Source organism: Tauraco erythrolophus, chromosome 18, assembly GCF_009769465.1.
Source record: "Tauraco erythrolophus isolate bTauEry1 chromosome 18, bTauEry1.pri, whole genome shotgun sequence".
NCBI classification, from domain to species: Eukaryota; Metazoa; Chordata; class Aves; order Musophagiformes; family Musophagidae; genus Tauraco; species Tauraco erythrolophus.
In genome coordinates, this window is record NC_141482.1 from 7,254,050 (window position 1) to 7,319,453 (window position 65,404).

General features: G+C 50.9%; 4 protein-coding genes across 6 annotated transcripts in view; 2 read left to right on the plus strand and 2 right to left on the minus strand.

The window, feature by feature from the left end:
- The window catches only part of LOC104376921 (oxidative stress-responsive serine-rich protein 1), a 4,222-nt gene extending 377 nt beyond the window's left edge, over positions 1-3,845 (minus strand). The window contains exons 1-4 of one of the 2 annotated variants that reach the window (XM_086622803.1): positions 3,821-3,845; positions 3,024-3,144; positions 1,895-2,005; positions 1-1,220 (exon numbers count right to left, since the gene is read on the minus strand). The exon at positions 1-1,220 is cut by the window's left edge and continues 377 nt beyond it. In XM_086622803.1, coding sequence (XP_086478929.1) covers positions 536-1,220; positions 1,895-2,005; positions 3,024-3,100 — 873 coding nt within the window. In that variant the 5' untranslated portion in view covers positions 3,101-3,144; positions 3,821-3,845 and the 3' untranslated portion in view covers positions 1-535. Of the gene's footprint in view, positions 1,221-1,894; positions 2,006-3,023; positions 3,145-3,676; positions 3,703-3,820 lie in introns of those variants that run through there. The other variant, XM_086622804.1, reaches the window with a different exon arrangement.
- Positions 3,846-3,985: 140 nt separating this feature from the next.
- On the plus strand, positions 3,986-11,673 carry LOC104370869 (oxidative stress-responsive serine-rich protein 1). Of its 2 annotated transcripts, XM_086622861.1 has the most exons (5): positions 3,986-4,033; positions 5,686-5,764; positions 8,265-8,378; positions 9,990-10,103; positions 10,859-11,673. In XM_086622861.1, exons 3-5 carry the CDS (start codon positions 8,302-8,304, stop codon positions 11,550-11,552), a joined length of 885 nt encoding a protein of 294 aa, XP_086478987.1. In that variant the 5' UTR covers positions 3,986-4,033; positions 5,686-5,764; positions 8,265-8,301; the 3' UTR covers positions 11,553-11,673. The 2 variants fall into 2 exon arrangements, with proteins under 2 accessions (XP_086478987.1, XP_086478986.1); XM_086622860.1 differs by lacking the exon at positions 5,686-5,764.
- Positions 11,674-15,790: 4,117 nt separating this feature from the next.
- JPH2 (junctophilin 2) lies at positions 15,791-46,278 on the plus strand. The gene is made up of 5 exons (XM_086622919.1): positions 15,791-16,169; positions 23,615-24,398; positions 40,081-40,199; positions 44,330-45,129; positions 46,198-46,278. The coding sequence occupies exons 1-5, from the start codon at positions 15,791-15,793 to the stop codon at positions 46,276-46,278; spliced, it is 2,163 nt and encodes a 720-aa protein (XP_086479045.1).
- Positions 46,279-57,197: 10,919 nt separating this feature from the next.
- The window catches only part of LOC104379765 (thyrotropin-releasing hormone receptor), a 9,024-nt gene continuing 817 nt past the window's right edge, over positions 57,198-65,404 (minus strand). The window contains exon 2 of the mRNA XM_086623053.1: positions 57,198-57,575. Coding sequence (XP_086479179.1) covers positions 57,198-57,575 — 378 coding nt within the window. The remainder of the gene's footprint in view (positions 57,576-65,404) is intronic.

A 65,404-nucleotide genomic window follows, 5' to 3' on the forward strand; every position in this document is an offset into this window, starting at 1 on the left:
AGGAGGAAGCACTCACAATTTGATCCAACTAAAAAGGAGCCAGATAGTGTCCAAGGAAAGGGCAGTCATCCTATCCAAAATACTGAATGCCTTCTCATTCTTCTCTGCAGAGCAGGATGAGGAGGATAGAGCTACAGCTCTGAAACATTTCTCTAAGTACTGGGTGGGACACACTAAGAATGAACCTTCCAAACACTGCAAAATTTTGGAACAAAATCTAAAAGGCGCTTTTTTTGTCCCCCCTCAAAACATAGTGAAAACAGCATATAGAGCTTGAATATCCACAGCACAAACCAAAAAACAAAGGGAGTTCATTTGATCTACAGTGCTTTTGTTAAAGTATTCAGAGACTTTAGTGCATTGTTTAGAACTAAGCTTGCAAACTATATTCCATTTTTCATTTTATTAGAAAACTAAACTGTATGAGGCAAAGAAACGTCTGATCACACACACAACAGTGAAAACATGGCACTGACAAGGCCTTTAACCCAACCATTACCACAAACTCTGATTTGGGATTTTCTATTGCTTTCAGTCAAGTATACATCATTTCTGCCATGTGAGACATTTTCTTGGGAATATACAAGTAGTATTCCATGTATCCCGAAAGATCTTCGATAGTGACGTCATCCACAAAGGCTCGAGCTTGCTCAGAACAAGATCTAGGAGAACTTGATGGGGCTGTCCCGCAAGGGGATCTATTTTGAAGAGACTGGGCATGGACTCCTAGGACTGCCTTCTCGCATTCTGACAGGACGCTCCGTAAGCCAGAGAAAGAGTACACTTCCATGGTTCGCCACTGTTTGCACTGGCATTTCTTGTCCGTACAAGGGCACTGCTTGATGTTGCTAAGCATGGATAAGGACTGGAAATCAGAGGTTTGGCTAGAATGCAAGCTAGTTTCAAAGGATGAGGAGAGAGGAGGGTAATTCTTTCTTGACTTCTCCAAAGGCTCTTCGGCGGTGAAAGCTTCCAAAGGTTCAGTTCTGTCATCACTGGCCTCAAAGTGAGAGTCGTGGCTGTCCTTCGTACCGTGTTCTGCTGTAACAAAAATGTCCGAACTGACACTACTTTTTGATGTGTCTGCCTGGGTTTTGTGTTTCAGCTGGTTGTTGGCTTTCATATTGCAATACGTAAACTTGGGAGGATGCAGGACAGGAGACTTGGAGCGTCTGCGACGTGGGACTCTTGCTGATCCTCTGGAAGGCTTTCTCACACACCTGCAGGGTTATAACAGGTGAGCAAGTAGGTAACTCCAGAATCCACACGATAGCTTGATAAGCTCTAAAATGTTGCTAAAAACATTTTAGAAGTTGTTTTTTTTTTTCCTGCTTAGAAAAATCAGGTGTCTGGTCACATACAATCTCTGAAAAGAACAGTGGAGGAATCTGAAGAAATTTGGGCTCTCCCAAAGAAAACACATGTAAGAACAGCCCTTATTTAAAGGTACTTCCCCTCAAATCTTCTGTGTTAAGCAAATGGTACTCTATGACCCCAAACTGAACTGTAGTGTAGAACCCGGGTATCAGTTGGAGCTGCTAGCAAAATGGCACTGTACATCTAGGTATTAGAATACAGAAATAAAATAAGAGAGAGGTGAGAGGGTTTTGCAAAGGTGTTAGACTTAAAGAAAAGTACTTCTGAGGAAATCAGTGGAAGAGAAATTTCTAGGTACCCTCTCTAAGAGAAGAGGCAATATTGTTTTTAAAGTCTTTGATGAATGCCCCTTAAAAAACTTCATATCAAACAGTTATGGTAAAGTTTTGTAACAGAAAGGAGAGAAAAGCTATGCTGAAGCAAGTAATTAACAACAACTTTCACTGAATACAATGTGCAAGTGTTAAATGTCTCAAGCCAGAAACACATGCAGGGTGCAATGAATGGTATGTTTTACCCATGCCACGCTTCCTTTGAGCAGACAGGCTGTTGCTTGGCTCCATCCATGGCTGCTCGTATCCGCGTTCTGAGAATTGTCCCATCGCCCACAGACAGAGCTGCAATACATCTGAGCAAAAAGGAAAACGCCACGTTACAGTAACACCTGAACATTTTGCTTCAGAGGGCTGGATTCAGCCTATTTGCTTTAGGTGCTTGGCTAAGACATTTAAGTTTGCAGCCTTGACTTCCTCTATAGTCAGCGGTTAGAAATAGGATATTACAGAGATTTATTTGACTGCTCCTACTATATCGACCTCAGACAAGTGTCTAAAGATAGGTGACATGAAATGAAAGGAGACCAGAATGCCCAGAGGCTGATGTCATCCCCTATTTGTATGGAAATGACACATTAAAGGAATGTAAACTCAGTTTCCAAATGTTCTTGTCAGACAATAGTTGTTAAAGATAGACTCCTGCTCATCTAAAGTGCAAAGTCAGGAACCAACAGCAGCAGGCTGAGTCGTCAGTGGAGCAGTGGACAAGGTACAGCAACAGATAAGGACAGATTACTAATTTATTTCTCACTAAATTTCCCAGAAAAACATGGAATGATAAAAGCACCTGGCCCTGGAGGTCCAGACAACAAATACAAATGCCTCAGCAGAGGAATCCGTACTTATGATGGCCGTACGTGTGACTTGGACCATGGGATAGGAAATTGTGGAACATGGGACACGAATCGACAGCAAATTCTCACGCACTACGGTAAAGGCTGATAATGTGGCTGAAGACCCCAGCATTTACATGAATGGAGAAACAAGTTCTTGGTCACACGAGGTGACTACAGCTACCACAACAGCTAAAGGTGGGTTCACTGCTTTGTGCGAGTCATTTCATGTTTTCATGCAGTCACTGCGTAATTTCAGTTGGATGTTGTATCAAAATTAGTCAGTAACAAAGTCCCGCTTCGCCTATTAGACAGTTATAACGGCTGCATTTCACCTGAAGTGATTCAACCGTCTCCTTTTGGAGAGTAAGGAACCTTCCACCAACTTGTGACATTTGTTTTGCAATTCAAAACAACAGAAAACAACTACAAATACGCAATAAGAAACTGACAAAGGACAGTCCTTTTTGTTACTCACCCTGCTGCATCGACTCTCAGCTTTTTGAAAGCTGTTTGCAGACTCTCCTCTTCTTCATCTTTAGCTTCCAAGTCCATTGATGAGCTATCAGCATGTAACCAGCTGTGCCATACGGGATAAACTGGAACACAGAAATCGGGATTTGACACTGAGGTCTGAACACACACGGTGTCTACAAAACTGACACGTCACGTGTAATGGATGCTCGTTCTCCTGTGGGCAATCCCACTGCCTTCTGAGCGGGCCTGCCCGTTACATTCCACCGCCAACTCCAAACTCCCCGTTCCTCAGAACAAGCGCAGCCTGTTCCAAAAACAACGAGGTGTCCCTTGCTCGCCGCACGAACAGCCGACGTATGTTCGGTCAGCGCGTTCAACTGCTCCGCGAGCTGTGCGCATGGCACCGCCGGGCACCGGGGACAGCTGGGCACGGCGGCGCAGCCCCAGGGCCACCCGGCCAGCGCACCGGCGACGGGAACGGAACCGGCGACGGGAACGGAACCCGCCCGCGCTGCCGCCGCATCCCCGCACGCCCGTGTCTCCCGGAAGGCTCCGAAGCCTCCGACACCGCAACGCCCAATCTCCCGGCGCCGCGGCTTCACGCCACCCGCGCCCTGTCACGGCCCCACCGGCTCCCCCGGGGCCTCTCCTCACCGGCCCGGCGGGAAGGCCCGCGGAGTCCTTCTCCCCCGCCGCCCCGCTCCCCGGGGCCGCGGCCGCCCTGCCGCCGCCCGCACGGCCGTGGAGCGGTTCCCGGGGGGGTGAGGGGCGCCCGGACACCCCGAGAGCGCCACTCACCGCCGGCCGCGCTGCCGGGGCGGGCACCGACCACAACAGGAAGTGAGGTCATCGCCCCGCCCGCCGCGCCCGCGTCCCCCCGCCCTACCGAGGGCGCGTGCGCCAGCCCGTTGGCCCCGCCCCCGCTCGGCCGCCGTCGCTTCCGGCGGAGGGGGCGGTCTGCGCCGGGCGGGGCGGCCCAGCGGCAGCCGGGGCTGCTCGGCGGGGAGCGCGGTGAGTGCGGCGGGGCCCATTTCTGTCCGCCGGCGGCTGGCGCGGGTGGGTCCGTCGTGTTTCCGCGGCGGGGCTGCCGCCGGACAGGGCGGTCCCTTGGCGGGTCTCGGGAGCCGTCGCCGGTCGGGCCTCCCTCCCCCGCCGGGAGTCGGGACCGACCGCCGGTGCCAGGACGCGCCCGGAGCTGCGGGACCGGGGTGTGCGCTGCTCCCCGCCTCGGGGTTAGCGGGTGACAAGCCGGTGGCGCGGGGCCTGGGCGCTCCGCGGGGCTGAGGGCGGGCGGGTGCGGGGCACGGGAGCCCGTGCAGCGCGCGGAGGGCGGCTCCGGCCGGCAGCCGGCTGTGCGCGGCCGGGCAACCGCCGCTGCCGCTCGTCCCTGCGGGTGCGCGGCCCCGCGGCGGGCGCGTCCTGCTCGGGGTGCCGCTCCTCTGCGGAAGGCCTGGGCCGGGGGAGCCGTGCAGCTTGTGGGCGCTGTGCGTGCTGGGTTGTAAAGCCAGGTCCGCGCGTTTGTGCATCGCACGCCCATCGCGTCACGAGTAGCGGCGGGCGTGTCGCCGTGTGCCCGGCGGGGCTCCGGTCCCGGGCCTGGCTTCACCCGGCCCGCGGCTCAGCCCCGCTGCCCTGCGGCGGGGTGGGGAGAGAATCGGAAGGGTAAAAGACGTCCTCCCTTCCTCCTTCTTCCCTCAGCTTTATGTGCTGAGCGTGATGTCATCCGGTGTGAAATATCCCTCGGGTCAGTTGGGGTCAGCCGTCCCAGCTGTGTCCTCTCCCAGCTTCTTGTGCCCCCCCAGCCCACTCGCTGGTGGGGTGAGAAGCAGAAAAGGCCTCGATACTGTGTAAGCACCGCTCAGCAAGGATAAAAACATCCCTGTGTTATCAGCACTGTTCCCAGCACAAATCCGAAATGTGGCCTCATACTAGCTACTGTGAAGAAAATTAACTCTGTCTTAGCTAAAACCAGCACATCCTATACTGCTGGGAAACAGCTAAAATTAAAATGGGAAGGGATGGATGTGTATTTTCCTAGGAGACAGAGAACAAAAGTTTCAATGTGTTTTTTGACACGAGATTAAACTTTGGTTGTTTTTCACAGTAATTTTTTTTTTTTTTTGGTATTGGTGCTGTTTGGCTAGTGCATCTGAAATGCATAAGTTTACACTTAGTTATCACAGAGTGAGTGGGTTTTTGTATGAATAAATTCTGCATCACATTGTTTTGAGGGTTTACTGTGTCAGTGATGAAGGGCAGCACAATAAAATATTTGGTTTGAGACTGGTAGTACGTTTTGAATAATGTACAGTGATTTTAATGTTTTACTATCATATTCTTGGTAAGGTTATATAGTACAGGTGTTTGATACTAAAAAAAAAAAGATTGTAGACTGAATTTTTAATTTTAAAGAACCTTTTGTTTGGGTTAAGGAAAAAAACTTTCTGAAGTAGGGACCATGTGTTTCAACAGATTAGTAGTATTTAACTTAAGAGAGTATCTAAAATAATATCTTACTCAGATGAGCATCATGTTGTCAGTCTCTGTGTTAGCTTCCTCCTCTCGTGTTTACTTGCTGTCTGACTCACTGGGCAACGTGTGCCTTGAAGTTGTTTTGACACGTTATTCTTCTGCATGTGTCATAATAGCTGTCTGCAATACAGGGCGTCCAGATGAAATCATAGGAGAGCGAGCAGCTGAAACAACAGTGGGGAGAACTGCCACCTGCACAACTGGAATGAGGTTGTGAGGGAATAGAAATTACCACTCTCTATCTGCATAAGTAACTGAGCTGCAGTGGCTTTGATTACTCCTCTCTCTTCACCAAGACCTTTTCTTTTTCATGCTACAAAAAGCTGGTGCTTAGTTGTAAAAGTAGCACTAATGTAGGCATTATTGCTTTATTGCTAGGTAGAGTTTGTGCTCTGTGTAAGAGTGTTCTTGTTACAGGAGCTGTTATCATTTGCTGGGTTTGAATAGTTACCTTTGTCATGGATTCTTAGACCTTCAGGAAGATACAGAATCACAGAATGGCTGAGGTTGGCAGGGAACCCTGGAGGTCCAATGCCCCTGCTCAAGGAGGACTGCCCCAAGCTGGTTGCCCAGGATCGTGTCCAGTCAGCTATTGAGTATCTCCAAGGTGGGAGATACTCCACAGCCTCCCTGGGCAACCTGTGCTGGGGCTCAGTCACCCTCATAGTGAAGAGGTGTCTCCTTATGCTCAGACAGCATCTCCTGCATTTCGGTGCGCCCATGGCCTCTGGTCCTGTCAGTGGGCACCACTAAGAAGGGCCTGACTCTCTCTCCTTTTTGTGGCCACCCTTCAGGTATTTATATACATTGATGAGATCCTCCCTGAGCCTTTTCCAGGCTAAACAGTCCCAACCCTCTCAGCGTTCCTCATAGGAGAGATGCTCCAGTCCCTTCATCATCTTAGTGGCCCTTCACTGGACTCTCTCCAGCATGTCAGTGTCTCCCTTGTAGTGGGGAGCCCAGTGCTGGACACAGCACTCCAGTGTGGCCTCACCAGTCCTGAATAGAGGGAAGAATCAGCTCCCTCGACCTGCAGCCCAGGATACCGTTAGTCCCTTTGCCACAAGGGCACATTGCGGGCTTGTGTCCATCTCGGTGTCTGCCAGGACCCCTAGTGCCTTTTCTGCAAAGGTGTGCTGCCAAAGGGACTCGTGCCTCCCCAGGGGCAGCGCTTCACCTTGTTGCAGTTCATGAGGTTCTTGTCAGCCCCTTTCTCCAGCCTGTTGAGGTCCCTCTGAATGGCAGCATGACCCTCCGGTGTATCAGCTGCTTATCCCAGTTTGGTGTTATCAGCAAACTTGCTGAAGGTACGCTCTGCTACGTCATCCGGATCATTAATGAAGATGTTAAACGAGACTGGACACAGTATTGACCCCTGGGGTGCACTGCTAGTTACTGACCTCCAGGTAGACTTTGTGCACTCACCACCACCCTCTGGGCCCAGCTGTTCAGGCACTTTTCAGTCCACCTCGCTGACTGGTCATCCAGCCTATGCTTCATCACCTTCTCTGTGAGGGCCTTGTGGGAGACAGTGTCAAAAGCCTTACTGAAATCCAGGTAGAAAATATCCACTGCTCTCTCCTTGTCTACCAAACCAGCCTCATTGTAGAATGTTGTCAACTATGACAACCTTATGATTTCAAAAAACAGCCTGAGAAGATGATCTGGTCACAACCTGCACAGTGTGGCCAAAGGATTTCACAGTAATGGTGCCAACGTCAAACACCCATGTTTTTCCAGAATTAGTGAAGTCAAAAGCATTCAATGAAGCATGCTAATCAGCCAGGTAAACTTAAACAAATACTGAGCTTGAGGTAGTCTGGTGTAGACCTGAGACTTGCTACTGTTGGTGCTTTCTGCCCAGCAAAAGCACAGCCCGTGCTAAGGAAGCGCATCTTCGTCGAGTGTTTTTTAGCAGAAGCGTGGCTGGTGTAGGATGTGCGTGTGATTGCAGAACTGTGAGGTACTGAAAAGCATCAAATTTAGAAAGATTTGAGATTCCTTTGTAGCTAGATTAAATGATAGCCAGGGTAGATTTTAAAAAAAACATACGTCAGCCAGTTTTTATCAATTCTTTTTTTGTTTAAAACAAAGCTTACTGTTTGCCGTTTGTAGGCTTATTTGCATTTGTGCTGTTCGAGAGCTGTTATCAGAAAATTTTAATGACTATTTGCAATCAAAATACCATGTTCTGATAGGATTGTGTAATTCTTACTGGGATCTAGACATAAGATAATGAATTTTGTTTAGCTGAAAACTTTATCTTGTTCTAAGAAAAATGTGTTGGTTTTTAGTTTTTAAGTATGTGAGTAACATTAAGTCCCAAAGTTGGAAATAGTAGTAGAAAGTTGACCGTTCCTAATGGTGCTGTTCCTTCTCACTTTCACCTCTTCTGGAGTTATTCTGGTAACACTAAGACAAGTAGAGAAGTCTGTCTAAACTGTAGTGGATGTTCAAGATGCTATTGACACTAAATTTTATTTTAAATTGCTAATTCACCTATGCAGTTGTACAAAAGACTGTTTGTTCTGTTCTTGGGTGCTGTAAAGCTTGTTCTGAATCGACTTTCAAAAATGTTCTACTAGAATGACCTCAGCTTTGTGCACTCAGTGTGCTATTTTGAGTTTATTTTCATGTATTATGATGCTGCTGGGCAACTAATGTTTTTAACAAGGTTCTTACATTCATGTCTCTCTTCTGTTTGTAGCAGTACATGGTAACTCTGTCAGCTTCTGGCCATCCCAATAATGAAAACGGAAGCTAAGGATGGAGAAGAGGAAAGCCTGCAGACAGCGTTCAAAAAGCTAAGAGTTGACACAGCTGGGTAAGTAACACCACAGGGAGGTATGGAGTTAACATGTTACGAATGGGCTCGAAGGGAACACCCTTGCTGTTAAATTTGAAGGAATGAGGTGATTCCAAAAGGTTAGACACTGAAAGCCTTCATTCTAGTTAAACAAACGGAAATAAGTTGACTCGCTGTAGACTGTGCTTCTCAAGAAATTGCAATTTGTTTGATCGTTGTTAGCTCCCAACAGGCTTGAAACAAACCTAACGATAGTCAGCAGTTGACAACGTGCTTGAAATGAATTTTGGCATAAATCTGGCTGCCAGAGGTTATGTCCATAGCACTAGAATTCTACTCCTGAAGTTAGTGTATTGTCATGGCTCTGAAGGCCTGTCATGAGAATAAACTCCCATCTTTTCCCAGGAGAGAAACGTTCTTTCCATGTCAGTAAAGGAGAGCGTTAGTTTTAGTGCATGATTCCCACACAAACTATTTTTATTGATGTCACTTAGAAATTTCCTATTTATAACCAAAATCACTAAATGGGAAAGAATGCTTTTTGTGTTGTCTTGATTTTTGGGTGATCCAACGCGTCGCACTTACCCTCCCTGTCCCAGGTAGCAGAACACAAGCAGTATGTGTCTTCTGATGGTGACGATCATTTTTAGCTGAAATGGGAAGAAAAAAAAAAAAGATGGCGAGTAGATGGGCTTCTAAAGTTATCTCCTGTCTTCATTATCTCTAGTCCCACCCCAAGTCAGGCAAACTTAATTGCTTTGGAGTTTTTACTGTTGGCCTTCGATTTTCTGCTCTGTGTTCATTGTTCTTTATATGGAAAACAGCAGGTGTTGGACTAATGGTTTAGCCTCTATTAAATATCAGTTAACCCTGTCCTAGACCAGTGTGTGGAGACTTATTTTCACTTTTCAGGGAATCAACCCTGCTTACAAACCGATGTGATATAGGATTTGGAAAATAATTTCATTGTGAGTTCTAGTGTAATATGTGAAGTCACAACTTGGAAAAATTGTTCTTGGGATCATCACAGCTCCTTGAAAATGGGAGTTTGGGATGGATTTATAGCACCAGAAAAATTAGTAAATCTTCTAAGGTCCCTGGCTTGAATAGAAGTTGAAGATCTGACACAACTCTGTTGCTCAAGTGGTCGAACTTGCAATAGTATGAAGAGTTTTAACTTACGGTGTCCTAGACAGAGGCTTAAGTGTTCTTCAGTTAAACAAAGTCTATTTATGTCCAAAGAACATTTATTTTTAGGAAAGAATGGCTTATTTGTCTCTGGAAAAAGAGACATGTTTCTCCAGTGATGGTATTTTTCCCCTCCCCTCTCCTGGGGAAACTGAAATTTAGCCATTGTGTGTGCCTCATCACTGACGTGTGGAGTGTGGGTTTGCAGTCTAGCTGCCGCATGGCATCACATTTGGTGAAAGAGTCTGTTATGCAAACTTCTGAGATAGGAATGTGTAAACACTATCTTTCTGATTTGGGTCTTCTTTGTGGGCAGGTCTTTTAAGACTTCCTGTAAATTATTTTTGGCAATCTTTTTCTGGGAAAGCAGATTGGTAAGCTTTTTCATATTCATAATGCTAACCAGTCTAGGCTGTTAACTTTCCATTCTCTCTTTCACAGAGCTACTACTTCTCTCTCTGTGGGTGAAGGGACAAGTTCAAGAGCACTAGTTAGAACAGCGGCAGATGAAACCAAACCTAAGAATGTTTGTACTTCTAAGGAAACCTGGCACGGGTAAGAGAAACTTGGGATTATAAGACTGCTTCAAATGATACTGCATTGAAAGGGAGTTTTAAATAGACAAGTTTTCTAGTAACTACACCCCTCTACAAGGCACCCAAGTTTTCTTTAATAAGGAGACTATTTAAAATAGTCGAGACCACCTTTTTCTGTTCATATGTGACTACTATTCTTGTTTACAATTACATGAAGTGAAAGGAAGTGCTGTTCAGCTACAGGTTTCTAAACATTGTAGATGTGTCTTAATAGAAATGCCAACTGCTGTTTTTGAATCGGACAGTCATGAATGCATCTCTTTCAATAACTGTGACATTGCAGAAGCTGTCAGTATGCCTTGAACTAGATGAAAACAAAGAATTGGTTTCTGGAGTGTCGACGCAGAACTTCATGCTCATCTCCTTTTGAAACAAAAGACCCCTTGACCTTGATTCATTAGTTTTGTGCTGTCTTTGTGCTTTGTCCTTCTCTTAGAGGTTATTTTGTCACGTCTCACATGCTTTACTCAGTTTCTAACCTTAAAAGCACACACTTTAGGTTTCATTTCTCAGGTGTTCCTTTTATATTTTACACATCTGCTTGACTAGAACAAAGTTAAATTCCAAGATAGCGGAATACCCAGAGGAAATACTCCGAGCTTACAGCTCTTGCATGCAATATAAATGCAGCAGAGATTTTGCCCAGCGTTACTTGTAATCCAGTGGTAAGTCTTTTAGTGAATCTTCACTCCCTCTTGTATCTTTCCTTGGTAGGTCTGTGAAGAAGCCTTCAAGAGGAGGTGTGAGAACCCAACGTCGCAGGCGTTCAAAATCTCCAATTCTTCATCCTCCAAAGTTTATCCATTGCAGCACAAAGTCACATTCCACATGCAACCAAGTGGTGCACAAGAGCGGGATTGATGCCCCAGATGACAGCAGTGGGTTTGGGATGCCAGTCCCAAAGGAAGCTTGTGCACATGAACCATGCAGTATTGCTCCTGACGCTGGCCAGAAGAGAGCTCATGTCGAGTGTTTGGGAGCTTCTGTTACAGAGTCGACGCCAGAGAACAGACAGGAAAACTCTCCAGCTGCCGTTTCTCTAGTATCCAAAGCAAACCTAAAGGCTACGGAGCTTTCTGACTTTCAATCCATGTCCAAGCTGAACACAAATAAGCCGTGTGCATGCGCAGATAAAGCCTGTCAGTGTAAACGATGGCAAGATATGGAAGTGTACAAATTCTCTGGCTTGCAGAACACCCTCCCATTGGCACCTGATAGAAGAACAGTTTCGGAGGATCACTCCCAGTCTTTGCCATCAAGAACTCCCTCAAGTTCTCCACGCTCTTGCTCTGAGCAAGCCAGGGCCTTTGTGGACGATGTGACTATTGAAGATCTTTCCGGATACATGGAATATTATTTGTATATTCCAAAGAAAATGTCTCACATGGCAGAAATGATGTACACCTGACAGCAATGAGCACTAGAAACAGAAGGGCGAGAGGTTTAAATCCACCCTCCGTCACACTCATGTGAGATGCAACCCTTTCCCTGCTCACTGTGCTGGCAATAAAAACACTTTTTGCGTCTTAGCTAATGTTCATTATTTAAGCTGGACAGTTTAGCTTAAGCATTATCGTTTAAGCTTGGAATAGATAATGAAGTAAACACAGTGAATGTGTTTAGAGTGTACCTGCCTATATTTAAGTGACCCAACATTTGAGAAATTCTACTTTGTTTTCAAAGTCCTCTCATTTCAGTTTATTGGAAGAGAAAGGTTTCTAGATTGCTTGGTGATTAGAGCTCTTCCTGTGAGAAACTTGGTGTAATTCAGCATCTTTGAACTCACTTTGATCTCAGGTTGTAACACTTCCACTTGGTTTTTTTTGGACGCTTGTACCTCTGATTTTATTTCATAAAGGATTGTGACCATCTCAAGTCGTCTTGGTACAATTACCGCTCCAGGCAAATTCAGGAGACAGTCATATTTTCTTGGGTTGGAGGCATTGTTACTTCTTTGTGCCTAAAGAGGCTTTATTTCTGATCGACTGGACAGGCATCCTCCTGCCCTATCGTTGATGGTGTTAACATAGTCAGATGCTATTAGGTTTGCGTAACGTTGGCTCATTAGGCTGCCTGATGAGAAAAGAAACTTGGACGATCAAAGCGAGGTTGTTTCAAGAGGTTATCCTGATCTCTCTGTAGCGTTGTTTGGCGGAAAATGTAAAGCAAGTGTAACTTTTTGTTCAGTGTCCAATAGGCCTTAGAGGCTTGTCTGAAGCAGCAGAAATACTCTGCTTTCTTCAGGGGGATTGCTTCTTCAGTTGACCAAAGGGAAAATGAGATCACATGGACTCTGTTCAGTGTGTTTCTTTATGAAGGCTGAAGCGTTTTCTTGCTTCTGTGGTCTTAATTCATGCACTCTGGTGGGTTTTTTGGGTTTTTTTTAGCTTTGTTCAGCCTGCTCGATAACACCAGCTATAACCCTTCAAGTATTAAGACCCATAAACTTGAGTGAACAGTTGTCAGCTGCACAGTAGGGAGATCTTGAGCTCTGTGTTTTCTTTCCCCTCTCTACAGTCTTCTTACCAAACCCATGTTGCTTTAGATGCCTGGTCCAGGTCCAAAATGTTGGTGGAGCCTTGCATCCTTCCTGAAATTCACTTCTTCAGAAACAACCAGTTTGCCATCCTTTGTGTGCACCAGCACCACCTGTCTTTTATAAATACCCATATAGCAAAGGAGCATCCCATGTGATTTGTTGAAGGAGAGAGGAGTTGTGTTAAGTTTGTCTTTACTATATGCAGTACCCAAACTTTTCTGACCTGTAAGGTCTGAAGAAGAAATGGAGACAAACATTTCCCTGTGAAATCCTTTGGTGTTACTCCTGTTTTTTTTTGTAATTTCTTTGGCAGTACCTAGTGTCTTAGAACTAAGTGGCCGTGCAAATGTACCTGTTTTGCCAGTTCTGAAGTATTGTCTACCCCTTGCAGAGTGCACTTGAGTCCCACATCTCCCTTTTATTTCTCTGCTCTTAAATAGCCGTGTTTCTGCATTCGGAATTCAAGGCGATTGTTTGGTGACTATTGTCTGGAATACTGGGCTGCAAAGTGCAGGATGACCTTACTCCTCAAATAACTATTTGTTACTGTTCCCAAACGCTTTCAGGCACAGCACCGTTCTGGGGCTGAGAACACCTTTCAATACGGTGCTGCTTTTTACCTTTTCTTTCAGTAGTCACCACAGACCTGTCCCTGCAGGATTTAGGATTGCAACGTCGAGTGCTCCGTGCTGCATTCTAGAAAGTGGATTGAAATCCAGGAGGTAATGTAAAAAAAAAAAATCTAAAAAATAGAGTAGAAAGGCACGAACTGGGAAGGGAGGTGGTGTGAACTGCTGCAGACTGGGCAGGGAGGCGAGCAGTGCAGGGCCACTAGAGGTCAGCCCCAGGCCGGCTGCGGGCTCGCTGGCAGCAGCGGCTCCTCCGCGGTGCCTCAGCCTTCAGGGGAGAATGTGAATTTTCTTTCTGCCAAAATGAAGAAATAAGACCAGCTCTGGGTAGTTCCTTAATGCATACACAGCCGTAGCACTTTCTGAAGTTTGGTTGTATGGTTGGTATGTCAGACAGTGGTCAACAGAAGCTCTTTAAATGCCAACATCTGCAGAAGTCACTAACATTTAAACAAGGTATACTGTCAGTTCACGACTGCGCTATGCAATTAGGAAGAGTTGCTAAGTAAATAATTGCGTGATCCTAACTTGACATCCTCTTAGGGCAGTTACAACATCTTTGGGCTGGCAAGTGCTGGAACACCATGAAATAGGAGACCATGGGTGGCTGCAACGGCTGCCTTAACGCTTTCCCTTCTGTTGCTACAGGGTGTTTTAAGATGCTTTGGTCTACCCAGAAACCACAAAACAAAAACCTCTGGTTTTGCTTTGAGAAATGTGGATTTCTAAGCCTTAATTGTGCAGAGAGAACCTTGAAAGCACGACTGAGTAGTTTAAAAGCTTAGCTTTTTTTAAAAAAAAAATGCAACTTCAGCCAATTTCAGAATTGTTTTTTTTTTTTTAAAAAAAAAAAAGGCTTTAGAGGACTAGTTCTGCCAAATGGCACTTCTGAGTCATGTCAGAGTCCTTTACTGAAGTGCTGGTTCTTTCCTGTGCCTGAATAAAAGTGAAGCCTTTTGTCATTAGTTTTGTAGTCAGCAGTTGGTCCTTCCCACCTGTGCCTGCAGGTATATTGTAGTTTGCACTGTATATACATACTTGGCTTTTCTTACAGTCATATATTGTATGTGGTGTTTTTTTATGCCTCGATTGTAGAAACACCGAAGGGGAAGTTGTCCAAGTTGTCAAACTATGTTATGTGAGTCTGAAAGTCGCTGTTGTCTCTGGCAGCTTTGCCCCAGAGCTCGGTGCGGGTCTCGGGAGCTCATCTTGAAGGGCAGAGCACAGTCTGCTGATAGCATGGTCTCACCCCACAGCTCCTGCAGCTTCTCAGCAGCTCGTGGTCAGTAAGGGGAGGGTCGTCTGTTCACTGTCTTGCTGTGACAAGGTCTTTAGGACATGGGACAGGTGTGGCTGGAAGAAGGTAGAGCTTGGATTAGCCTGTTCCCTGGTGTTTGATTCCTTGTCCTCTCTACTGTCTGTATTTAATGACATGGATTGTTAGAAGCAAGGTGGGCTGTCACCACTCTTACTGTGCCTGCAGCTGTCCCAAGGGCAGGGTCTCGCCTTTCTTTTCCAAACACTAAACGATGCTGCCGGCTGTTAAACAGAAGGAGATTTGGGTTAAGTTTGCTGTTGTTTGGGGGGGACGACTGTTTGTGGATCCTTTTCACTACTCTGAAGCAGCTCTGGAAATTCACTTTAAAAGCAGCAGACAAGGAGGGGAGCTGAGCTGCCCCGGGTGCGATCCGGGTGCGGGCTGTGCCTCCGCTCCTCGCTCCCACCGCCCGGTTAAACACCGCTGCCTCTAGGTGCAGCCGCCGCCCGGCCCTGCCCCGGCCGTCCCTCCCGGGGGTCCGGCGGAGCGGGACACGGCTCCCCCCGCCCGCTCGCGCCTCTCCCGGCGCGGCTGCCGGTGCGCCCGGGCGAGCGGCGTGGAGGGAGCGACGCGCCCCCTTCCCAGGCTCTATTTTAAGCAGACATTTACTTTCCCAGCCTCTTCTCCGCCTGGATCCCTGCCCGGGGCGGGGGGGGTGGGGGGATGCGTCTCTTCCCTCCTTCATAAAAGGGCCCCGAGGCGGAGGCCGGGCTCCGGAGGGTTATTTTTGGGAGCAGCTCCTGGGATCCGATGGCCTTGTTAGGGCAGCGCTGACCTTTCTCCCGGCGGGGGAGAAGAGCGGAGCAGGGCGGCGGGCAGCCGGGGCCGGGGAGCGCGGCCGGTTCGGGACCCCCTTCCTCCGCCGCGGGGCTCGGCTCCCCGGGCGCAGCCCCATGTCCGCGGCGGGGGCGCGGCGGCGGGGCAGGTAGCGGCGCGGCTCGGCTGCCCCTCCCGGGGGGGCTCGGGCCCGGCCCGCCCCTCTCCCCTCCCTCCAATTTCTCCTTCCTCCCGTTCCCCGGCCCCTCGGCCGGGCGAGGCGAGGCAGGAGCGGCCGCTCCCGGCGCCCAGCCCGGCTCCTTCGGGGATGCGGCAGCCGCCCCCGCGCCCCGGAGCTCTGCCCCTGGGAGCGCTGCCCGGCTGAGGGGGCACCGGCGGGTACCATGAGCGGCGGCAGGTTTGATTTCGATGATGGAGGTGCCTATTGTGGGGGCTGGGAAGGGGGCAAAGCCCACGGGCATGGCATCTGCACCGGCCCCAAGGGCCAGGGCGAGTACTCGGGCTCCTGGAACTACGGCTTTGAAGTGGTGGGCATATACACGTGGCCCAGCGGCAACACCTACGAAGGCTACTGGTCCCAAGGCAAGAGGCACGGCCTAGGAATCGAGACCAAAGGACGGTGGGTTTACAGAGGCGAGTGGACCCATGGCTTTAAGGGACGGTATGGCGCAAGGCAGAGCATGAGCAGCGGAGCCAAGTACGAAGGTACCTGGAATAACGGCCTGCAGGATGGCTATGGCACTGAGACATATGCTGACGGAGGTAAGGGTGACTCCGGAGGGGCCAGGAGGGTGATGAACAGCTTGATACCCAGCCCGTGATGGCAGAGGCTGCATGTTGTCACTGCTGAATGCATGAGCTGATCCTGTCCCCACTAGTGAGATACAGACAGGCGCAATGGTCTACAATGAGCCATTGGGGTGCTTCAGGCAAGAAGCAGGGCTTGAGGGGCAACTGCCTTGTAAATGTCTGTGTGTGCACCGATTTTCACAGTCGGGCGCAGTGTGTGTGGCTCACCATCTGCGGACACGAGGGAGGAGCAGTGGCAGCATTGCCCCTGCCATCCCTCCCTCGGGAGCTGCTCTCGAGTGTCTGTATCAATGGTTAATGTGAAGCAACTTGATTTGTGTAGTCTGTGACTCTTGGTTCCCCTGGGACTGGTGATTGCAGTTCATCACCGAACCAAACCAGAAGCTCCTTGCTGGTGTGCGACCGCAGCGAGCCGTTCACTCGCTCACTGGGCAGTGAGTTGTGAATGTTTTCACGTCGGATATGAGCCGCCCACGGCATCGTAGCACGCTTTGCCTAGGCATTAAACACTGCTCGCGTGCCTCTGATGGGCTGCCTGGACATCTGCTTTGCTGAACCGTTTTGGTTGAGTTCATCTAAGCTGTTTAGAATACGTAGTCACACGCCTTTCCCTAAAATAAATCCCTTCGATTACTTGGAAGCTCTCAACCTCTGCTAGTACACAAATGCACCGTGTAGTCAGATATTTGTTGTGCTCAGTAATTGCTCAGTCTAATTGTGTTCTTGCATTAGTGGCAGTTTTGGGGTTAGAAACATTGCAAGAATCTCTATGCGAGTAATTCTGTAGCTCTTCAGTACTGTCATGTTCCAGGCTGCCATATTTAGGATAGCTAAATAGAGAGGGTCATTTGAAAGAAATACTCTTCAAAATATGGACCAGAATTTCATCTATATTTCTCTAGGACAAGCAATGGGGTTAGTTTGTAAAGAAAAATAACAGTAATGGTATAAATCTTCAGAATGAAGAGATTACAAAAACGGACTAATTCAAGACTGGCTGTCAGGGTTATGCTTTTACACCTATATTTGTTGCCTAGATACGTGGCTAACTTTAAGCCAACTTTGAAGTTGACTGATTTTGTTTGTGCCCATTGAGGTTGTAGGTACAGACATGAACTGATTCATCCCTCCAGCTCCTTAAATTTTCTCCTCCCTCTGCTCCATGGCCGCAGAGCGGTTGAACACTGAGCTGTGCAGCTTGCACCGCGGCAGTGAGAGTTCAGGCAAACACGTGTGTATGCACCTGTGCATTGCAGAAACCTCATGTGTGGCCATAAGACGTGCAGGTTACGTGTACGGTGTGCTCTGATGAGTAACAAGCAGCGATCAGATAACTCAGCAATGGCTGCCATTGGGACTTTCACTCTGGAGACTGAAAGGTCTCCTATGAGTTTGCATGGCCTCTTCCTTGCTGCTTCCTAAAATGCATCTTCTTCCAAGGGGTTCAGGGCTGCTGGATTTCAAGTTAGTGTTGTAGAGGATTTTGAGAGGCAAAACTTGGTGTAGGAGTTTGGATTTAATTAGATCTTGGGCTGAAAACTTGGGACAGAAGAGGGGGAAAGATGAGTCAAGACATTCTCCTGTAAGGATATGTAAGATACTGCTTCTGACAGTGTAGCACTCCCCAGGGTGTTGTCCCACCTGCCTGATCCCTGGTGCCGCCCGAGGCTGACAGTTTAGCTCTGATCCATTATAGGACAAGGGGCAATGGCTTTAAACTGAAAGAGGGGAGATTTCGATTAGATATAAGAAAAATTTTTTACATTGAGGGTGGTGAGGCACTGGAACAGGTTGCCCAGAGAAGTTGTGGATGCCCCATCCCTGGAAGTGTTCAAGGTCAGGTTGGATGAGGCTTTGGGCAACCTGGTGTAGTGGAAGATGTCCCTGTCCATGGCAGGGGGGTTGGAACTAGATGATCTTTAACGTCCCTTCCAACCCTAACCATTCTATGATTCTATGTTTAACATGTGCCCTGCCAAAGGCACCGTGGGCAGTGCTGAGCTGAGCCCCTGAGACCCCGCCAGACCTGGCTCACAAGGGTTCCACCACAGTGCCCAGCATCCCTTCCTGCATCGGACTATCATGTCCTGGCTGGTCCGAGATGTTCATTCCACACATGGGCTTCTCTGATGGTACAGGAATGCGTAGAAAGCTGCATCCAAAGCCGAGCTGGGGATTGCCAGCTGGTGTCACGTGTGTACGACTTGCAGGACCCAATCCTGTTTTGTCTCCTCACCTGTACGCATTAACCGTCTGCAAGATCCAGACGTGACCAGGCTGCTAACTGGACCTGTTAGTATTTGAATTTGAGGTTTCCAAGATAAACATCTGGAAAGGCTTTGGACATCTGCCATCCCTCAAGTAGGGGACATGATTCCCAAGCCCCCTGGAAGCCAGCCACACAAGGAAGAGGGCTCTGGGAACACGCGGCTCTTGCCAGGTCATTAGAAGCTTTAGGTCGTGGCTGGGCTGCATGCAGATTTCAGGGGATGTAGAGGATTCTAATGTATTAAAATAGACTTTAACTTTTTAAATATATTTATATGTATATATACACACATGCATAAAAACTTTATACTTTAAAATACACTTACAAATCACAGCCAACCCTGTAAGTGTATTTTATCTTGTGGCTGGCTGAGGTTAGTGGCTAAATAAAGTCCAAATCTGCAGTGAAGCTTTTGGAAATCATGTCCAGCTTTCTGGTGTCTAATAAGAAGTGGACTCATGGACTCTGCCCAGGCACTCCGTGGATTGTTTGCTTTTTCTCTCCACTACCACGTGCCCACTTTTGTGAAAACTATGGGAGACTGTTGGCTTAAAGAGCTTGTCTTCTGTAATGGTGACTGAAATTAGCCAAGGGGTTCAAAGCTCCTGGTGTGGCTGGGCAGAGACAGTAACGCGATGATGTGTTTCCTTGGGTATCCAAGCTGAATATACGTGTGTGTCTGCTGCTGTCCCCTGGAGCGAGCTCAGAGAGCGGGATGCGCTGCCTGAAGCAGGCAGTGACTGGGGTTGTGGAAGGCATGGCGTGAAGGAACTCGGCGTTTTGCAAGCTAAGCTATGAGTAAACACCTAGTTATTTGGCTTCTACCTGTAGGTTTTGTCTCTGCTGTCAGGAAAGACTCATTATTTGGATACTTTTATGCTTTTGACTTGGAATGCTTGACCCAGTCAAATCACACTGCAGAAAAACATCTCACTGCTAATGCAGATTCGTGCTGCGTACGCAGGGTCCGGGTTCCCAACTATGCTTTGCTACACAAATAACTGTTTATATATATCTGTATGGGGGGAGAACTCACCTGCAATCAGAGCAGCCTAAAACCAACATATTTTTGACGCTGTGATTGATCTCTAGGGCACTAAGAGAAACCAGTGGTGTCAATTAACTGCGTGTGGAAACCATTAGACCGTTCAGTGATCATGAGATCACAAGACAGGGAAAAGAAATGCAGAAGTGTGCTTTAGCGGGAGAGATGGAATGGGGTGATGTGGAGCAGTGCCAGCTCTTTGGGTGCCTGGGACAGGAAAAATGCGGTGGAAAGGGGCCTGGGCTGGGGCAGAAGGAGCAGCATCCGTGGGACTGCAGCTGGGGAAGTCTTAATGAGCCGAGATGGTGCTAGCTTGTGTCTGCTGCCTCTGTAGCAAAGCTCCTCTGTGGCCGAATTTGACCCATGAATTAATGCTGTGAATTTTTTTTTCCTCTCTCTGTTTATTTTTTCTGCCTTTCTTTTCCAGCAGAAACCATCAGATAACACTGTTGGCATCAAAATTTACACCAAAGTGAAGCACTAGGTTTTTGCTGGCCCATCTCACACGTGGTGCTGTGCATTGATTTACTGTCCCTGGCCTTTTACACCGAGTTCTTCTAACGCGTCTGTCATCACAGTATCTGGGTAACAGCAGAGGATCATAGAGCAGCGATACAATTTGAGTTGTTTTCATTATTTACCTGGGTGTTTGTGTTATTTACATTCATCAATGATTATACTCGAGCTTAGAGGTGGGCTGGGATGGGGAGACGTGACGCCACTGACAGCGGGTGCTCGCTGCGGGCTGGGTGTGCGCCGGGAGCTGCAGCTGGGCACCATCCTGTCCTGCTGCCAGGGCGAGGCAGAGGGTGCTGCCAGCCCATCGATGCGTTTGGAGGTGAAGGCTGCAGGGACACCATTTTCGTCGATCCCACAATTTAATCCCTCCCATCCTATTAAGGCACGTAGACAGGGCCAACCCCCCGCTTTGGTCGGGGATGGGGAGAGGTGATGAACCAGGTCCCTGGGGGTCGCAGAAGAACCAGTGTTTTTTGTCATTGTAACAAGAAAAAATGCAGGAAATACGGGATTTTTGGGGTCCTGTCCCCCAGTAATTGCACCCCGATGGGGTTGGATAGCTCTGTCCCCCCTTGCCCAGGCTGCTTTGATGTTCAGGGGGTAGCGGTGGCTCAGGGACGTGCAGCCCTGTTGAGCCACCACCTGCAGTGCTGAGGGGGTTTGCACAGCCCTGTTCTCTCTTGAACCAGCTCTGCTGGTACGTGCTGGTGAGCCAGGGCTTGGCTCTGCTCAAACCTTGCGTGCCCTGACACATGGCCACCAGCACCTCCAGCTGCTCTCAGCAGCATCTGGCTCCACTCCAGGGGTGGTTTATGGCTCTGTCCTGGCACGAAGCCTCAGCCGGGCACTGAACCACGGCATGGCAGGGACACGACACTGCCTGCTCGCCCTCGTGTTGGTTGGGCAGCTGCGGGCAGCGCGGTGTGTCAGTGCTCTCCGTTAAGCCAGGCAGGGTTGGCAGGTTTGGTCACACCACGCGCCGGAGGGACGATGTTCTTGTGCCGTATATGCTGACATTGGGCAGCCGAGGCCAGCCCAAAGCGCGGGTGTGAAACCTCGTGTTGAGGGTAGGCACGAGTGGCCCCTCAAGCTCTGCTCCCTAAAGACCTGCTGTGCCACATGGCTTTTCCCATCCAGGCAGCCCTGGTGCTGCTCAGGGAGATGCAGGGGGCCGGGGACTGGCTGGAGGGCAGTGGCTGCTCCAACCTGGCCCCCGAGGAGCAGCTGCCCTAAACCTGTGAGACTTTTCCAAAGTTCCTCTTCCAGAGGGTTTCCATGGTGGCACTATCAGCTGCAGCCTGCTGTGTGTGAGGCTGGTCTGTCCTAGGAGGAGGTCTCCAATGTCACCCCGATCGTGTGTCGGCCCTGCTCGCTGGCGGGGATGAAGCGCCGTCTTCACTGGCTGTTGGTGGGGAGGGACGTGGGGGCACTACGGGAGTCTCCGTAACTTCATTTTGCGCTGGGAAGCCTCATCACCGTTTTACGGAGAGGGCTTTGGGAGCACAGTGAGGAATATGCCCAGATGCCTGACCATCTCCAGCAATGGTCCTCAGCTCCCGGCTCATGCCCAGACTCCTAACCCATGCTGCCCACCTTATTTGTCCTAACGGAGATTCCAGCTCTGCCAAGAAACTGGGCAGTAGCCCCTTGCTGTGGCAGATGGCTCCCCTGGCCTGGCCACAGCCTGCAGATGCTCTGCACTACCTGAACCCGTACATTTTTTAGTAGGGGAGACCAAATGTTTGCAGGGAGCCCAAAATTCCTGTGTGCTGGGCAGGGGTGGCGGGGGCGGCTCACCCCGGGGCAGCAGCTGCTGCCCGCTTGGGCACTTCTTGTCTTTCCTGGCCCCCGGCGCTGTAAGTTAACACCCCACAGGCGGGTCCAAAGAGGATTTCAACGAAACCTGAAGCTTGGGAGGAGAGATTATGCTGCAGAAGTGGCCTGGGAGACCGTAAAATATGCACTCCCACAATCGCCAAAGAAGGAACTGGATTTGCTCCCTGGGGAGCAGGGTCATCCCTGGTCTCAGTAACGGCATCTGGGGGGGGAGATGAATGCCTTGAAGATAGGTCACCCCCTTCTTTCTCAGCCTGGCCCCGCTGAGCCTCCCCTGGACCCTGAGCGTGCTGACTCTCCCAAAATTTGGTGCCTCCTGGTAGGCCACTGCTTAATGAAACCCAGGTTTAGCACAAATGCCCCCTGCACGGCTGGCCCTTCACTTGCATGAAACAGCAGCTGGGAGAGTAAAGGAGCGGGGTGTTTGTGCTCCCCCAGCACCCCGGGGAGGAGGGTGCCAGCAGCCTCTGCCCCACAGGGTGCTGGTTTGGGATGAGGTGACCTGTTCCAGGTCCTGTAATGCTGGGAGCAGAGCTGAACGCTGCTTTTATTTGAGGTGGTTTGCTGGTTTCTGAGGCAACTGTATCTACAGAGCGAGGAGAGCTGGGCTGCGGAGACATCCCGTCCCATCCCATCCCATCCCACAGGACTCAGTGGGGATGTGCTGTCCCTGGCAGCCCGCTATGCTGGCACATGAGTGTGGGTACTGTAGGTGAAGGCTGCCCCACCAGCCCTCCTGCCCTTCCTAGGAGATCTTCTCGCAGGGGACTTTGATGGTACTACTTAAAGTCTCTTGACGTCCTGGTGAGAAAAATCAGAGTGCTGGTCTCCAGTTCACTCTTCTGGACCTGAAAAGGTGCAGACCTGGGAGGTGCCTGGAGAGGAGTGATGTGCTTTTCCCAGTCCTTCAAGTTGTCACTGCCAAGGTCCTTCCAGCTCTTAGCAGAGTCTCACACCCAGAGTGCAGCCCTGGCCATGGTGAGCATGATCCTCTCGGTGTCCCCCCATCATATAATACAACGTGCCCTCTTGAGCTGGGTCTGGCAGAGCGTGGTAGGGTGGTGTTTTTTGAGGCGGAGCTGGAGGGAACCCCACTTAGATCTGCTCTGCTCCCCTCTTCCCTTTTTCACCCATCTTTTGCTTCGTGCAGCGTGGCACAAGTCTTGGTCTTGGGACCACGGAGAAGCTGTACGTCAGGGCCAAGCAGATGCAGCTGCAGGTGCCGGGGCAGCCCGTGCTGTGGCCAGGGGCCTGACACAGGGGTCTAGAGCCGGTCCTGGCAGCCTGTAAGTGACACACCGCAGAATGGGCTGAAAGGGACTGTCACCGAGCCAAGGAGAGCTGTGCCACCGCAGCTCACGTGTCCTCTGGGGCTTCTGTCACCCTCTTGGCACAGCCCAAACTCCAGCTCCGCGGGGCTGCCTCCTGTTCCCTGCTCCGGATGCAGATCCAGACCCCATCTGTTTAGTGCCTTTGGGTTTGCACCAGTGTCCCCTGACGCCTTTCCAGTGAGCCGTCACCTCCCAGCAGTGGCTCTGGGGTTTGTGCCCTCTGCTCCCAGGGGACGGCTGCCTTTGCATGCAGATGAGCACTAGCGGAGTTGGGGTTCCTCTCCTGGGAAGGTGGGTACGTCCACTCTGGGGCAGCGCTACCCCACAGCCCACCTTCTGTTGCTGGCTCGGCCAGGAGCGAGCCGCCTTCTCACCCCATCCCTCTTCTCTCCCGCAGGCACATACCAGGGCCAGTTCACCAATGGCATGCGGCATGGCTACGGCGTGCGGCAGAGCGTGCCCTACGGCATGGCCTCCGTGGTCCGCTCCCCGCTGCGCACCTCCCTCTCCTCCCTGCGGAGCGAGCACAGCAATGGCACCCTGCCCCAGCAGGACTCCCCCGCCGCCAACCCCGAGAGCCTGCCCCTCTCGCCCACCATCACCCGCGGGGGCTTTGCCCTCAGCCTCTATGCGGAGGCAGAGGCCGGCAAGCCCAAGAAGGGGGGGCTCTTCCGCAGGGGCTCCTTGCTGGGGAAGCTGAAGAAGTCCGAGTCCAAGTCATCCCTGGCCAGCCAGAAGAGCCGCGTCAGCTTCCTCAAGAGCGAGAGCGGGATCAGCTCGGCCGCCAGCGACGCCACCTCCACCGTCAGCCTGGGCGAGGGCGCCGAGGGCGAGGAGTACCCCCCCTTCGAGTCCGACATCGACGCCACCACCACGGAGACCTACATGGGTGAGTGGAAGAACGACAAGCGCGCCGGCTTCGGCGTCAGCGAGCGCTCCAGCGGGCTGAAGTACGAGGGCGAGTGGCTGGACAACCTGCGGCATGGCTACGGCTGCACCACGCTGCCCGACGGCAAGAAGGAGGAGGGCAAGTACCGCCACAACGTCCTTGTCAAGGGCATGAAGAAGCGTGTAATACCCCTCAAAAGCGCCAAGATCCGGCAGAAGGTGGACAGGAGTGTGGAGGGGGCTCAGAGGGCCGCGGCCATCGCCCGGCAGAAGTCGGAGATCGCGGCATCCAGGTAGGCACTCAGGGCTCCGGCGTGCATGTCCCCGTGGTAGTGGTAGTCCCCATCCCACGTGTCCATCTGGAGCAGTGCTGCATGCCCCCTCGCCGTGCGCCAGCAGTGGGGTCAAACGTGGCTCCACATAATTTCTGTTTAACTCTTTGTACTAAATGCCCGTGGAGCGGGGCTCAGGGTCCTCGTGGCAGCTCAGGGGTGTTCAGGACCTGTCCTCTTTCCCACCCCTTCTCCTGTCCCCCTGCAGCCCTGGTCCAGGGAGGAGCTGCTGGACAGCAGGGACTGGTGCCGACTCTGCTGCTCAGTGGGATGGGGTGCACAAGCTGTTGGGATGGGGATCGCCCTGGGGCCGTGCCAGGCTGCCGGAGCCGCTGCATGCCACTGACGGGGCAGGATGAGGAGTGGGATTTGGCTATGAGAAATCCAACGGGCTCATGAGCAGCCAGCAGGAATGTCCCAGATGAATCGGGTCTGCAGCAGAATGTGGCTCTACTCTGGAGACACCAGTGTGGTTCTGTGGGGAGTTTATGGGATGCATGAGGTTGTCACTTAATTTTAGTGGCTCAGTGTAAGGGGCTGTCTGGGACAAACAGTGCTGTGCTGGGATGCTGTGGATTGGGAGGCCGGACCTACAGCGGGTACCAAACTGAGGAGGGGGCTGCCTCGGGGAGCCCTGTCTGCCCCCCCAGACCCAGCTGCCCTCGGCCAGGTTTTGAGTGAGCATTTCTGCTGTGAGGGAGGCGACAGTCGGAGCCTGCGGTGGATGGCTGGGCCCAATCCTGTGGCACACAGCCAGACTCTGCAGCCCATGAGGCTTTAGGAAGCCGGGAAAGGAGGAACTGGGGAGGGCTCCACTGGGTTTGCTCCCTTTTGTCCCCCCCAGTTCTGTCCTGGCTGGGCCCAGGGTGGGCCAGGGGCTGCGGCAGCCGGCGGTGAGCGAGCGGCAGCGTGCCTGGCGCCATGTGCAAGGGAGGAGCATGAAAGGAGCGGCTGCAAGCACGTGGTGGTCTCCTGTGTCACTGGTGTCCCTTGTGCCAGCAGGGACGCGGGCACCACCGGGCACTGCGTTACCCTGACACCACCCGGTACCTTGGGACCAGACTCGTGGGCTCTGCTCAGAGTTAGCTGTGTTAGAAATCATCAGGAGAGGAAAGTCTAATTGCTCCATTGTCCCTCCTGGGGTGGAGGAGGGAGGAGATAAAAGAGGGGCTCCGGAGTCTGCCCAGGAAAACCCCCTTCTGCTCCCATCCCTGCCCGTGTCAGAGCTGTGTGGGCAGCGCACTCCCCTTTGCACAGCATTCCTGCCAGTCTTGGAGCCGGCCTGGCAGAGACTAGAGGTTGCCAGGCAGGGTTGGAGCCTTGGCTCCTATCCTCTTCCTCAGGGAAATATGGTTGTGACAAACCTCGAGGTTTCACCTTGGCTTGCCATCCAACCCTGACCCCGCGCAGGCTTCGCTCAGGACTCCGTGACTGTCCTGCCTTGCTCATTTAGTGCTGTTTAATTATCAAAGTTACTTCATTACCGAGCAGAGATGGCAAATAACTGTGGTGGGGAGGGCACCTGTTCCCAGACCCCATCCCTCCCCTCTGAGAAACCCCAACTTTACTCTCCAGCAGCCATTTCGACTACAAAGGTTTGCGGGGACTGTGATTGTTTTAGCAAAACTCAGTTGCCTCGGAGACTGGCAAAGAAAAACGGGCGGGATTGCAAGTGAAACTCCGTGCAGGGCAGCGAGGGTAAAAATAAGAGGCTGGGGTGGCATGGGGCCCACCAGAGCATGCCGGCAAGGCAGGCTCAGCCCGACACTGGCTTCTCTGTGCCCGAGTGAAATGTGCGGCCACAGCGCTGGGCACCTGTGAATAAGGAGGCTGGAGTTGCAAAAGCTGCTCCCCGAGAGCTCGGCGGGTTTACACAAGCCTCTTTTCATTATACACTATTTACGCTTTGGATCAAAAGTGGCTCTGCAGTGTTTCCATCAGGGCTGGAATGCGCTCGCTGCCCTGACGGGGATCGCGTCCCTCCCCAGCGCAGCTAGGGAATAATTTCCTATTAAGGAAACCTCGGAGCTGGAGGAAATAAGACGTTAAAGCCGGTTTCCTCCAGGGAGTCCTCCCCTAGCAGACCCTGGGATCGTGCTGCTGTTGCGGCAGGGAAGGGGTCGTTTTCCCTGGCAGCACGGTGCCCCGGGCCCCTTCCGGCAGTGCTGCCTGCGGCTCAACTGGACCCGCTGCAAGGAGGAGAACTCGGGCTCCTCCATCCTGTAAACTATCACTCACCATTTCCATCAGCATTTATTCCCGGCGTATGCTGCTCTGGGCAGAGCTGCTCTCTCTACCTGCTGCCTTTTTAAAATCTGGCTCGCGCCCTCCTTCCTCCTCCTTTCAGCTCAGCTTTGGGGTCGGGAGTAACTATAGATAATTTTGCCTCGAAAGGGTCCTTAGGTTAAATCCCAGCTCTGCCAACAACTTTCTCTTTGTCCCTGAACCTTGCCTCGGTTTCCACACCCAGGACAGAGAGTAATTCCAGACCGATTGTGAAAATTGATTATTATGGTTTATAAAAGGGCTGTACTATCTTTAGCATCACCGCAGCATGTAACTGCGAGGTGGAGTTCTCTAGATGGAGCTTTTGTATTTCTCCTCGGATGGCTGTGCGTTCCTTACCCAAGGAGATGTCTTTGAGGCTACATGAATCCTTTTTTAGGGGAAGATGTGACGTATCTGTGTGTAAGATTATTGCTAGGAACTAATTAGCAGGACACAGCAGCTGGGCTGTGCAGGGGCCCGACTACCTCCGCGTACCCGTGCTGGTGTGTGAGTTGTTGGATGTTTGAGTTTCGTTTGCTTCTGGCACTAAGGGAGCTCCTTGCAGAGCTAAAGTACCATCATATCCAGCCTTCCGCTGCCTGGGGGTGAAATGTCGGGAGAAGAACAGATTTCACTCTTTGGCACCATAAAAGGCTCTTTAGGGATATAAATCCTGAGGAAAACAAGGCCAAGCGCTGGAAGCTGCCTCGGCCACTTGCACCGCAGGAATCCCAGGCACGTGCCGAGCTCTGGGGGTGCGTGGGCAGGAGGCTACCGGCAGCGTGGCAGTGCCGATGTGTGCCGGGCCGGTGATGTGCCCTGCGGAGATGGGTGGGAGAGCAGGGATGGATGGGGACGATTGTCAGCCATGGTCAACAAACCTTCCTCGTCCCGTGCTCTGCTGTGAGGGCACCCAAGGGACAGGGCTGTTTTGCAGCTCCCGCGCCTCCTGCCTGCTTGCTTTGGGTTTCCTGGCCAGCGTGCCGGGCAGTGCCAGCTGTTCCCTGCCCCGCTGCCAGTCCTGCCCAAACGGCACTGCCTTGGCCTCCTCAGCTCCCTCCCGAATCCTCCCGGGCTGGCAATCCAGCTGCTTTCCCCATTGTGCAAGCAGCTGAGGACAGAGCTGGCATTGCCTCACCACTGGATGAGAGGACAGTGATTTTTTTAAACTTTGTCATGATGTTAGTGAAAATCATTTGCCATGGGGGCACGTTGTCCTGATTAGCCCATCCCAGCTCAGCCAGCTGCCCACTCAGTCCAGGTAAAGCCCCCCAGACATTGGGCAGAAACCCAGAGCACATCTGTCAGCGGCGCTGGGGATCAGCTAATGGGATGGAGCTGATGGAAGTTAAAATGTGATGAGTCCTCCCCAGGCTGCTGTCCCTCAGGAGAAAAGTCATCTCGGAGTGCAGGCTCTGCAGCAGCCAGCAGATACAGCTTTACTCCTGCCCAGGGGAAACCACAGGTAGACATGAGGGTTATCAGGTGCCATATATGTCCCTTAACTGTGCCCTGGGAATTTCCTTGCTGTGATCCCAAGGGATTCCCATCAGAGCTGGAAAGCAACTGTTCCCACTGCGCCAGGTGAAGGCACTCGCCGCATCCCTCCAGCCTTCCCCTTCCCACCCTCTCTCTGGTCTGGGGCTGCTTTGAAATAATGTCAGGGTGGGTGGGAAAGGCAGTGAGGTCCTGGGATTGCAGCCGGGACATCTTCTCCCAGGTGCTTAAGTAGAGAAGCTGGCTTGAGGTCAGCCAGCAGGTCTGTCCCCTGCCAGCTGCACGAGGAGGGGACAGCTGCCACCAAGCCGTGAGCAAGCTGGTTAAAAGCCATCCTGAGGTGTGTTACAGCTGTCCTGGAGTTTCCCGGGCATGGGGGTTGGTGCCAAACCCACGGCCTGGGTGCTCAGGGAGCAGCCTGTGCAGTATGTGCTCACCTGCCACGTGGTCCCACTGAAAACAGGGAGAAGGTCCATGGAAGTGCTCAGCTTTCATCTCTTCAAAACAGATTAAAATACAATACAATACAATAAAAAGTAAGAGGAAGGGCAGGAGCAGCTGCAGGGGCAACCTTTGATTTTTTTTTTTTTTTGAAAGCCACGTGTTCAGCAGCCAGGCAGCTCACACAGAGGATTTCCTTCTCACTGGTGCTTTTGGGGGACAAAATGAGTGTAAATACTGCAAATCCCCCCTCCATCCCACTGCAACAGCATCTGCTATGGTCTGCCTCTGCACGGGGTTGTGCTTCCCAGTGACCAGGACCAGAATCAATGGAAGGACTTGGCTGTCTGAGATCGTTTGACACCACCTCAGATGTATCTGCCAGGTGTCCCAGTGTCAATAGGAAAGCAAGGTGTAAGAGGCAAGGAAGCTGCTGTGCTTCACCTGTTTGTCTTCAGACACCGGCCTGGAAGCCTCTGCACCACTGGGTGCTTTATGCCTGGAGAGAACAACTAAAAATGAATACATTTGGGATTCATTTTTCTTTGTAATGTTGTATATCTGTAGAGTTCCTGCAATACTGCTGCTTGGATAGGTATCTGTGAGTGTTTTGAAATGTTCGGTGTGTCCTCATCACAGTGAGCCTGGGCCGTGTTTAAGTGCCCCTGAGCTGCGGCGAGCGCTTGGCATCAGGAATGACATTGGCATGGCTTCCCCGGCAGTGACACGTGCGCATCGTTCATGGGCTGAGTAGTTGCCTGGGTTTGAAGCTGGAGTTGGTTTTTTGTCCGTAGCCATGTCTTTGGGGCATGTCTTAGCTCTCCCTTCAAATAACAAGAGTGCTTGCCGGCTCCCGTATCGCTTTCCGAACTTCCCCTGCCCAGCCGCATTCCCGGCAGCGCTGCCGCCGTCTCCCTGCGCTCAGCGTTCCCAGCCTGCGTGGCCAGGCGGCAGCCAGCGTCTCCTCGGGGAACGCGGGTGTATGGTGCAAATGACGTCCCGAAATCGCTGGAGTCAGCGGAGCCTCCTGACTAAATAAGGGCAGGCAGGCAGCGCAGGGCTTTATCAGCGCTGCCCGAGCGTGACAGCTGAGAGCCGGGGCCGACGGCAGCCCACGCCGCCGGAGCTCGGCCGCACGCTTACACCGATAAGGTGCTTTATTTGGCACGACTCTGCCCCGGCGAGCCGCCCTGCCCACCCTCCCCTGTGCTCACGGGGGTTTGGGAAAGGTGGGCCACCAAAGCGATGTCTCCTCACCTCTTTGGTGAGGCACAGTGTGCCCGGGGCAGAGCTGGGCTGGGCTGGGCTGGTGGCCACGTTGGCCTCGGCCAACCTGGGGCTGACCACGCAGCTCGGCTTCCCCAAGGCTGGTTCACACCCGGGATTTTCAGGTCTGTAGAACCCCCATGCTCAGACTTGGAGTTTACTCTGAAAGAGTTTTAGGATTTTTTAAAATGTCCTTTGCTTTTATATCCTTGGGCTTTTAGCCAGAAGCATGGTGTTCCCAGACCTTTAGGTCTGAGGCTGGATGTTCAGTTCATGGCCACCCGGCGAGAGTGGGCAGCAGTGGGTCAAGGTGGTCCCTGCCAGGCAGGCTCCCCCTCGGGAGAGCAGCTGATTCTCCTCCTCCACCCCAGTTTCACTGTCTCTGCTCCAGTGCTGGGTGGGCATGTGACGAAGAGGCAGCAGTGAGTGGGCAGGAGATGGGCAGAGCTTGTCCTGCCCCCGGGTGGGATCCTGGCTGCTGTTTGCCGGAGTGGGAGCTGCCAGGGAGAGACACGGGAGTTGGGAGCTGTGTTTCTGCAGCTGTACGATCAGACACTGAAGATGCTGCAGCCTCAGGAGGCTTAAGAGATAGGTGGGTGCAAGTGAAGGCGGGGACAGGACTGTCCTGGCTTCATTAAAATCCCTCTTCCCAACTCCTGGCAGGTTGAAGGGGGAGGCTCATGCCGAGCAAGGTGCCGCTGCCCCCGGAGGTGGTCAAGCAGGGAAAGCCGAGGGCAGGTCCTTGATGGCCAGGTGTTCTGGCTGCCCTGCAGCCTCTGTAGTGGGAATCAGCATCTCACCACTTCCACAGGCAGAGCTTGGAGAGAGCCAGCGTGCATGTGGGCAGGGAGAAATGAGGTAGCTGTGTGGCTCCTGCCATGGTTGGGTGCCAGGACACAGCAGTGAGCTGATGCTCCTTGAGCCTGTTCTCCCAGCAAAGATGTTTCTCACTGAGCTCGATGTGTTTATAAAAAGAATAATCTTGTGTAACTCACTCTTGGTTAATGGAAACCCAGTTGCTGGTATCTATTTCCACACCAACTGAAGCCCAGGACTTTCTGTGCGGCACTAGTGCCAGCAGCACTCCCGCCTTCCCATGGAACCGGGCGAATAAAGACCTTTTCCCTTTACAGCTCCTGAACAGGCGTGACCTCCTCCATGTGGCTCATCAGCATGGACTGAGGTCAGGGTTCAGGATAACCATCCATGGGAATAGTGAGGGGGAACCTGCCTGGACCATGCCACCATGGCCAGGACCACTTCAGTGTGGGTTTCCCTCAGAGCTCTTGGAGAGAGAATGCCACAGGCTGCCTTGTGCCGTGGCATTATGTTGTCACCACATGTGGTTTAGTTAGGAGGAATACTTTCACCTGAGCCTCCCCACGCCCTGGATCGGGAGCTCGGGGACTTTGTGTCACTCACGTCTTGGAGATGGGGACACCCAGCTCCTGTCCCAGAGCCAGGGCTTGGTCTCTGCAGCCTTGTGATCAGGACTGAGCAGGGCTGGTTCAGGCTTGGTTGGGCTGGTTTTTTGGTTTTGCTGCCCCAGTGCAGCAGTATCCAGCTCTGCAGAGGTATTGCCTGTTTTGAACTGCTGCCTGACCCTCATCCCACCCCAAAAAGCCCTTGACCTCACTCCTCCTTCTAGCTCACCCTTGCTGTCCTGGCCACTGGAGCTGGACAGGAGCAGGGTTTGGGTGAGCCCCACTCCATTCCTGCTCCCATGTGGCCAGCGAGCCCCAGGGTTGGGGTCCAGTGCCAGGATCGGACACCTGCCCTAGCTGCGGGACACCACGATGTGTCTCCGCCGTGTGCGGGGCTTTGCGGGCTGGAGGGCTTTGGTGCTGTGAAACGAGTGATGGCATGATGCCTTCACCGCTTGCTTTCAGCCCTTTCCCGGAACAACCTCATCTCCAGCCCAGGCTGGCTGCGGCTCCAGTGCTGACACATTTTTGGCCCACCGTGCTTGTTACGCTGAGATGCATTTCGACTCCAGAGGAGGGTGCGCTCAGCTTTATCTGTTTTCCACCCGCCTCACATGAATTTCCTTAGGCACTTTCATGCCCTATTAGGGTAAGAGGGAGCATGCACTTTCAGTAGCTCCAAGAAAAAAGCATCTGTTGGGCAGCAGACTGCTTTCTCCAGGGGTTTCTGGGTCTTTGGGGTTGAAGTAAGCGGGGCTGTGGCTTGCACAGATCCCTCAAGAGGAGCTGAGCTGGGATGGCAGGACGTCAGTCCTGGTGATGGATACAGCTCAGATAGCTGGGCAGGCAGGGAAAGAGGAATTAATGGGCTGTTCAGTCTGGCCTTGAGGGAAATCCTTATCTTAACAGCTTACAAACACAGAAAGGGAAAAATGAAGCGTGACTTTAGTGTGCGAAATGACTGTGGAAAATGGAAGCTTCTTGTTCAATTGATCTGCTGCCGCATGGAGCAGGAAGGGTTTGACTCCCATCCAGATGCTTGAAATCAGCCGGCAGGGAGCTGGGCTTTAAAATCATCTGATTCAATCAGGCTTTGCTCAGAGGTTATCATCATTTCAGTGGAATGTGAAATAGGCTTATCTTGAAAACTAAAAATATTTAAGTAAAATGTCCAATTTAAATATAAAGCCTGAGATACAGAAACCCTCCCTCCTCTTGGAGAAGGTGCATTTTTTTCAGTTTATCCTGGTGCCGAGCCAGAGTCCATTGGTTTTCTGAGTCCAAGTTTTTTGTCGTTTTTTTTCCTGCGAGGCTTGCTGAGCCTTCAGCGAGTGCTGGGAGGGACCTGGTGTCCCACCCAGCTGGGTGCCCTCAGCAGCCGTGGTGCAGACTTGGGTGCTGCAGGCGGGCGGTGGGCTGGCACCCTCGCAGCTCCCTGCTCCCTCTCTTGTTTCTCCTGGACGTCAGATCTGTGAATGTCAACTAGAGAATGGGGCCAGGAGAAAAATGCTTCTGCCTTAAATTTTGATGAATAATTGGGCTACTGACCAAATGCAATATTTTAAGAAATCTGCCTGCTTTCATTTTCTCAAAAAAAAAAAAATCCTGCTTTCCTTTCTTGACTGGGAAAAAAAATAATCACAAAACAAATACTGCAGTTCCTCACTCTTTTGGGATTGCTGAAACCTGAAAAACATTTGAGTTAGAAGTTGCTAACACTTTTCGTGAAAAAAAACAACTATCTTAGAGAGAAAACACGTACTTTCTGACCCATTTTAGTGCTGGCAGGGCTGGCAATCAGGTAAAAGACACTCGGATGGTGAATGCTGTCTGTTTGGCAGAGCTTGGGGCTAGACAAGAGCGCCTAGGTCAGGCTAGGCTCCCTCAAAACAAACGACTGCTGCAGCCCTGCTGTTTTCTTGGAAGTGGGAATCTATTCCCACGGGCAGGGCAGGGAGCAGCCCCTGCCCGCTCAGTGCAGGTGCAGGCAGGGAGGCAGGAGCACACGGGGGACGAAAGGCTGGAAGACCCTGATTATGCATGTGCTGTAAAGAAAATTTGGTGCCCGTGTTGATGGCATAACCCAGCTGCTTTGATCTCTCCATGGTAGCTCAATTAAATAAGGGTCCCCAGAGCAATAGCTGAGCCCCTTTGGTAACGGTGTGGCGGGTGCTGGAATGAATTGATGGTGTTTGTGCATAGTGCCAAGGCTGTGCTGCTCTGGGAGACTCCGCTTGATCTGCACTCGGGGCAGCACAGAGGAGAGTGGACCTGAAAAACAGGGTGAGGAGGAGGAGGGAGTCCAGAGGACAGCTGCAAATCCCTCCTTTTTTTTCCCCAAAGATGTCTCTGTGAATGCTCTCATGAGCTGCTCCCAGCCTGGCTGTGGCAGCAGGACGGGCTCTGGCAGGGCAAGGAGCTGTCTGTCCTGCCTGCCTGAGGCCAGTGCAGTGGCCCTGGGGCCATGCTGCCATACCAGTGGCTAGCAGCCCTTTGAGCCAGCAGGCCCTGGCTTGCACTGCTCCATTTAGAGCCGGCTCTGGGCAGCTGCTGCCTGGAATCCGAGGGCTTCAGGGGCAACAGAGAGCAGCTGTGGACTGTGCCGGACCTGCTGGCTCATCACAGCCCATGGGCTCCCGTGCGGGCTGGCATGGCCAAGCCCTGCGGGCTAGCTGCCCACCTGGCCCCGCTCCGTTCACGGGGCAGTCAGGGCGGTGGAGATTAATTGAGCAAATCTCCCGTACGCAGGGCTGGGGTGCGTAGGTTGTCGTCTTATTGAAGACAGCTGCAGATCTGTCTGCTGTAAGCTTAATATCACTTTAACTGTTCCAAGGGGAAGTATCCCTTGGTGAAAGATGCAAGTGGCTCTGAGCTATTTAGAGCTGAGGATAACATTTCGGTATTTTAAAAATTCACAAAGTAATCATAAAGGCTAATGCTTGCTGAGCTCGTTAGGTGGCAGGGAGCTCTGCCAGGCCTGTGCTCCTGAAGCACTGCACAGAAAAGGATGCTTTACTCCTGGCTGAATGGCCTGTTCATGTCCTTTCTGTGCAATGAAGGAGAAAAGGTTTGATTTACCCAGCTGAGTAGCCTGAGCATGTGCATAGTGCCACCACTTCTGTGTAAGTGCTGGTACCATGAGTGAAAAGCCTGGGGAAGGGAGACTGGAGGGCAGAGCTGCTCTGCAAGGTCAGGATGGCATCTCTTTTGGGATTTCTTTTACAGTAGTATGGAGATGTTTCCTTTAGGAGGCAGTTTGTGTTGATTTCTGCGTAATTCACAATTTAGATCACGCCTTGCAGGTGCAGAGTCCATAATATAAACCAGCAAAGACTCATGCACCCCACGGGTGTCAGAGTCTAAACTGAGTGGGAATGTGCACACAAGTGGTGGAGCAAAAAGAGCAAAAGGAGGGTAAAAGGTATACCTGGCTCTCAGGGCAGGATACTCATGGAATGGGACACACAGATGGGTTTGAATGTGTGCAGGACGAGTGGCACGAGTGATGAACTGAAAAGGGATGTTCAGTCCCATGGGCTGGTTACAGGCAACTGAAGGTAGCAGAGCTTTGCTGGTATCTGCATGTGCATGGAGGCAGAGGGAGAAGCACAAAGGAGATGGGTTGGGACTAAGCAAGGAGAAAAGGATGCTCCAACTATAGAGGTGTCACAAGTCCAAAGACGGTGTGGAAAACAGAAAGCTGGAAAGTGTCTGTACTGCTTAAGTCATAGAATTATAGAATGACTTGAGTTGGAAGGGACCTTTAAAGGTCGTCTAGTCCAACCCCCAGCACAGGTCTGTGTTGGTCAAGTCTGTGTGCCCTTGCCCTTTGTGATGTGAACACAGAAGGAACCACGTTGCCATCAGCAAAAGCACTTCTGCTACTTTTGCTGTATCTGAGTGCTGCAAACATTCCTGCCAAGACAAACTGTTATCTTAAGTTTCTTCAGAAGGACAAAATGATTCCTGCTAGATCCTGGAGTAGGAATTTGGCTGGGGGTTGAAAAGCCAGTTTCCAGGAGAGGAAAGTTTAGCAGGAGACTTCCTTCCTAGAGCTGACTGATTAATTTCATTGGCTTAATGACCTTTTTTCAGCTTATTAAATTGAGAATGGCAAGAAAAAGGTGTTCAGTTGGTCTTTCCTCAGGGTTTACTGAATCAGTAGGATAAGAGAGACCCTGGAGAAGGAAGGACGGTGCTGGATGAGTCTGTCTTTCCCTTAATAAGCAAACGTGCAGTAGCTTGGGCAGAGAGCTGAGCTCTTCCCCTATTTCTAGCCACAAGGTCATCGCCGCACCTGCAGGCGCCCCAGCCCTGTCTGGTATTTGCGGTATTCTCTGCTAATTCCAATCTCATTTACAGTCTAATCCAATGTGGATGTGCAAAACCACATAAACTGTCCAAAGATACCGGCATGCTGGCTTGGCTTTGGGTCTCACCTGTTAGCACGGTGCTCAGCTGTGGCTCGTGTATCCACAGGGGATTTTAGTAGCAGTCAGAGGAATGATTGGGGCAATGTTTCTGGGAGACAGCCAGGAAGGACAGGAGTGGTGCTCTGTCCTGCACTGGTACAAAAACAATTAGAGCATTAGAACCCTGCCAGAGCAGCAAATAAAACAGCAGATGCATTTAACCCTCCTCCTCCCACCCATCCAGCCGGGGTGCGAAGCCTCCCTGCCCGGGGCAGCCCTGGAGCAGCCGCCGTGACCCAACCGGTGCTGCCAGGCGGCAGCAGCAGCGGGGCTGCGCCGGGGGCTGCAGGCATTGCCCACATACCTCCCCTGGGCTCGGCATGGGGCTGCTGCTCCTCCTTGCAAAGGATTCACCAGAGCTATTTTTAATGGCACTGCTGGGAGAGATGGCTCAGAGTGAAGCTGGCAAGTGCTCACCGCAGGGTGGTACTGCCTTGCTGGCGATGGGCAGTGCTGGCGTTGGTTTGTAAAGGCCCCTCTTTGTGTTTATTGCCCCTGGTTGGACACATTTGATGTTCATGGTTTGTTTTCCAGCACTGCTTTGAAAAGGGTCTTTTGAATTTTGCTGCTGGGTGCTATAAAATCCATGGGCCTCTGATGCAGTTTTATCCTGACCTCCTCCATCTCCAGACTTTCTCCTCTGCTGGTTTTTGCACAGGCTGCTTTCTGCAAAGGGGCTGGAAGCTGACAGCACAACCAGCAATAAATAAATAAGTGTGGCCCTGATTCAAGTGCTGCCTGAAAAGTATCAAATTTATACGCATATAATAAAAGGCCAGAATTTTCCTTTTTGCAAAAGCTGATTCTGTTTTTTGAGCAGATCTTTTCCTTGGAAGAAGTTTTCCTTCTCATATATTTCATGTCTAAGGTTCAAAGATCACCTTTCTTCCTCCCTCAAACCTCCTAAGCCTTTTTTTTTTTGACTGCTGCATCCAGCAGATCCTGGCCCATGGGCTGGGAGAGGCTTTTGTGCTGCCAGTTGCATGTGCTGAGCTCTCCCAGGGTGGCTGGTATTTGTCTCCTGCTTTGTGGCCAGGGCCAAGTTTCTCTCTGCATTCAGCTCCCAGGCACTGCCAGCCTTGCGAATAAATAATTCAGATATACTCTGGGCAAGTTAGATGTTATTGTTGTGGCTGAGCCCTTTCTTCCAGGCTGTGCCTTGTCACAGTGTTACTAAGCCATCAGTGCAGCTTTTTGGAGGGCTGCAAGTGGCAGTGCCTTCCCTTCGTGCCCCGGGGATGCACGGCACAACCAGGAGAGCTACAGAAGACGTACTTAAAACACTACACTGTGTCTCTGTGAGCCAGATGTTCATCACATGTGATCTCAGCAATGGTGAGACCCAGTGCAGGGCATCAGAGTCCCTGCCCAGAGCCAGGCTGCTGGCCAGGGGAGAGCTGTGCTCTGCCTTGTGCTACGGCTTCCCTGGGACACTGGCAGGGCCAACACGTGATGTGCTGGAGGTGCCAGAATTGCAGCTGCGTTGATCTCAGTCCCCCCAGACGAAGCACTTCTGGATGACTTTGCAAGCAAGGGAACAGGAGCAGAGGTTGGGCATGTCCTACTGAGTGAGGGAGCCGGGCGAAGCCACCGTGCAGCTCATACTCCCAGGGCAGCGGGGGATCCCAAAGTCGTGCCGCCCGGTGAGCTGTCATAGCTCTGTGCGTGGAGCTTGGGAGCTGCCCCATGGCCTCCGTGACCTCATGCCCATCTGTGCCAGGAGGGCTCGTTGCAGAGCCCTGCTAGCCTTGGAGCCATGGTGGCCCACAGAGATGGCTCAGGGCAGCTGGCTCAGCTCCTCAGCACCCGCAGCATCCTCGCTGCAGCCTCTGCAACCCAGGTTGGGGTCTTCCTGGCCTTGCCGCCTCTTTGCCCACGGGAATTGCAGTACTCAAGCCCCATGCAGCAGCCAGCAGCTTTTCTGGAGGAAAGGAATTCTCCATCAGGTCATGAGTGTAACTGGGAGCTGCCTTGTCACCTCTGACACCCTGAGCTGTTCCCTTGCATTGTCCCCAGTTGCTAGGGGAGAGCTGAGCTTGTGGGAGCCGCCTGCACCCATTTGATAACACATCAGCATGAGTCTGGCTATGTCCCTACTAGCAGAGGGAGCAGACCTCGCATCCATTCCACTTCCAGACTACTTTTTTGGAAGTCACCTTTAGGAAAGCATCCATTTGCTTGCTGGGAGCTGCCTGCGAGTGGCTGAAAGGGAGGATTTTATCTCTGTATGGTGAATCCCATCCTCCAAGAGCCACAGGACAAAGCCAGAGGTTGAAGCACGTCCTGCCGGGGGGAAAAGCTGAATGCTCACTTTGCAAGCTTCTTCCTGGGGCCGGTGCCAGGCAGGCTGTGTGCCCCACGCACAGCACGCCCAGGCTGCTCTGATCCCCCAGACATGGAGAGCACAGAAACATCCCCCTTGGCCCCTGCCAGATTATAGTGGAATTAATCACACTGATTATATGCTACCAAAAAAGGATGTGCTTTCTCTGTTCAGAGCTGCCTCAGACCTGCTTCTGAGCAGAGGCTTAAAATTGCTGTTTTCTGCCTCATCATGTCTTGTCTCTGGGTTTTTCAGGAGCTGTAATAATTTTGGATAAAAAGACCAGGAATGACAGCAATCCCAGGCAGCTGAGCCTACAGAGAAAGCGGGGAGATAACGTGTGAGTGTGGGCAGGGAGGTGAATCATGGCTCTGGCGGAGCGGGATGTCATCCCAGGGAGAGACAGGCTGAGCCACAGCAATTCCACACCCTCTTCTCTATCGCAGGGCCCTGAACAGCATTTTCGGCTCCCCATCAAGTCACACTGTTGCCTGTATCAGTTGGGATTAATGCCCTGCATATAGTCCTTTCCCTGCAGCTACTCAAAATGGTGGGTGTGTGTTTGTATGTATGTGTATGTGTGTATCTCCTACCTTCTAAGGGTCTCAGAACAGCATTTCTATCACTTTTTTGTTGCACCTGTTGAGTATTCAGACTAAAGCTAGTCTTGTCTGCAGACAGCATCTCAGTTTAATGGGAAAGAATTAGTCCTAATTTCATGACCGATGGTTCAAAAATTCCTCTGGAGCATTTTCCCTGCAGGGATGATAACTGCGTCTTTCCTCATTTTTTGTCCTAAAACATGACCAGGTACCAACCTGAGTCTGATAAGGGTGTCTGGGTGCCATTTAAACAGCTCATCAGACACCATGAGACCACATTAGAGGTTGTAATTTGTGGTGAATTGGTGTTTTGGGGCTGCTGGCTGCTTATCTAACTGTCCGCACAAAAATATGGGGTTTTGCATGTGCAGCCAGTGTATGCTTTATTACATGCAGCAATAGAGATATGGGGACCCTCGGCAAACAGGATAGTGAGAGCATGGGGAAAGCAGGTCTCTGTAAGCCCCGAGTGGAACAAAACAGCTGAATACATGGTGCTTCGGCCTCCCTTATTTTTAAGGTGCTATTTTGCTGTTTGAAGTCAGCTCCTTCCCAGACTGCGAGCAGCTGGGCTGCAAAGCCAGCCTGCTTTTAGCGTAAAGATCACAGGGCCCTGAGCGTGAGGCATGCAAGGAATACGACAGCCGGCCAGCGAAATAACTCTGGTAGCTCTCAGCCCTGTAGAGCAAGGAGGAGATGTGCTGGGAAGGAGTGGAGAGGCCGCGGGAAGCCAAGCTGTGAGGGACGCAATAGCTCTGCCTCTCCTAGTGTCGGTGAGAGCAGCTCCCTGGGCTGCGGCGAGTGAAGGAGCCCCTTGGATGAGATGTGCTGTTTGCTGGAGAGCTATGGGAGAAACATTTGGGGTAAAACACGTCCGATGCGCTGGGCAGGGGCACGCTGCCGCTGGCGAGGTGCAGCAGCTCAGGGCTGGTGACAATACGGTGTTCAGCCATTGCGTTATTGTCCCTTCATGCTCCAAAGATGCCTGCAACAATGCTTTAGGAATTCCTGTGAGCTGGGTTTTCAGTGCTTCGCAGCACGGCAGCAAGCCTGTTTCGCAGCACCTGCTGCCTCGCTGCAACACATGAGCATGCTCGTGTTTGCAAACACACCTGCCCTGTTCCCTTGTGTGGCTAAGTGCAACCTTCACACCTTTGCCTTGAGCATCTGTGCCCCTTACTTCTTGAAAATCTGGTCTTTTCTCCTCAAGTGTGGGGTTTTTGGGTTGAGTGGGCAGGCTCTGAGTGCTGTGTTATACCAGATGTGCTGATTTGATTTTGTTCCTGGCTGCTCGAGCTAGGCTGACTCGGCTCGCACGGCGCTCACTGTTGTCCCCTCTTCTCTCCGCAGGACAGCTCATGCCAAAGCCAAGGCTGAAGGATCTGAGCAGGCAGCTCAGGCAGCTAACAATGAATCGGGCATAGCCAGGATGATGGCCAGGGAGCTCTCCCCAGACTTCTACCAACCAGGTAAGACCAGAGGCATCTTCTAAGGCGAATTTTGCAATTTCTTTGGAGAATCTGTTCAAATGCTTCACCCGCTTTATAACTCTTCAAGTTGCCCTCCTGTCTATCCTAAATCCTCTTTTGCACAAGTTCAGCCAGCCCTCTGCACCAGGTGGTTTGCTGACCTTACACTGCTGTTTTACCTGCCGGAATATGTTACCATAGCCTGGAAGAAAAACCCACAGTCCCTCAACCAGCCCTTGTGTTTCTCCACACGCTGAAGCCCTTCCAGCACCAGGCAGGGCAGGCAGCGAGCTTGGGTCTATTTGCAGTGCTCCTGTAGATATATCCCTCATAGCTTTTTCTTGGAACAGCTTTGCCTGTTGACTCACAAGCCCATATCCTGTGGGACCCCACGCTGCACCAGGGTACAATCAGACTCAGCTAATTAGGGACTGTAATATCCTATTAAAAAGTTGCTAATGCAAAATACTACTTCCCTGATTCCCTATTTATTTGGTAGCATCACTGCTGATTATTTGGCAGGAAAAACACTTGGGAGGTTCCTTCTGTGAGATCAAGCACGGAGGATTAGTAGATGGGAAGTGTAATATTAGAAGCAGCATTGTAAATGCCATTACCTTTCCCTAGACTGAGTTAGTTAGCTAGAGACATGTTCTTCCTGGAAGTGCCTACTTGTTTTTATCCTGTCTTTCTTATTATCTGGCTTTGTTACCTGAAACAAGTCCCCTGTGGCTGCTGAGGCAGGATCACAAGGGACCATCACAACAGCAAAACTGGGAGTAAGAGCCAAAGGTTGACTCCTGCTCAGCAAAACCTGCCACCTGCTTCTGCTTTCATTTCAGTGCCTCCGGGTCTCCAGTACTACACCCAGCATAGGGCACGCAGTGGGAAAGGGGAATGGCTCACACTCGGTGCTTGGCTGGAGAGAGTCATGCTGACAGATTGTCATGGTTTAGGCCACTCCGGCAACTAAACTCCACACAGCCGCTCACTCGCCCTCCCCCACCCCCTGGGGCTGAGGAAGGGAATTAAAGGAGAAAAGGAAGAGAGACTCGTGGGTTGAGATTAGAACAATTTAATACTACTGCTACTAATATATGAATATATACATATATGTACAGTGATAAATACATATACAAATGAGTGATGTATTGTGTAGTTGCTCACCACCCCTTGACCAAGGCCCGTCTCATACCAAAATAACGATCCCGAAACAGATAAGTCCCGATACCACAATCCCAGACAAGTGAGAGGCCCGAAAATAGAGAGCGAGACAGAGAGAGCACTCTGAGAGTCCGAAAGTGAGAGTCCCAGAAGAGCAAAGGCTCTTCTTTCCGGCTGACCCTCATTCTTATACTGGGCATGACGCTGCATGATAGGGAATACTAATTGGCTAGTTTGGCCCTCAATCTTCAGTCTAAGTACAACTCATAAGGAGAATCTTGGACCCCCTGTCCCGGCCATGCTCCCCCCTATCCTGTTGTGCTCCTGCACACTGGCAAGAACACGGCAGCTGAAAAGTCCTTGAGACTTCAGTGCCAACTACCAACATCAGTGCGCTGTCAGCGTTCTCCTCAGAGCAAGTCTCAGACTAAAACCAAAACACAGAGCTCTTCTAGCTGCTAAAAGAAGAACTAACTCTGTCCCAGCTGAAACCAGGACACAGATTTGCCTAAATTCCCTATACTCCCACCTTGCCTCCTCCTACTCGCTGGGGCGATGCTGTGCTGGAGGGCTGCCCATTCCTCCCTGCAGCCCAGTGAGGCCCGTCGGAACTGGCTTTGAGTGGGGAAACACCACAATGCCCGGGCACGGGGCTGAGCCAGCATGTGGCACTTCATTTAACAATAGCTAAACTTCACTTGATCCTGACATAAGCCCCTCCAGCTGCCATTCACTGCTCCACATTCACCCTTTGCACACTGTGGTATTTATAGCTCAGAGGCAAAGGAAACTGGAATTCCTGATGGGAGGTTTTTGACATCTAGCTGGATTATTTTTTCCACCCATGGTAATTGAATGAAACAATTGAAACGATCTCTGCAAAATACCTGAAGCAGCCTGTACTCTCCTCCTGGCTCCTTGGGTGCTGAATTCTTTCGCTTCTTTTACATAGGGCTTCTTCGCTTGGGTCCTGGCCTCTCTCAATGGCCTTGTAAGCTGTTGATGCACGTTTTTCTTCTATGATTCTTTTAAATCTCTAAATTCCCTAAGTGCACAGCAAGGGGAAATGTCTCTTTTTGCATGATTGCACTGTCCAGTAACAAATAGACATAAGTCCCCCCTTGGATTTTGCTAGAAGTCAGAGCTGCTAGTTGCACAGCCAGGAGAGCTTGGCAGTGTTCAGCAGCTGCGTTTCCCCCTGCTGTCCCTCAGTTTGGCACAGGGCAATCTTGCTCAGCAAGCCTCACCTCAGTTTCATATAAAGTTTCATTTAAAGTATCAACCCTGATAGCTTAGAGAAGAGGGATGTAAGCCAAAGCCCTTGCTGAAATGTTGTGCTGGGAGGCAAAGATGGGGAGATGAGGAGCAGTGGGGCTGTGCGGTGCCTTCCAGGCAGTTGGGTTTTTCTGGTGTGAATTATTCAGGAGGAGAAGAAAGCAGGAGGAGAAGAAAGCAGCAGGAGAGAGCAAGGAGCCTGGAGCTGCAGGCAGCCTATTTTGAGGAGTCTGAACAACTGTTGAAATAGCTTCCAAATAATCCACTTGCAGCCAGAAATAAATGGCCCTGAATGCGTCACCTGCTGATTGACGGGACCGTGCAGGCAGGGCAGAGTGGCTAAAATCAGTGCCCTCTTTCCCCTCACCACCCACTCCAAGCAGAGGCATTGCCTGTGTGGGCGGGAGTAGCAGCGTGCAAATCACACCACTGATTTATTAGAGGGAAAGGAGCACCAATCCCAATTTCCCAACTAGGTTCAAGTCTGCCTTAGTCTGTGGGGTGGAGAAGATGAGGGGAGGAACCATGAGGTAGCTGGGGACAGCACGGCTCCATGGTCTGTGCTGTTCAGGAGCACAGAGCAAGCCCTGCACATATGCACCCCTCAGCATCACTTGGATTTGGTACAATGAGGCCAGAGCCACTTGCAAAAGCGGGTGTTTTGCTTTCAAACAAGGTGCTTTGCGACCTTGTGCTGCCCATACAGAGCATGTTCTTGTTGATCTCACTTGCTATGAGCATCGCAGTGCTGTGCGGGGACCCCTGTCCCAGCGCAGCTCCCAGCACACAGAGCACTGTGCAGGGTTGTTACTCCAAAAGATATTCCTAGTTGGTCAGTGGTGGATTTTGCTCAGCCAGCCACCCAGCACGATGGGCATCTTTGGTGTCAGGCTCTAGCTGACTTCCCCAGAGCCCAGCTGTGCTGTGATTTGCTTTGCAGACATGGCCCAGGGTTAACAAGAAGTAAAGATTTAATGATAGGTGAATAATTGAAGCGAGGGCAACATTGCTAAGAGCTGACAAGTCAGCGTGGGAGATGAGGCCAGAATGAAAGCTGAAGCCCTGAGTCACCTTGTGTGACAGTGCCAGATGATTTTGCTGGTGTTGCAGGGCTCAGTGCAGAGAGGAGGGCTGTGAGACTGCCAGCCCTGCTCCGTGTGTGAGAAACAAGCATTTCCCATCATGAGGGATGACAGGTAGATCATTTGGGGATACCTGTCTTTCCCGAGGAGACAGGATATCCTCTGTGTCACTTGCCAAGTTACCATGCTATTAGACACCAAAGAAGCCACATGGACGAGTTTCTCAGCCATTAAAATAAACCACCACAAACTTGGATGGGAGCTGGATCCTCTTTAGCCCCAAGATAACCCATCTGTGTGACCACAAAAAGCCGGGCTGCAGATTTTCACTGTTTCTTTGTGCTCATCTCGAGCTCCCCACCTGCTCCTTCAGCTCTTCCTAGCCGGACAGCACCCGGCGGGGCTCAGAGCCTCCAGCTGCTCCGGGGGAAGGTCCCTTCTGGAAACAGGCTCTGGTTTGGGATGCTTTGGGAGCAGCTCCTCTCGCAGTCCCGGCGGATCCAGCCCCGACCCTCTCGCGGTTGTCCCCAGAGCCATCGGGGCCGGTGGCACGGCTGCCGTCCCGCTGGCCCCGGGGGCAGCTCCTCACGCCAGCCCCTCTCTCCGCAGGCCCGGAGTACCAGAAGCGGAAGCTGCTGCAGGAGATCGTGGAGAACGCGGAGCACACCGTTAACATGGAGGAGGAGGCGCCTCGGCCCGAGGGCGCGCCGCCGCCCCCGACGCCCCCCGAGAGCCCGCAGCTCCACGAGCGGGACGGGGCCCGCCGCCGCGCCAGCCCGGCCCCCAGCCCCGCCGCCACCCCCCCCGAAGCCAAGCGGGCCAAGGCAGCCCCCCGGCAGGACGGCGCGCTCCGGCCGGGCAGCGGGGCCGAGGCGAGCGGGCGGGCGGGCGCTGGGAGCCCCGCGCCCCCCGAGGGCGAGGGCGAGGGCCGGCCGGGCTGGCGGGGCAGGGGCCGCCCCGCCGAGCAGATGGAGATCGGGCCGCTGGAGAGGATGGCGCGCGAGCCCGACGTCGAGCTGGTCAAGGGCTACCACAGCTACGCCGTCCGGACCTCCCCGGTCTCCCCCGCCGCGGACTATGAGGAGGAGCCGCTCCCCGAGCCCGAGCCGCCCTCCCCCGAGCCCCGGGGGGACCGCCAGCGCTGGGGGGACGCCGTCGCCCCGCCGCGGGAGCGGGAGCGGGAGGAGAAGCCGGCGGGCAGGGCGGAGGCCAAGGCGGAGCCGCCGCGGCCCAAGGAGCCGAAGCAGCGCCCCAGCCCCGAGCGCAGGGCCGCGGGCCGGGCCGAGCCCGCTGCCGGCAGGGAGACTGAGGCCCGGGCGCCGGGGCGGACGGAGCCCACGGCGGGGGCCAAGCGGGGCCCGGCCCCGGCAGCGGTGGTGGCGGCGCAGGAGGCGGAGGAGTGCGAAGAGGTGATGTGGCGGCACCCCTTGGAACCGTCTTTGCTTTTTTTGCTTATTTGTTTGTTTATTTTCCCCAGGAGGTCGGGAAGGTCTCAGAGGGATGCAGAGCCCATGGCCTCGGGGCTGCAGTGGGCCCCGAGCAGCGTCCAGAGGCTCTTTTCAGGATCCCAAAACCTGCTGGAGGAGGATCTTGGTCTTCCCCTCTCCCACCACCGCCTTCCCAGCCCAGCTGCCCAAGCTGGCATTCATAACCCCATTATTTTAACTTCCTCTCTGCGCCAGGGTCGATAGCGCTCTCAGACACATCCCTATTTCAAAATTTGAGGAAAACAGGCACTTTCTGATTAATTTTTTACACTTTTCTCCCTTTCCCACCCCTTCACCAGCCAACACGGATCTGGAAAGTTAGGGGGAAATGTAGGACAGGGAAAGAAAAGCTGACTGACGTTTCTTTTTCACGTGTTGCTTTTACTCTTTCGCAGTAGGGGCATCTTATGAGCTGAACTGTGGTATCGAATCACCAGCTGATTTCCCACGTTTAAAATACAGAAATGCAATTTTGCTGAGAGCAAATACACCTGTAAAACCCGACATTTTATTAGCCCGCTGCTTCTCATCTTGCAGCCCTTTGGATGTGAACGGTTCTGACACGACTTTAGAAAAGCACAGCTTCAAAATATTTTGGTCTGAAATTAGAGCAATCTCATACACTTGTGTTTGTTCATCTTAGAAATGGGAACTTGACAAACGTGGGCGATGTGGGTGGAACAAGGATTTGGGAGGAGCAGCTTGACATGGGCTGGGCAGTTTGTGTGCTTGTGGTCAGGCTGTCCTTTAATCTGCTTTAGCCTCAGAAGAAGCCTGATTTATCCTCTTTAGCAGGAGTTTGCAAGGGAGAAATAGGAATAGGGATTGACAGGTATTCAGCTAGTTTGAAATTCAGGCTGGTTGTTAAGTGCCAGATTTACATGTGTCGGGAGGGAGTGACTGGTAATTTTGAATAGTAGAATCAAGCTGTATCTGTCTCCTCGCCTGGAGCTGTGGTGAATAATACTCTGTTTTGGGTTTTTCCTTCAGGGACCTAACACAATTGTGATCTGCATGGTCATCTTACTGAACATTGGTCTGGCCATCCTATTTGTACATTTTTTGACATGATGTGCCCCTCAGACAAGGTAAGAAGAGCAATGAGATTTTATCCTCAATTTGTATACATTGCTGCTGTGAATGTTTTAGGGTTGACTAGCTTTACTGCCAATGTAAATCATTCACTGATGGGTACCCTGGTGATGAAAATGCATGGACATTTATTCAATAGATGCAATTGCCTTGCATTGAGTGTTGAGGTTCTCAGTTACCCCTTGCCTGTTCTAAATTTATGGAGTAATTTCAGTAAATATTTTTTGAGTCTATTCGTAAAATGATTTCCTTAAAGTTAAAAAAATGAAAGTGTGGTGATTGGATGCAATCCCACGGTATAGTTTTGCCTTCCCAGTTGGATGGACATGGACATGGTTCATAGAGTGAGACTTCTAGTGCAAGAATGTGTGATGTTATATTTGAAATTTGTTTTCTGCAAGAAACGCTATTGATTTGCTGTTCCGTGGCCGCTGCTGCCAGGTGACTTGTACATTGCAATGTTTCTTGTCACTCAGCCCAGCAAGAGGCAGGAACACAAAGAGAATGTGAAACTGTGAGATTTGCAGCTCTAATTGCACCAGCACTAGTTCAGCTGCTGTTGTTACGTAGTTGTGTTACTAAAGGTAAATATGAGCTGAGACATGTATCTGACTAAGGTTAAACTGGAGCTCGCTCGTGTCTCCAACTTGAATTGGGAGGAAGGTTTGCATTTGGATTTGGTGGCAATTAAATCTTGTGAGGTTTCTTGTGCCTATGGTGTTCCAGCACATAGGAATGCGTTATGGGTTTGCACAAGATTTCTGTTGCCTTGGGCTCAAATATCAAAAAAAAGAAAACCCGTCAAGGCTGAACCTGACTCTTGGGCCCCGTGCGAACATAATGCGAGAGGCACTTCCCAAGTCCCTGTGGGGGTATTGGGCTGCCTTCCTGGGGCCTCCTGAGGGATAAAACTGCTCCGCTGGGCATTGCTTTCTGTGGTCTTTCTAGTCCTCACTCATCCTGCATAGGTGAAAGCCTTGCAGACAGCTTCAATTACGTGTCAGTCGTGTGTTTTGCTTCCCCTTGACTCTCCTGTTCATTTGTGTCTGGGACAGGCATTGCTGCTGATGGAGACCACAGACCTTGGCGGGATTAAATCTCAGCCACCTGGAAACACCTAAGAGAAGGACTTGAGATCCCAAGGTTGCACTGCAAGCATCAACCTTAAACGAAGGTGCTTGAAGATCAGTTCAGTCTCCCTGCTCCCAGGCTGTGGCTGGCCTCTGCAATCTACCAAGGAAAAGCCAGGGTTTCTGCAATTCAGCCTCCTTCTCTTCTTTGTATAAAATAGCAGTTGCCTTAAATTGTTCTCACCAAAGCCATCAACTGTCCTGTCATGCCAGGGATGAGGGATTTATCTGTAGCTGTAGGAAAATGAGTGAGAAGGTCTCATGTGTGCACACTGATGTGTTTTGTAACTCCCTTGGTTGACTGAATGTCAGAGATTTCCCAAAGAGTATCATCCATGACGTGGAGATGAAGCAATACACAGCAACCAAAATGACTCAAGAGAGCTGCGCCATGGCCAGGAGTGGACAACATCGCCCTCCATGCTTGGAAGCCATCCAAAGGGACAAACAAAAAGTCTTTCCTTTCCCCGTCGCCTGGAGTCGTTTTCCACATATGGAGGACTGAGAGGGGGAGCAAGTTGAAATTGGGCTTGTCGAAGTGTAACCGGAGCCCTGCCTGTGCCCGCCGACATGCCACAGATGGGGGCCGCGGGGTGGGCTGCGAGGGACTGACTGATCCGAGGCTGTTCTTGCGTGTGGGGGGTGCTGCGGCTGGAGATGGTGCCCGTTTTGGGACTGGGCGCCGTCCAAGCACTCTCCTGCCACCAGCAATGCTCTGCACAGAAGCGTCCTGCAGTGGGCAACTTCCCGCTCTCGTGGGAAAGAATATAGTTGGGCTGAATTTGTCCCTTTATCCCTTTTATCTATGAAAATGGTGCAAATTACAACAAAAAGGAGGTACTTAGTGAAAAATACCTCCCTATGCCTGCAGGTTCCTCCTTTTGGTGCGCCTGACTGTTAGGGGGACTCCTGTGCTCTTTCATTGCAACAGAGTGAACAGACTTTCTAGCCAGAGGATGCAGGGTGGCTGGCGTGGGAGAGGTTATGTTATTCCCAGAAGGAAAAAGGTGCAGAGACCTGAGTGACTGCGGTGTATTTGGGTGTTAGGCTCAAAAATACGCAGCAGCCAGACTTTCAGCAGTGGTAGAGTACAGAGGGGCGATTCTAGCTGTTGTTCTTGTGTGCGAGGCTTAGAGGCCTGGGCGATTTGCACCAAATATTCCCAAAGCTGCGACAGAGAGTGACCTTTGGAAGATGTTTCCACCATGATCTGCTCTGATCCTTAGCAGCGCGAGCTTAGAAAGTCAGCACAGATGAAGTTACAGTTTAGTGTGAGGCTGAGTGCTTGGACATGTTTCTTCCTTCTTTTAAGAGCAATATGTATTTTCTATTCCTTTTTAAGATAACCAGAAGTGTTATTTGTAGTCGGTTGTGCACCTCTGTGTATTCTGAAGTCCCACAGCACAGGACTGGGTGGGAAAACCTGAGGGACTGGAAAGAATGGGGAGATGATGGTTAAGGAAAAAAACAGATGCCCAGTCTGCTCCAAAGGTCAATCTGAAAGGATTTCAGAGACGGGGTGGCAGACAGGCAGGGGTTTACACTGACTGGAGACATAGGGCAAAACCTGCCCAATTTATCTGCTCTAATTATGGCATAAAAGAGTGAGAATAATTCAATACTTTTCTTTGTGAACCAAGTTTATTTTTTAACCTTATTCAGCTCAGGAACGTTGCCACAGTAGCAAATACGTGATGTTAACTGTGGGAGAAGTGAATGTGATCCCTTTCTAAAAGCCATGTGGCTGTACCAGTCCTGAGAAAGCTGTGCAGCATCATCTATGCTTCCACAGAGCATAGTTTAGTAGCAATTTGCTTATTTTCTTTTTTCTTTTTTTTTTTCCTTAAGTATAAATGTATTGCAAACCCCAGGTCCTGCTGCCTTTGGCGTTTTATCTCTGTTTGCTGGCGTTCACTTGCCAACTGTGCAGTTTCAATATGCCAACTGCTTTTATTAACCACCAAGACGATTTCCGTTGAGAGACCTGAGGGGCTTTTATTTATCACTAAGCACAAAAATGGATCTTTTTCAACAGTGCTAAGGTAATTCCGCCCCCCTCCCCCCCAATTTTTTATGCATGTGATGTGCACTCAGTAATGTGCTTTCCTCCTAGCAGCCTTCTGAGAAAAGTAGGTAGATTTGCTTTTATGTGACGTATAAATATATCCATATTGTGCTGAGATATGGATATATATATACATATATATATAGCCCCTTAGGGATTTCATTTTCTTAGATGCAAAATAACAGATTTACCTCAAACTGCATGCTTTCAAAACTGACTAGGATACTGTGTTATACTTTTCAGGTCTTACAAAGATGCAGATACATTTCACTCTTCACACAAAAATACCTTCATCACAGATTTTGCAAGCTGTTTACTACGATCTGTGTACTACTGTCCCAAGTTTCTATTGGTTGTTCTGCTGGATTACGTGCAATAATAAACAGTTATCTGCTCACTGTATCCATGTGGATCTTTGCAGGAGAATCTCTGGGTTTCTTTCCAGGTTGACCCAATCACTCCAGTCTCAAAGGAGAGTTCATCATGTGGTGCAGAATTTCATAGGTGGCATCTGGATGGTTTTTGGCTTTTTCCCAATATCTGTTTCAAAATCTTGCATTTTTTGTTGATGGGGGATACTTTGCAAAAATAATTGTTTTCACTAGTTGCTTTTTAAAAGATTGGTGCCAGATATTTGAGGACACATCCAGCTCTCTGAGCAAGCTCGGTGTGCTACCATCGTGTTGGCCTCCGCCAGAAGTTGCACGGGGCTGGGAGGAGAGGTGGCTCGCTGGCCCGAAGCCTGCCCAGGCAATGCAGACGGCTGCTGACAGGTCTCTTCGCTGCCTCCTGACCCCAGGGCTGCTGCCACATTTCTTCCAAGCTGTGCGTTGCTGCCTGCTCCTCCAGTGCCGTGGTTCTCCTGGGTTTGGAGAGGAGTGATCCTCCTCCACCCATGGCTGTCCTCTTGCTCAGCCTCTTGAAACAGACAAAGTGAGAGGCAAGCCAGGCGCGAGGGACGGGGAAGTGGCAGCCAGAGGAAGAGTGATTTATGGGGGAGGATGGGAGAGCAGAGCCCAGCACCAGCCAGGGGCAGTGGGGCCTGGGGGCCTGAGGAATCCAGAGTAGCCGAAACCTTCAATCCCTTTTCTATTTCTGGAGTGTCTCACATGAGTGAAGCTGGGCTGTGCAGAGGGGCTGGCAGGATACAGGCTCAGCCTCCCCGGGCAGCAGGGCCTCCCCTGGCTTCTGCAGGACACAAGGGGTCTCGTGGCAGAAGATTTCATGTTCTGGTAGACACTTAAGGAGCTGAGTTTGGTGAAATGATGGCTTTACTCTCCTCTGGGCTTGTTTTGCTTCTGGTATGGGAGGAACCAGCAGCATCTCATTCATCCAGTCACTGGGAGGAGGCTGGAGGCAGCAGGGTAACTGGAGCCCTTTCCACCTCATAAATCTCAGGCTGATGAATGGAGCAGATCTTTGGCACATGTGTGGCAGCGGCAGCAGGGAGGGAGGTGGGTTTGCTGCTAAAGCAATGACGTATTGCTTCAAAAATATTAATAACAGCAAAACAAGAAGCTTGCCCCTTCTCCAGGGTAGGGGGAACAGCGTTGGGTCTCTGCTTTGGGAGCTGCTGGTTTCGGGGACAGTGTCCCCTACACTGCTTCTGGCTGAGCGTCCCTGGGTGCAAACAGGGAGGTGTCCGATATGTGAGAACCAGGATAAAGGCACTGGCCTGATCCTGTGACTGACGGGCAGCAGCCTCAGCCTCCACCGGTGGGAGGGAAGGTGCAATCTGAGCCCCCGTGTCCTTTGCGAGTGACCTGGCCAGGCATCCTGGGGACGGCCACGCTGCCCGCCGCTGTCTTTGCAGGACATGGAGGCTTGTGGGGAGCAACCCCTTCTCTTGGCCTTCATCTTTGTGCAAGAGGAAGGGCCAGGGCTGGGGTGAAGGCAGCCCCAGCAGCGAGTGGGTGCTGGGAAGCACAGAGGGGTCACTGCGCTCCTTTCTGGCCCAGGATCCAGGAATGGGGCTGGCTCCACACCACCACCTTTGCTCCAGGACCCGTCCTGGAGGAACCCAAATTGAGGCCTTGGGAGCATTAATGCATCAGGGAATAGCCACTGTTGGTAACTCCAAGGAAACGTTTCCCCATGCCTGGCCATGGCTTACCTCCCAGCCCTGCCTCTGAAAGCGCTGGCTGTCCCCTCCCGCCTGGCCAAGCCCAGAGCACACCATGCCCAGCTCTGGGCTGGCAGCAAGGGGCCCCGTGGTGGCCACCCGCTCCTGTCCTACCAGAAACGCTGGCGCTGCGTGGCTGGAAAAAGTTGCTTTTATTTTCTTTCCTCTGAGCAGCCACCCACCCACACTGGCCCGTGAGGACAGACGGGATCAACCAGCACAGCAGGACAACGGGCCTTTGCTGACCATCCCAAAATCGTGTTAGCACCGGGACCACCCCAGGACCTTCCCCTTGGGAGGAGAAGGCTTTTAAAGACTTCCCAGCTCGTGGCTTCAGACGTTCCCTGAAGAGGAGCAGTGAGCGGCTGCCGGTGCACTCACAGCATTCCCTGTTTCTATAGGAACAGCACACTCGAAGCACAATTCACAAGATGGTTATTAAAGAAAATTCAGCAATTATGAAACATGGATTGTGCTTAAGACTTCAGCCCATCACCCACGGCACAGGGAACCTGTGCCCACGTTCCCTCCCTCAGGTGACAGCTGGGAATGCGTCTCTGATTTGGGGCGCCGCCGATGCCAGCAATGCCCTCCCAGCGGGGTCTGCGTTTACGCCCTGGAAGGGCAGAAACGGGCAGGGCTGGTTAGCTGCTAAACTGAGGGTGTTTTAGTTAATCAGTCACTCCTGCGGAACTGGCAAGCTTGGGTCTGCTGCGCATCACAGCACGCTCCCCGAAACGGATGCCTTGGTTTGAAGAGTGCTGAGGAGCAACCTCGGAGTGAGCAAGGAGAGGAGGCAGGTCCCGGGGGCAGCGCTGGCCAAAGAGCCCTCCCAGAGCCCTGGGAAACACGGATTGCAAAATAAGCAAATAACTTCTGAGGGATTCCATTAATGCTGATGTAGGACTATCCCCCAGGCTTTATTAGCAGCTCCTTAATTGGGGCCTGCTTGAACTAAGTAGTTCAAAGAAGTACCCAGGGACCAGACCAGATTGAAAATTGGCCGTATCTACTACATTCCCCAGTGGGTAAGTCCACCCTTTCCTGTGGTTCTGAAAAGTTTAAGCAATTGTTCAGCATCCTCTTCAGTGACCTGAGTATTACTAATTTAAAGGTGTCACTATTTTAATTTTAATAATGTGCTCTTTGCAGGATTGTACCACAGAGCAAAAGCCAAGCTCTTAACAACCTGCTTCGGTTGCCGGCAGGTGCTGGGTGCCCTTGTGGTCTTTTCCTCCCTTTTTTAGGAAACTGCTGGTGTTTTGTGGGTTACTTTCTAACACAAAACTCTTCCCTCTGAGGGTGATGAGGCATTGGAACAGGTTGCCTGGAGAAGTTGTGGATGCCCCATCCCTGGAGGTGTTAAAGGCCAGGTTGGATGAGGCTTTGAGCAACCTGATGTAGTGGAAGGTGTCCCTGCCCATGGCAGGGGGGTTGGAACTAGATGATCTTTAAGGTTCCTTCCAACCCGAACTGTTTTATGATTCTATGGCCCTGGGACAGGCTGGCTCCCAGGGCACTGGCCAGGATCTCAGGGGAAAGGGTGTCCCAAGGAGCTACCAGTGTAGCCATGTTCTCTTCCACAATAGGCTGGTGTGGATGCCTGATTCCTCCTCTGAAAGCACCTTTTCCACCACCAAATCCAGAGATGAGGTAAGAAGACAACCTAACTGGAGCTTAAACTGATGATTTTGATAAGTTATTTAAACTTCTGTGTTTTACAGGAGTAAATAGCTGTTGCTGAGGATCCATCCATGCGCTACGTAGAGATGATGACTCTGTGGCCTCTGCCACCAATACTGCGTTGAGACCAGCCAGATTCAGGTAAACATGCTGGACATAGTGTCTCCTACACTGGAAGTCTCTGGCGAATGCTGTGTACTTCAGCCAACCTGTGGTTCTCCCAGCCCGTAGACCTCACTCACCCCTCCCCAGCAGCCCTTCCCCAGGCCGCTGCCTCCCCCATGCCCTTCTCTGCACAGCTCACAAATTCAACCCCCTCCCTGGGGCTCTGCAGCAGTGCCAGGTCCCCCCTCTTCTGTCAGGAGACTTGTTTGCTGTGTAATCGAAGAAAGCAGATGGCATTTTACCAAGTCAACAAGCACTGGAAGGGCTTTAATTAAGAAACTAACAGGTTAGATCAAATCGAGGAGTGGCTTCAATGTGGTAAATTATTTAGGAGTAAGTGATTCTTTATTTGATGGCATATTTATAAATTTGCAGCCTACATTCATGCTGTTGAGACTAAATAAATGGCGTGGATAAAATATAGCTTCAAACTGTGAGTGGGCTGGGATGTTGCAGGGTACAAGGTAATCCAGGCTCAAGCTTGAAGGGGGCTCTTTGATTTCTTATAAGGAATTAAGGATTTTTTATTCAGAGCCTGGATATCCAGAGGAAGTTACAGTGATTAGTTACTTCTTTTAATCCCTTTCTGCTGGTGATTTATTTCCTGACAGCATGCAGCTGCCTGTCCTCTCAACCAGCATCTCCTTAGCAAGCTGAGTGCTGACCTTCCACCTCCACTTCCACCTAAAACTCTTTCAAATCCTCCTAACGTATCAGAATATGTGCCAGGAGAAGGAGCAGGAATTCATTCCTCATCTACAGACTTTAATGCTCTGGTGCATTTGCTGGAGATCTCGTGGTGCCGTGGGGATTTATCTGCCAATTACTTCTCAAGAAATAACAGAGGGTCACGCAGTGCTTGGCAGATAAGGCCAGAGAGGGAAGAAGAGAATTGGGTTTTAATTGAATCCAAAGTATGTTGAACAAAAAATTTAAGAACCATCAATTAGCTGTTGGCCTGGGCTGAAATTTAATTAAGAGAATAGTGCTTTTAGGATGTCTCTGTCTGGGGGCAAAAAGCATACAGGAGAACAGTGAAGACTGGAAATGGGATGGGGAGGTGGAAAAGATCCTGCTGGAGATGCTTCAGAGTTGAACTGCTACTTGGGTTCACAGAGATCAAGGCCATCTGTCAAACTGCACGTCCCGTGCGTGAGAAATGCCTTAGGTCAGGATGCAGAGTCGTCCCAGTCCCGGCTCTTCCTCCTCTCCAACCCTGCCGTGCTTACAAGTTGTTACCAATTTACCTCGCTGCTAAGAAAGGTTAATTTGCTCCTCTCTCCCTTCTTTGCTATTCCCCAACCCCTTACAACTGTACAGATTAGTTGGCTGGAGAACAGGGAGGGAAAGAGCAGAGGATGGGATGCTGCTGGCTGTCTCCAGCTGTCGGGGCTGGCTATGGCTTGTGTGCACCCAAAGGTGCCTGCGAGCTCAGGACCCCGTGCCCCAGGGAGCTGCGAGCCACAGTTCGCTGTGAAGATGAAGAAAATTAATTCCTGTGCTGGCTAGACAGGGCATGGAGCGGCTTAAGGAGAAGGAGCTGTTGTGTTTTGAGGAGATAACTCTGACACATCAGAAGAAGAACTCAGTAGAACAAGAGCCCAGCTTAGCTCTGGGCCATGCAATAAGTTGTTCCTGTTAGCCTCAACCCAGCCCACGTAAGAGCTGACGCATCTGAAGGTAAGAGCTGACGCATCCAGACCTCAGCCTGGATTTCACCACATCGAGGGGACCAGCAGCCACCCCAGGGCTCCCCTTCCTCCTCCTGCACCTCACCTGTGTGTTACCTCAAGGCATCCAGGTCCTTACTGCTCTGATTTGTCTGCAGATGCTTTTATCAAAGGCTCCTTTGAGCTGCTAAGGAAAAATCTGTTCTAAGGGAAAAAAATCTACACTAGAGAAAAGGTTGTTACAAACAAATTGTTTCATTTCCTAGTTTCCTTGGAACAGTTTTCTCACATCATAGCAAATCTACTTCCATTTTCTTCAAGAAGAAAATCCCAAATATCTGTGCAGACCTACCTTAACAACAATAAAGAGGAACTTTGTTCCAAAATTCCCAATATACGCAAAACAGCGAAAAAAAGACATGAATCCTTAAATTCCAAACACAAACTATTTCAAATAATTGCAAAATTCAATGTTCTCTTTCCTCATCCTTCAGTTATTTTGGAGACAAAACAGATGGTTTAATAACTCACAATATAACAATCATACATGCAAAGCCACCCTACACCAAAATGAAATCAATCCTGGACAGTTCCTGACACAGGGGTGGGAGGTGAGGTCCAGTCCTGTTCTGACCCGCCCAGGAAAGTGATTGCCCATAGACACAGAATGGTTACTTAACGTCTTGTGCTCTTAAAAATGTCACACCGATCTTTTCCAAAGTGGACGCAAAAGTCTAAGATCATTTACCACTATAGTTTGGTGAAAAATGGTGTTGAAGAGTGAGGCTGAATTAACCGTTCAAAGAATTTTTTACAGCTACTGCAGGGTTACTGGTGGCTGGCACTTGTTTTATTTGGCAAGAGCCTTAGCGTTTGGCTCCTGTAATCTTACATTTTACTCCTAGTCCAGATGGTCTCTTGCACGTCTGGGGCAAGTGTCCTTGGGCTGGTTTCTTGGATGCCTCAGGTTATGAATATTCACTTGGCTCACGAGATGATAGCAGCAATGAGTATTGTTAATGTCTTACAGTCAGTGTGTCACTTATCACAAAACACCTGATGGACTTTCACATATTATTTTCAGGAAATAAGAGAATTGCTTCACCTACCATTGAAATACAGCTGTAGCTGGGATGGAGAGCAACGCTGCTCAACAGTACACAGCTACACCGCACCAGGGCTTACAGGACAAAGCTATGGTATCCAACTGAAGCAACTAGAGGAATTTGAACAGAAAAAATAAAATTATTGAAAAGAAGCTTAGACTACAATGTTGGAAGTATTACTATTACCTTAGGGAACACTCATTAGTTTATTTGTCTTTCTGTAACAAATCCAACTGGTCTGAACGTTGGGTATATGTGCTGCCAGCACTGCAGTGTTTCCAGAATCATGGGGTGGGGTTCATGACACCCAACTGCAGTCAGTCCTGACATAGGAGTCTCCACCTGAGAGAGTCCCTTTACAGTCAATGGGCAGAAATACTCACATCTCGGGAGGCATTCAGCTCCTTCTGAGGTACGTGTCTTCCTCAGAGCACTATGCCAAGATGAGAGGAGCTGCTTTCTGGAAATGCCTAATTGTCCTCATTAGCTGTAAAAGGACTCTAGAGGAGCAGCTCACATCGGGTGTCTGTGTTATAGACATGTAAATTCAAGTAGGTGAATCTCAGCCTGTAAGAAAACTGGTTGAGCAGAAAGAAGGTGGTTTTTTTTTCTTGAATGCTCTTCTTTTCCTGGTTTTCCTTTCAATGTTCTGGCCCAACTCAACAAACAGTTGCACTTGCACGTAACAAAGAATAGCATTGCACTGCTATATTTAACTACAGATTCTTCAAAGATGCTAAACACTGCCCTGTGCCTAACACTTCACCAAACAAGAATAAATTAGCATTAAGGAAAAGCAAATTAATTTGCCTCTAGGAATCTGTTTTGTTAAATGCCCTGGAGAGGTATTAAATTAAGCTTGCTGCAACACCAAAGCAATTTCTGTTGGCGCTTTCCCAGCACAGTGCATACAGCCACATAGCTCCCGCTGCCTGCATTGTTTCAGGGTCCCAGGATTTATTTGGCAGGCTTGTTCTTCGCAGGCACAGGGAGACTGTTCAGATCTTCTTGTTCAGTGACGTTGTGATCGGAGCTGTCATGAGAATAGTCCTTCATAACGCTGTAGTACACTGGGGCGGTGTACGGCACAGGGTTCTCGGCACTCTTCTCTTCACACTTACATAACTTCCTAAAGGCAGCCCTGAATTTCTGTGACATGAGGTTGTAGATGATGGGGTTGATGGCACTGTTCAGGTAGATGCACATGCGGCAGAACAGAAGGAACCAGATGTTCAGGTATGGAGGGTCCATGAAGGAGTTCACCACCACCAGTGTGCGATAAGGCATCCACAGAAGGGCGAAGAGGACCACCACAACAGCCAGCATTTTGGTCACCTTGTCAGTGGGGATATACAAAAAGAGAAATAGTCAGGTAATGCTAAATGTCCAGGTGGGATAGCTCTTCTGGAGAAACGGGGCAGACAGTTAATTCAGTCTACATAGTGCTTACATCTCTCTTTAGGCATTTAAAATAGGCACACAAACCATGGAGCTATATCCTGCTCTGAATCCACTTCGTTCATGAAACAATCTTGCATAAACAAATCCAAATGACTGGTTTTCACCTACCATTGAAGAACCTTTAAAGCTCTTTAGGGCAAGCATCTGCCAACTTGGCAATGGGCTGGGATAATCATGGGAATTTCTGTACCACAAAGTAAATTTGAAAATTGCACGTAACAGTAAATCAATGGGGAAACTAACTTGTGCAGAAGTGGGGTTGTAACTTTTGAGGGTGCCAGGGGTTATAACTCAGCTCCCTGCCTGGGATCTTCTGGTTTCCTATGCCAGCTATGCTGTTCCCAGGGATAGGCTCCTGGTACAGGGCAGCACTGAGAGCAGAGGAGACTGCCTGGAGTCTTACACAAATTCCTACTTGTGCTGATATGGGAGTTACTTAGCTAATTGGTATGGGTTATTTTAATTTGCAGCACACTAGGGAAGTGATATATTAACATATTAGGAACAAGAAGATATTGAGAATTCAGAAATGGGTAGTAATTGCCCTCAGCTCGACTCAAGCTTGTTTAAGAAAATGGGTTTTTGTATTGAAACTCCAGTGATCCTCATAATTTCGACAGCTATTTCTGGTAGGTGACAATTATCCTCCAGCAAATACTTACAGAATACACACGTCCCCAAGGAGGAAAGTATGAGTAAACACTGATGCCGCACGCATATTAAGGCAGTGGCATTTCAAACGTCAGAAAGTGAGTTGTGCAATGAATCCAGTTCTTGATAGGGAACTGAGAACTTAGATCATGTTCACAGTCTCTCAGCTTTCCTTGGAGTGATTTTTTTCACTTAGTCATAAGCAACTATGCCTTCCTGTAATGCTTTGAGCAGAAACTCGAGGTCGTTGGTAGTGGCAACCAAACTTTCCCTACATGAAAGGGACTATTGTCAAGCTGAGGCCAAAATAGAAGTGTTTTGCTGTGTGTGGTTCAGTGGGAATGTAAGGACACTTCCCAAAGAAAGATCTTGCAGTGATATAATGAGTGCTGAGGCTGTTGCTAAGACTGCAGCATATTTGCTGCCACAGATTGTTGCCTTTGGGGAAAGATAAGAGAGATTGTACGAGATATGTCACTAAAAGGTAGCTTCAGAGCTTTTCAATGCCTTTTACAAGGGCTGGCTGGATTCAGAAGAGCAAGAGCCATCTCACAAGCTTTTGGTTTCAAGCCACTCTATCTAGCGCGCAACTGCTAGGATGAGAATTTGCTTTACAGAAATACTGCTGAACAGATAGACTGCTCGGCACACAGTTGACCATGGCTGAGATCTCTACTTACCAGCATGGTTGTAGCCACTGCCTCCTGCTGAGGCTGGCCGGGCAATCCAGGCTCAACCAACCCTTGCCAAGGGAGGCAGCGTCCTGAGAGCAGTGGTGAGACCATACTGCTGTGGTCTGCACTGCAAGACCTGGGAACAGATCAGCCCAGAAGAGCACAGGTGTTGCTTCAACACTGTATGCTACAGGAGCAGTGCATATGTACAGGACCTGTATTTTCTACTTTTCTATGTATCTTTATAGCAAATAGACACAGCAGCAATGGAGCACTCAGACGTACTGCTGCCTTCCGCCAACTCACTTCTCAGGTTTGCAGACAGAATTGCTTTTGGCATATTTTTGATACATCTAGGGTTTATTTCCTGAGAAGCCGAATGAAGTTGATCTGAACAAAACTGTGCTGATAGCTGAACCCTACAGCAAAATGTAACCAACTCCTTGGCTTAAGTGATCCTAAGTACAATTTCAGTCAGAATTTAATTCTCCTCTCCTAAGCAGTTTATTCCTCCTGGGAGATGAGGGCAGGCTTTTCCATCCCATGCGGAGACTGAACACATTCCGGATCTGCCTGGAAGGGTCCATGTTAAAGGTCTGTCTTGGGGGTAAGGTTGGTGGGAGTCTTTCTATCAACTAGGCAGCCCTAGGCAGCGGGATTGCTGCAAGATATGTCCTGGGAAAGTGAAACACCACACCTCTGCAGGAACTCACTGAGACACAGACGGTCCTCACTGCAGAGCTGGGGAGAATAAATCCCTTAACTCTGCTCTCTGGCAGGTGTCCCTTCCAGCAGGGAGGTTTCTGTATGGCCAAAACATCCCCTTTAAAACTAACAGATTAATACCGCTCACGTGCTTTCTCCTGAGACTGAAACATCTTTGGCCTTTTGACTGTTGTAACTCTCTGCCTTGTTTTACTGTTCAGGAACCCACGATGGCTGTGAAGAGTGATCTGAGCTCTGCACCCGAGTGACAACACCAAGGGCAGCATATCCTAATAAGGCTGAAAAGTAAACTCATTCTGGTCCTTTCTGAGACCAAAAGAAATGTAGTCTTTTGTCTACAAAAAGTAGTCTGGAAAAGAAGCAGTGATTCATCTGCTTTTTAGCCATAGCTGCCCCTGCTTCTTGGCTGGTTGTTACGGAAATGCCAGTGGTGCCAGCGAGTGCTCGCCCAGCTCCTGCCTGACCAAGCTCCCAACACGTCCCTCCAGACCACGGAAGACCATAAAGTGCTGTCAGGCAAAGGGCACTTCCTGCTGCACGTCCTACAGCCCTGTGAAAAAGCTGTCTTTGTCCTGGGAGGGGAAACCGGCTAGAAAGACCACCATGAGGATTTATTACCTCCATCACACTCAATGCCATCAGTGCTCCCTGAGGATGCAGCACCCAGATCACAAACTGGGACAGGCAGCCCTGCCCTGAGCTTGCTGTAAGATTGAAATTTTTCTTTTCAAGCCAACAGTCCGTATGGACCGTGTTCTCCTGGGTGCGACTTGAGCAAAGTTGTGTCGACACAGAATGTCTCCTCTGCATAAAGCCTAATGGTCTATCCCAAATGCACTCTTATATCTTCCTCTTGGGGAAAGAAATCTCCAGCCTGGTCTGCATGTGTGGCTGAAAACTGTCTCTGGGCCTTTCCTCACTCTGCCTTGCTGAGGTGAGTAACTACAGCACACTTGAGGTGCTCTGACATACTTCTGGTGCTCATGTGAAAAATAAACCTAATCAGCACTGAAGAGAGTTTGGGACCTTTATCCCTAACTGGACTAGCCCTGAATTATGATCCCAAACAACCAGCTGCACCCACAAAAGCCAGAGCTTTGCTGCAGCCTCAAAGCATCCCTCAGAGAAGCACCAGTTCAGGGACAACAATTTTTCCAATAAGTGTTTTACAATGACCCTGTTGCATCTAATGTGTGCACGCAACAGGTGTAAGGGAGCTATGGATAGCAGCAAGACAAGAGTTTGTAGACAGAAGGGGATGATTTTACAGAACAGTTGCTATTTAGCTGAAAACCACTTCTGATCACTTAAACCAGTGTTGTTGTTGTTGGATGGCCAAGGCTCTGCTGTGCAGATCCTTGGCTACATCCCGGTCCTCATGCCAAAGATAAGGGGCAGCTCATCTTCCACATCAACAGGACAAGCCCAGTGTAACTCCTCAAGCAAACGCACTGTGAGCATCTTTCTCGCTCCATACGAGAAGATCGGCATCTTGCATCCCCGCACAGCCCTTCCAAGCCATCCCCTCTCGCAGGGCTGTGTCCAGCCTCTGCCCCTGTCCTGGAGGCCACAGACGCTTCTCCCCAGTCAATGTCACCTCTCCTTATCCAGGCACCTTCATCCTGAGCTGCAGGATCGTTTTTTAGGAATCCCGCTCCCTCTAGTGGTCCCTCTCCGGCGGGTGAAATCCGTGCTTGGAGGTGGCTGGGGTTCGTATCTCCAGCCCTTTCTTCTGTAAGTGATAAATACAGCAAAACTCACGCCTTGTGTGGTCCTGCTCTGGACTTACATGTTTGAGAGGCACCAGTGAGGGAACAGCAGCATCTTCATACTCTGAAAAGCAAGCAGTGTGGTGCTGGAGCTGTGCAGGAGCACGTCCACAGCACAACAGCCCCACCTGTCCAGGCTCTTCAGAGTCAAGGGAGAAAAATGGGCACCTCTGGCATGGCTACTTTTGGACACCTCGCAGGGGACTCTGGGCACAGTGCCTGGAAGAGCCAGTCCCCTATAAAGAGGGGCCAGAGGAGGATAGCTGACCTGGGTGTCCGTATCCTGGTCACCTGAGGGACCACCTGAGCTACATACTCCCGGTGCCTGTCCTTCCACCTGCTCTGCTCTCCTGGCCAACAGAGCCTCTGGGAGCTGAACCGCACTCATGCCACTGGTCTGTGATGGGAACCTGGCAGATGCTTGTGCACCAGCACCCCAACAAACCCAAAGGTGCTTGCAGGGCTGGGATCCTGATTCGCTACACCACTGGGACGTGACCTGGGACGAAACTCTCGCTGCACCTGTGAAGCCTGTCAGACAGCAATACTAGAGTTTTTTTCGGACCAAACTTGCAAGCGTGATTTCTAATGTCGTCTTTAGTTGTTTAGTCTACATGGTAATTGCATTTTAAAGAAGCTGCATCTTCACTGCAATCTTCCCCACATGCATCACTTTCACATCTCCTCATCTCCTGTCAGTGTGGAGATCACCGGCATTTGTTATTAGAGCTGTTTCCAATGCTGTGTTCTCACTTCTGCCGCTCAGGATGAGACCCTTTACCAAGGGTACCCATGGAAATTCCTGGTGACATTTTCAAGGGCTGTCAGCACTTCTGAACAGGGTGTAAGAGGTCAATGGCATTACCTGTCAGGCTGCCCTTTCCTTTCCACCCTGGCCGCAGTTGATGAATGAGCCAGAAAACCTGCTTACAAGCTCCTCAGCCAGTTTCAGCTATTGCAAAGCAGTGTCCAGTAGTCCAAGTTGAGATCCATCCATGTTTCTTCTTTCTGCAAGTTTCTGCTGGTTTTGAGGGCAGTGATGCTGTGACTATTAGAAAATCAGAGAGGAAGCCTTTCCTCTGGTGAAGATGACACAGGACACCGGTGTTCAGGCTGCTCCCTTTCAGGGCTTGCACCTGACTGTTGCACAGGAGCTTTTGTTGTTGATTTTCTTGGAGGTGAACTTCACCTGGAGAAGACCCCTCAGGTCCCTCTGTGCCTCTCTCCCACATTTGCTAAAGTCAAGTTGGTGGGATGACCCATGGATCCAGGTGCTGGGGGTGCTATGAGGGCCATAGCCCCCCCCCGATTCTGCCCTGCCCCTTCACATGGGTACATGCACCTCTGTCTCCATCACCCACATGTCCCACTGTGGGGCCCCACTGGCCATGGGAACGCTCTCCTCTGTGCTCGCTTTTAAGGCCTTTCTGCTATACAGCAACTCTACCTGCCAGCTCTGCTGGCATGAATGGGTTCAGCAACATAAAAATCCCTTTCTTAATGATCCACCTGTTCCTCAGCACTCAGCCTGTGCTTCCCCTCTGCTCTGGCCCCAGCCCCCCCTCTGGGGTCCTGCACGCTGCAGCATCTCCCCAAAAATATCATTCCTGTAGCCCTGGCTGCCCCTGCTCAGGGAGACAAATTGAAGGCAGAGTCCAGTGCTGACCCCTTGGCTTCTCTGGAGGCCTCTCTCCTCCACGGATCATTGGGTTGTTGGTTTTTCCCTCATAACTAGATGCAGAATCATGACTCAGTGCAGCTTCTGCTCCTCAATCCATTGCCCCGCAAGCAAAAATATCCGGCTGGATTTCAGGCAGTGCTTAGGTAGGTGCTCTGGCAGGACCTGGATTTGTTGTGCTCCAAGCTCTTCTGTTCATGCTGCCCAGAACTCTTGTCAAAATAGCTGTGTGGTTTTATTTGGCTTTGGGGCACAGATAACTTATTTCTGCACTGAGCATCCAGCAGATCCCCTCAGCAATGAATCAAACGATTAAAGTTGAACACCTGGATCCTGGTTTGGCCCCCTCTGATTTCATGGACAGTCATATAACTTTCCCTATGATTCTATATAAAATGCAACAATTGTGTCCTATGTCGTATCCAACTTGTGAAAGCTGTTACGGAAAAACCTGGATTGCAGCCACCTCTGGGGTGCAGCACCACATCTGTTTGACAGCCACCAAGTTGGGTGTCAGCCACCTTAGCCTGCATGGCACGGGTGGAACAGCTGGGGCTTCTTCCTCCATCACTCTCACACAACTTGCTTTGAAGAGCTGCTGGTGTGAAACGAGAAAGAACCATTCAACAAAACATAGCTGGAAGCCCCAGTAAACTGCTTTACAGTTTAAAAACTCAGTGCTGTCTTTATTGCTAAGGACACCAACGCTGCAATGTCAGGCCAGCAAGGGCAAGTCTTTGCCTGCTAAGGTATTTCAGGAGGTAGCGACGATCTTGAGAAAACTCCTGGTGTAACAGAAAAGAGAGCACAAGATGTTTCCAGGAGCTGGAGTGCCTGTCACCCAGCCCCACCAGGACTAACGGCCTCGACCGCTCATCCTAACAATGCTGGAGCTCGCTGTGCGTGGCACCGCTGCTCCACGGTACAGCACCGTGGGGAAGCAGCACAACCTCTGCAGCGGCTGGTGGGGAAGGAGGGGTCCATCACCCCACGCCTGCAGGTACTGCCTTGTAGCATCTAGAGCCCTTGCTGCTGAACACCCTGCCCCAGGCTCCCGCAGCAGCCAGCGACCCTGGAAGAGCAGGCAAGTGCTTTTGCAGAAGGCAGGACTTGCTCTAAACCTTTCTGTCCTAGAGCAAAAGGGAGAAAAAAGCTCAACTTGGAAGACTTGGAAGTTCGTGAAGGAATACACATTCTCTGGGCTTTTGGCTTCCCCTCTGTGACTGAATCATCTGTCCTGGAGAATGGAGCGTCCTGTGCAAGTCAGGCAACAAGATACTGAGTTGGAAAAATGAGGACTTTAAGACAGGCTGAAGCCTATTTCAGCCAGCCTATTATGATGATGATGATGATGATGATGATGATGATGATGATTATTATTATTATTATTATTATTTATCAGCCAGCCTATTTTTTTTTTTTCCCAGTCTGGAAATAAGACACTCAAAAAACACAACCGTACTGGTGATTTCACAGACTTAAGCCAAACCCTCAGATTCAGCCCTTTCCTTTAAAATAACCTGTACCTCTGCCTATGCAAAGTTTGAAACTGGAATGGGATGGTCTCCTGCAAATGGCCAGTGAGCAGGCCAGAGTGTCCTGTGTCCAGATGCTGACCTGTCCAAGGAGATGGGGCTAGAGACAGTAATTGTCCATGTGGACAGAGAAAGAGGAGGAACGAGGGCAGGAGGTGGGAGGAGGAGAAGATGTAGCAAGAAGGCAGCTGAATGACAGAGGAGTCACCAAGCGGCAAACACACCACTGTGACACCGTGGTGCCTTCCCCAGCTGCAGGGACTGGGGGATGCAGCCAGGTCTGGGCTCAGAGGGTAGGGGGCTGTGCCAGCTCTCTCCTCCCTTTGCTTGTCTAAATCTGAGGTTTTGTTATGCCAGTCCCGCTGGCATAATGTGACCCAACACTCCCCTCCTCCAGAAAGCAATCAGTAATTAATTAGCCATCAAACATCCTGGCACTCCCACCTCTCCCAAGTGAAGCTGGAGCCCTGTCCTGCTCTGCCAAGCCCAACCAAAGCAGGAGGAGCCCATCCATACTGCCAGACCACAGCTGGCCTTGGGGGAGACCCTCTGTACAGCAAACCAATGCACCCAGCTCCCCCTACAAAAGGAAGCAAAATACTGGGGCACCCCATCCGCTGCCAGAATGCCCCTCAAAGCACTGAGCCCCTGACAGCACTGCCTGCAGCCC

Bases quoted from the DNA above. Each gene is read 5' to 3' on its own strand.
- JPH2 (XM_086622919.1), top strand. From the start codon at position 15,791: ATGAGCGGCGGCAGGTTTGATTTCGATGATGGAGGTGCCTATTGTGGG. The intron at 16,170-23,614 runs GTAAGGGTGACT...TCTCTCCCGCAG, and splicing joins TGAGACATATGCTGACGGAG to GCACATACCAGGGCCAGTTC. The intron at 40,200-44,329 runs GTAAGACCAGAG...CTCTCTCCGCAG, and splicing joins CCCAGACTTCTACCAACCAG to GCCCGGAGTACCAGAAGCGG.
- LOC104370869 (XM_086622861.1), top strand. From the start codon at position 8,302: ATGAAAACGGAAGCTAAGGATGGAGAAGAGGAAAGCCTGCAGACAGCG. The intron at 8,379-9,989 runs GTAAGTAACACC...TCTCTTTCACAG, and splicing joins CTAAGAGTTGACACAGCTGG to AGCTACTACTTCTCTCTCTG. The intron at 10,104-10,858 runs GTAAGAGAAACT...TTTCCTTGGTAG, and splicing joins TCTAAGGAAACCTGGCACGG to GTCTGTGAAGAAGCCTTCAA.